Here is a 72,089-nt window from a genome sequence, read left to right as displayed (position 1 = left end):
CTCTAGGGAATCAATAATTCTTACATTCCATATGTAGATAATGTCACATGGATACACACACACACACAAGCAAATACATATACATATAGAATATGTATTTTATGAGAAAGTTCATAATGTACATATATGTGTACATATTTAGTTACATAATTGGAAAACTTTTGGTTAATAGATAATTAGGTAGATAGATTGATAGATAATTTGGTACTCCCTTTGGGAACACATTTTCAAGCCACCCAGTAGTAACAAGAATCCAAATTATTAAATTTCTAGGAAAATCACTGTGTTCCCTATAGAGTAGAAATTCTTTGCTTGAGTTTTATTAATTTTTTTTCTTATAATAATTATCTCCAGCAGTTTGTTGTGAATTGTGGATGTTTAAATTGGTATTTCTTCATTGTAGAAAGTACACTATGTGGTATTTGCTGAACACATACCCCATTAAAAAAAATAATATACAAGGGGTGTTAGAGAGGAGTAGGGAATTTGGGTAAATTGGAAGGGGAGGTGAACCATGAGAAACTATGGACTCTGAAAAACAGTCTGAGGGGTTTGAAGTGGCGGGGGGGGGTGGGAGGTTGGGGTACCAGGTGGTGGGTATTATAAAGGGCACGGCTTGCATGGAGCACTGGGTGTGGTGAAAAAATAATGAATACTGTTTTTCTGAAAATAAATAAATTGGAAAAAAAAAAGAAAAAAAATATATGTGTGTGTGTGTTTATATGTATATATAAAGTATATAAATAACATATGAATATATAGAAACATATATAAATATATGTATATATACACACACATATATATATGAAATTCCCAGTCCACAATCTTTTCTAAAGAGTGGGCCTAGTCAGAGAGGAATATACCATTTAACCTCACCTTTCTGGGCTCAGCTGCTTGGACCTGTAATGAATCTTTATCACAAAGTAAGCTAATCCATGGGTTTGGGTCATTCAGTTTTTCTCTGTGGAGAATTTGAGCAATAAGACTCAGAGAAAGTCATTAGATAAAGTTGAGTATGAAATGAACATTAAGTTGATGCCAAAACAAGTCAAAACTACATGCAAATAAAAAATTACATGACAGAAGGAAGTTGTTATTAAACAGATGAGACCCCTGAGAAGAAGAAAGCCACAGAGTGAAGAACCCAGGGGCTGAGCACCAGTGACATGACTCCAGGTGGCTCTGAGGAGCTTCCAACTTGTCCTAATGCCTCTGATAGACTCTCCTTTCTTCTGAGCCAGGTTGACTGCTTGGGGTTCTGTTCTTTTCAGTGTTCCCAGCTGAAGTGTCTTTCTTGTTGGGTAGGGCTAGGACTTTTCTCATTACATGTATTTCCCTATATGTCCTCCTTTTCTCGCTCTGTGCAATTTATTTGCATTAATATATTTTAAAGTAATGAGTAATAAGATCGAATAAGTACAAGTATGAAAAAGATGTACTTGGAAAAACAACATATGCTTCTACCTAAAATACATTTGTTTCTGTAGCAAAAATTTGACATACATATGTTAAGGTACTCCCATACAGTTTTACTATTGGGCTCCAGATGTAGTTTTGGGACATGCTATGAAATGGCTGGCTCATTATTAGGTCATATAATTTTGTGCAATTTTACAGTTAAAACTTTGAAACTTTGAAAAAAAACCTGATACTTTGAATAAAATCTTTTATTCAGTAGTGTGTTAGCTAAGAATGATGTTGTTGTAAGAATAGAAAGTTCTGGGTATAAATAAAACTTGTAATAGACTGACATAATTTGTCTCAATGTTTTTGAACTCTCAGTGATATTTTTGTAGGCTAAGACCAATTCCAGCTTATTTAATAGAAGTAGTAATTAATTGGCTTTGAGCATAATTATTGGATTATTCAAATTTCACATTTGTCTCATGAACCAAACTTAATATTAATTTTTATTGTTCCACATTAAGGTACAACTAACAACAATTTCAGTAGCCAAATATCAGACACTTTCCCAATATAATTTGACCTAAATGTATACCATTTGACTTCTAATAGTTTTCTTCCCCTTCTTCAAAAAGATTCTGAATGTTCATTTATGCTATTAGAATAGTGCTGAAGTCCTGGAAACTTGCGTGCTATTAGATCACACCATGAGGAATATAGTTTTAACTATCTTTTGGGGAAAATATGGACTGTATTCGTTTTTGATGGAAGACAGTTTGTGGGATGATGCATCTAGCAGAAGCACCATGTGAAAAGCTTCTCTGTGCCATTAACGTTAGTATATGTCAGCTGTGGGTACCGCTCCAGCTGTGTTTGCAAGTGTATGTGCCAGATCCCAGAGCCCAGAAACCATTGCAGATGAACATCCATTGTCAGAAGGGAAGATGATGATACTGATGAGGCTTAGAAAGAAGGAAACAGGAGCCAAACAGAAACGGTAGAATCAGGACGTGAATGTAGTGAGGATTTAGGGTTATTTAACATGTTCATTTGGAAATATGAAAATATAGCTATGTTTCCTACTGCTGTTATTTTAAAGAAACATGTTGAGAATCCAAGGTATTTTTTTTCCCCTATTAAAATTATTTCACATATGCCACAGTTTGTTTCAGGAACAGTTAATACTTAATGCTCAGGGAATGAAAAATAAATCTTTTACATAGCTTTATGTTTTCAATTTTTGCTGCAGGATTATGACATTAATTAAAAGTTCCTACAAATGAATCTTGTCCTTGCAATATTTTACAATGAGTTTTTTTCAAAAGTCAACGTACAGTTGGTCCTTAGAAAAGTCAGACTTAAACAATGAGGGTCCACTTCTTTTTTTTTTTTTTCTATTTTTTAAAGATTTTATTTATTTATTTGACAGACAGAGATCACAGGCAGGCAGAGAGGCAGGCAGAGATAGAGGAGGAACCAAGCTCTTTGTGGAGCAAAGAGCCTGATGCGGGGCTCGATCCCAGGATCCTAGTATCATGACCTGAGCCGAAGGCCAAGGTTTAAACCCACTGAGCCACCCAGGCACCCCAAGGGTCCACTTCTAAACTGAATTTTTGCAGAATAGTACTAGAAATGTATTTTCTTTATTATCTCCCTAATAATATTTTCTTTTTTCCAGCTCATAAGATTACAGTGTATAATACATGTAACATACAAAATATGTGTATCAGCTATTTATGTTATCAGTAAAGCTTCTGGTTGACAGTAAGCTATTAGTAGTTAAGTTGCTTGGGGGTCAGGGTATATGTAGATTTTGGACTCTGCAGGTTTTGCACCCTAATCTCCATAGGATCCAAGAATCAACTATAGCTCCATTGGGAAAATGAGCTTTAATCTTTCTAGTCATGCTATTATATTAGTCTTTATATCTCCTTAAAAATGAATATTTCAAATGTTGGAATAAAGACTATAAAACACAATACTATTTGTGCTTGAGTCACTGTAACAACATATTAATAATTAATTTAAGATTTCCAATAAATTTTCATCTGTGGTTCATTTGTTGTGGTTTATGAGACCTGGTGAAGTTTATAAGAACATTCAGGTCTGAAATATTAAAACCCATGACAGAAAGAACCAAATATTATTACTGCTGTTCCATATAAACATATTGGGTTTTTCAGAGTTTTGTGGTCCTATAATTAATATCTATGGGTACATTGGATCACAAATATGAATTGTCAGGAAGTAATTGATAGGATTTTTTTCTCTTATTAAATATTTAACCTATTAGAATGTTAAAGCAATCTTTAACAGCAATGTGATGAATGAATATGGATGTTTACTTAATAGATTTGTTCAGTCTTTAAATTGGGACTCCAAACAGGCTCATTGAAATAGAATAGCTAAACTATATAACTTCTTCTTTCTTTTTGCTTTATTTGTTCAGTGTGAAAATCTCATTTTAATATGATATAGTTTAAGAATATCAAATGTGTCCTTTATTGTAAATACAAAGAGACTGATAAAAGTGTAAAATCAAACTATTGTAAACATTTCAGGATATTGCAGGTTTAGAAATACTTGATAGATTTGCTGCCTGTGACTGATAGAATGGTGTTTACAGTGTCCAGCTTTTAACATCCTATTAAAGGCAGTAATTGCTGTCTTGTCACTGTAATGTATCCCCAAGGTCATACTAGAATCAAATCTGACTTTAATATTTCTCTTAGAGTGATACCTTTCATACATTTATTAACAAAATGAAAAATTAGTTTGTGATGAACTGTGTTCATCCTCCAAGCAAACGAGCCCTTTGGGACTCAAAAGCTTTTCTGCAAGAGCTTTCTTTTAGGCTGCAAGTTTGTCCATTTTCCAAACGATATGCTGATCATACTCTGAAGAAAAAGATTGCCAGAAGTTAAACAGGAAATACTTCAACAATTCAAAGACAGATTCTGATCACTTTTTAAACTCTACAACTAAGTACAATTAAAGTAGTATCTCCTGTTTTGACTAGATTTATTTTGGATAGAATCTTTTTCTGGATTAAGGGATGAGTTTAGCTAATCATGCAAGAAGAAACATAATGAAATAGGAAAGGATTAATTGAAATAAAGGGAGCCATAGAAATATTTTTATGTTAAAAATGGCAAACTGCCTTAAGTACAAAATATTATGAGGTTTGTTATATGTTCTTCAAAATGATAAGCTGTAGAGTTGTAAGGAGATTAAAAAGATGGAAACAAGAAGATTGAGTGTTGAATTTAAACTTCTGAGCAATATGGTCTTTTTTGTGTACAAATCATTGGTAATAGAAATCTCCCCCCCCAAAAAAACAGTTCTAAAAAAATCATTAAAATCACTTTTCTTGCTTTTTAAAAATATGTAATCAAGAGAATGAGAGTAAAATCAGTGTTTCTTATTAGATAAGGGTTGACAGTGAACAAACCTCTTATTTTCTTACAGATTTATGTGGAGTATTCTGATTGTTCTGTCTTGTTTTGTTGTATCAGACATCATTCACAGGGACAATAAAGGCTTCCAGTCTTGCTAGCACAAATTAAAGAACTGTGAGTTGTTTTGTCTTCATGAAAATTTCTATTGCTCTGTTTTTTGTGTTTTTTTCCTTACATTTTTAATTTTTTTTTTAATTTTTTGGTGGTGGTTATATCACACACCAGTCAAAAAGAAGAGAAAATGATAAAAGTTTCATGAGTTCATTAAAGTTTTACAGGCACTGCAGAGCCTGGAAAAATAGTTGTTGCTATAATCCCCTGCAGTAGTGCTGGTTGGGCGGCCTCTTATTCATTATGGGATGAGGGATTGAGGATGAGGGTTGAAAAGGGACAAAGGAGATGCCAAAGCCAAACACAGATATGTTATTTGGACTATAGTCAAGGTTCTCGTAGCTTTCTGTGCTGCCATGTGTAACTTGACAAACACTATCTGGGAGAAAACAGGGTTGTGGGAACTTAAGCCCCAACAGTTCACAGAGGATCATTCTGTCGGAACTATGCTAAAGGGGCACAGTTTTGTTAATTTCAATTTCAAGGTTAAAATTTATGGAAACTGCTCCTCTTAATTTGATCTTTCAAAATAATTTGTCTTGTGTGAAATTTACTTAATCGCTTCTTATTTAGAATGATCCCTACGTGTATACTATGTTGGATCATTGCTACCAAGAAATTGGTGTTACTTATTGTTTACAAAGTAAACACAGACCTAAGTCATATGGTGAAGGGTTTCCATTTAACTCATTTTTAAACCTTACTACTGAATATATAGTTTTTTTAGCAACAATAATAAATCATTAGAGACAGAAAGGAATGAATGACTGGTAGAATCACATGTTCCTGTGGGCTGCTGAAAGAGGTCTGGGTAGCTCAGTAGCACTAATATTTGAGAAAACATTGGCTCATTTAAAATAGTGAAAGACAAGGGGTACCTGGGTGGCTTAGCTGGTTAAGTGTTTGACGCTTGATTTCTGCTCAGGTCACTATCTCAGTGTCCTAAAATCAAGCCCTGTGTCAGACTCTCTGTTCAGCGCGGAGTCTGCTTGTCCCCTCCCTCTGCTCCTCTCCCCACTCTGGCATGCTGTCTCTGTCTCAAATAAATAACTAAAATCTTCAATAAAATGAAATCATAAAGGACAAAGAGTTAAATAAAGTAACCAAATATTTTAAGAAGTTTAAAAGCATAGACTGGCCAGTTGCTAAATATTTTGAATTTCTCTTTCACACCTAGATGGAATCTGCTTTAGGCTATTTAATTTAATTGCTTTTGAATATTCTGTTTTATTATTGATTAATGTCAGCTTTTAGGTATAAGTACTAAATGATATGTTACCACTGTCTAGGTGCTTAATAGGCCCACTAATATCTTAATGGATCCCTTTATTTCCCCCTAACTTATTTCTCCAGTTTTGTGGAATAACTGTCTCCTGCACAATTATCAGCCTTCCCATGATGATTCTTTTGAATGACTCTGAGCTCTTTTTTCACTAAGATTATTTTCCTGATTACTGCCCAGCTTGTGACATCTCCACAAAAGGTGTCAAGAACCACGTTGAAAGCCATGGCACTTACGGGCATCAGTTCACTTCCTCAAATAGGTCTATCTAGCTACTCTCTGGTCACACCTTTCCATTGTCTTTATGGAACATGATTTGTGAAGTTCTCATGGTGATTTTTCTATGTTTAATGCCTTTCTCCACCCTTCTCCCCTGCTCTTCCTGGTGCCTGGGTGACAGCAGGGGTTTATCTCTACTCTGCTGTATCCAAGCCCCTTTGAAAGAGAGTGTTGACTCTACACTGCAACTTAGAAAATATATGTTTAAAGAATGAATGAGTTCTTTAAATAATGAAAGAACTTTCTGAGGAGCATTTGTAACTCAGTAATACTAGGTTTTGAAAATGATTCTTTTAAGGATACATACTAGCAAGAGTGATATTTTTTCACTGTTTAAACTGATGTTTATTTTAATACTATATAAAATGAAAAGTTTTTCATAGTATTTTTCAATATTTCCATAGAATTTGCAATAATCATATAAAAATATCAGTTGTTCCAGCTTCCCCACTTGAACTGGATTCTCTGGAACCACATGTACTCTAAACTTGGGTGCTCCATCATGCAGTTGCTTGACCTTTTCTTTCATGTTGACTGAATGATTTATCATTATGTGTGCCTGAGAATTTGTAAAGCCAGAAAGTGGAGATCTACCCAAAATTATTGTTGAGAAACACTTTTGCACTTTAATTGCCACACATTCCATAATAATTTTTATTTACTAAAAATGCTAGAGAATATTCAATGGAGAAAAAATTTTGAACATATTAGTGGTGCACTAACTCCTTCATCTCACAAAGGGTTCATTGTGATGTAGTTTTATTTATTTGGAGGAACAACATTTTAAAACAAGACTTATTTCAGATGAACTAGACAAGCAATATAAATTGACGAAATCAATCTTTCCATTGTTCCATTCCTCTTATGGCAATATGGATAACCTTATGAATTATTTTTATCCACACATACTTGTTTTTTTTTTTTCATTCAAAACTATTTGTTGAGCAGTTGTTATATTCTGGGTGATATAATAATTTCCTGGTCTAGAGAAACTAGTAACCTACCATCCCTTCCAAAGGATTGCAATGTAATATGGAGGGTACATATGAAAAAAAAAAATACAATAAATCTACAAGATGAACTGTAACAAACCTACTATTGACAGGTCTCAAAGCTTGGATGTGATACTTTCTTTGTATGTCTATGAATTTGTCTTACAGAACTTAATGTAGTCTTTATTTTGTGTATTCCTTTGCATATAATGATAGAAAACACAGTCTTCATCAATTTTAGCATTTTAAAAGTCATTTTATACATAATATGTTCTCAAGCTGCACTCAAATATCTGTGTTGGAATTTTCTTTTCATTATAGTGTTTGCCCCTCTGAGCTTCAAGGTCAAGGAGGACTCTTATTCATGTGGTGCTTATGATTGTTGAAAAGTGGAGTTGTCTATCCATGGTAGTCCTAATGGGGCAAGGAAGAGTCATATGTATATTGCTGGCAAAGGAAAACCATACTCTGTAGAAATTGGACAATTAATAGGGTTCCCTTGCCATGACGAATTGTGGCAGTTCTTCAGTGCTGGGGAATGCGAAGGCCCTGGATTGGCTTTTCCAAGTTTTCTGAGTTCCCACAAGGAGTTCAAACACAAGTCACATACAATTCACATACAGTGCAACCTCCTGATGCAGTTCTTATGCCACCTCTCTATCCTAGAGAGAACAGGGACACTCATGTCCTCCAAGTTCACACCCATTCATTTTGCATTTGTTGTGAACTGAGGACCACTTCTGAAGATTTTTCAAGAGTAAAGAGAATAGTGATCAAGGATGTTTCTTCCTCTATATTTTCCAATTCCATATTATGCAGTATAAATTGATTTCATTATGGGTTCCTGACTAATCATCAGAAATCTTTGGAATACAAAAAAAAAAAAAAAAAAGAAAGAAAAACAGGAAAAAAAATCTCAAAACTCTTCTGGCCGTCTCGGAGAAATATCACACACAATATGATAGGGGAGATAAAGACACAAATATTAATACTTGAAATATGTCATTAAATATGTATGAGTACAGTCAGGTCAGAGTTGCCCCAAATTCTCTCTGATTTCCATGTAATATATGACATGGGGGCCTACATAGGGTTATTGCATCACCAGGTGATGTCTTGTTTCTTGAATCACCAAGAAAGACTGCCTGGCTTTTGCTAAGCTATAACTAGACCTATCTTGTTCAAATCCCATCTGCTTCAAAGACCGCTACAATTTTTTTTTTTTGTTTACTTCTGTTCATTTCCCATGTTTCTACTATATTATGTGGTACATGAGGTTTCTACTGAGTTTCCCTGATTACAGTCATCACATTCCTCCCCAGTTGCTAGATTTTTCTGTTAATTAATTCTGTATACTTCTATGGTATACAGACAAGTTCCTCTGTCTTCCTCCACATTTTTAAGCCACAGGAAGTCTAAAGAAATTGCTTCTGGTCCACTTAGGCCTTGACACCTCATGCATCAGCTTTCATTTATTGCTTTCACAGAATCATCTGATAAGGATAAGAATCACTCTCATTTTTCTGAAACCTTCATGTTCAGCCAAGAATTTTGAATTATCATTAATCTCACAATCTCAACATTCTTTGTAATTCCAGAGACTTGACCAAAAAAGGTTAAGGTTGGGGGAACCTGGCTGGCTCAGTTGGTTAAGCATCTGCTTTTGACTCTGGTCATGATCTCAGGGTCCTGGGTTCAAATCCAGTGTCAGGCTCCTGCTCAACAAGGAGTCTATTTCTCTCCCATTGCCCCTCCCCCTTCTCATTCTCTGTCTCAATCTCTCTCAAATAAATAAATAAAACATTTAAAAAATGGTCCAGCTTAATTCTCTCTTCTTCAAAGAGCTCTATCAATAATGAACTCCCCAGATCTCTTAGTTCCCCAACTTGCCCAACTAGAAAGAACTGGGAAATTTCCTTTCTGGAGAGGAAGGTCAAGAGCAATCTAGGCAAGAAGATGTCTACTTCTACCAGAGATAACATCCAGTGCTCACTTGGAGGGAATTATCTCAAATAAAAGTGAGGAAGTTTATTCATTGTAATAGTATTAAAGGGGGAAAGAAGGTGGGGAAGAAAACGCTGGGAGAGAAATGGGAGAGTTGGTTGTAGGACAATGCGAAAGTATTTCAATTATTTTTGTTTTCTCACTGAAATAAGAAAAGTTATCAACCAAGAGTGAGAGACATTTGAAGTTTGGAGAAAGAAAAGTCAGAACTGAATGTCCTAGGAAGGATGACAATTGGACAAGGGAAATGCTGTGTTTACTGTGAAGCATTAAGAACTCACTTGAAGGGCGCCTGGGTGGCTCAGTGGGTTAAGCCGCTGCCTTCGGCTCAGGTCATGATCTCAGGGTCCTGGGATCAAGTCCCGCATCGGGCTCTCTGCTCAGCAGGGAGCCTGCTTCCTCCTCTCTCTCTCTGCCTGCCTCTCTGCCTACTTGTGATCTCTCTCTGTCAAATAAATAAATAAAATCTTAAAAAAAAAAAAAAAAAAGAACTCACTTGAAGTTTGTGACTGTGAACTTAAAAGGAAGACCAGTCAGCATGGTCTGTACTTTTCTCTAGCCATGCTTATTTGATTGGGGTAGCAAAGAAATGTAAATAGAGTAGAATTTCATGAGGATAAAATTTTTGCTAATATATTATACTTGAAAAAGAGAAGGGTAAGAGAATTAAAGGTAATAAAATCAAAGAGGTCATAATGGTGGATTATGGAATTTAAATTAAGTACATGGTAGACTTTGGAAAGGTCATAAGGTAAAAGTTTGGAAATCTTAAGCAATTGGGTCATAATTTTTTGTGGTATTTAATGTCCAAGAGATAGTTAAATTTCTAGAAGAGAGTGGTAGTTGGAATAAAGTTATGGAGGAAGTTAAGACAAGGATTACTCTTACTATAAACATGGTGGAGATAGAAGTAGGAAAATAGAAGTCAAAGATACTCCTGGATATCTGGAATATATGAGATTTTTGTAATTCTGGATTATTATTGTGTTTCATCCAATCAGGGCACCTGATGGGTTTAAATGTATAAAATAATTTATTAAACTTAAACCAGAGGATCGCTTCTCTTTAGAATACTTTATTTGGATTGTTTTGACCAACAATGATAGTGTGTCCAATTGCTTCTCTGAAACTATAGTCTAACCAATGATTTTAAACTGAAAGAAGTGGGGGGAGAGGAAAGATTATGTATTGAATAGTGATTGGGTCTATTTTAGATTCATTTTTTTTTCTTATTTATTTTTTAAGCTTTTATTTTTAAATAATCTCTACACCCAATGTGGGGGTAGAACTCACAACTCTGAGATTAAGAGTTGCATGCTCTGGCTTGATGAATATGGTACATGTTTACATATTTAAGTTTTTGTATGTTAGTAAAAATAGTTCTTTTGTATCACTGCATTTTTATTTTGAAGAAAGACAAGCATATATAAGTTATAAAAATTTTCTGAAATAACACCATGCAGTTTAGAGAGAAAAAACAAGAGCCACATGCTCGATTGACTGAACCAGGCAGGTGACCCTATCTTAGATTCATTTTCAACATTGTCTAATTTAATGTACACAATACCTTTTATTGGAGGCCACACAAAGACACACCATAACCAATTATTTGAAAGTACAGTCTTAAAAAAAAATTATTTATTTATTTATTTGACAGAGAAAGTGAGAGAGCACAAGCAGGCAGAGCAGCAGAGGGAGAGGGAGAAGCAGACTCCCCACTGAGCAGGGACCCTGATATGGGACTCCATCCCAGAACCCTGGGATCATGACCTGCACTGAAGGCAGACACTTAATGGCTGAGCCACCCAGGTGCCCCGAAAATACAGTCTTAATATGATCAAGTTCAAGATGAAAAGTGTTAAGATTTGTATTGACATAACAGACTTTTGAAAACTATTTTTTCAAAGATCATTTTGTGTTATTACAAAATTAACCAGTGAAATATTTATGCAGTTATAACCGATCACTTTGAAGGCCCTGAATATCTAATATTTCTATTTAGACTTTAAACACTGAAAAATAACATCTAATGTCAAAATTGGGCAAACATTTTTTTCCCTAATTAACAGGGAATAAAGATGATTACCCCTTATGAAGAACTGGTAAGATGAGGTAAAAAATAAAGCAAGGATTAACTTGGTTAACTTATATTATTATTTTAACTTGGGTTAAAATAACAAAAAGTAATCTCTTGGGGCACTTGGGTGGCTCAGTGGGTTAAAGCCTCTACCTTCAGCTCAGGTCATGATCCCAGGGTCCTGGGATCGAGCCCCACATCGGGCTCTCTGCTCAGCAGGGAGCCTGCTTCTCCTCTCTCTCTGCCTGCTTCTCTGTGATCTCCGTCTGTCAAATAAAAAAAAAGTAATCTCTTTAATATTTCTCACTTGAATGAACTATATATTCATGGCAATCCACACACCTCAAGTCATGCTACATTTCTAGTATCAACCAGTCAAATGACTAGCAGGAACATGTTTGCAGTTGAATGTTTGGGTTTATTACTCATAGCAGCAAGGGAGAACACACTGTGGGAAGAACTATAGGGTATCTCTGTTAGAGGGTGCTAGAAAGCACCTATTATAGAACTTGACCTTTGGTTCTGAGATTTGGGGAAGGACCTAGGAAGCGAGAGGATTTTCTTTAGATAGAAGTTTTCAGAAAGCAGGAGTGCTTCTATGATTGGTTATCTCACTGGGTCTTATCTACAAGAAGGGCAGAACACAGTGAGGCTCAACATATAATTGGTAAAGAACTACCATGCACTTACATCAACTGGTACAGGCAAATATTTGCTATTTGGCGGGTACTACAGTGACTTTATTTTCGTCTGTTCTTAGATAAAAGAATTCTTTGACAAAAAAAAAATTGTAAAGTGCCTTTCGTTTTATTAATCATAGTCTCAGAGTAACTTTGCATGAAGTTGTAATTTCCTGACCCTTGAATAGATTTTAGTAATGGTAAATATAAATAGAAATGTAGGTCTCTAGATTTAGAGAAATCTAGATGCAGTACTGTATTTACCTTCTAAGTCTTCTCATCCTAGATATGTGCTTCATACACCTTTCTCAATCTAAGTCCCACTTTGTATTTACATATTTATAATATAGATATAGAAGAATATCTTTCTCATAGGAGTTTGTGAAGATTCATTAGATAATCTCTTTAAGAAACCTAACATAGAATGTATAATATAAAATAAATATCCAATATATCTTAGCTAAGAATATTATTACTATCAGATATTCAGCAAGTTTTGAGAAACTAGCAGAATCAATTAAGATTGGTGAATCAAATTTCTCTGTGTATTTTACTTGATCATTTTTAGGAATTATTTTAGATACAGTATACCTAAAAACAGAATAGAGTCACTTTTCTTGTGTTTAATAAAATATGTATAATCAAATTTTTTTCCACACACATCAAGCATTGAAAATTATTTCATCAATGTGCCAAAGTGCTTTCTTAAATAGCTAATGCAGGTTTTTTTTTTAATGAAATAAACTGTTTCCTTTAAAATATCTGTATGTTTGGGTGAAGTTATATAAGTAGGAATTTATTTTTATATTTTAAGAATTTTTGGGAGGGGTCACAGATTGAGAGGAGAGTCAGAGGGAGAGAGAGAGAGACAATCTTTTTTTTAAAAAATATTTTATTTATTTATTTATTTGACAGAGAGAAAGAGAGATCAAGGTAGACAGAGAATGAGGGGAAAGCAGGCTCCCCGCTGAGCAGAGAGCCCGATGTGGGGCTTGACACCAGAACCCTGAAATCATGACCTGAGCCGAAGGCAGAGGCTTAACCCACTGAGCCACCCAGGTGCCCCGAGAGAGACAATCTTAAGCAGGCCTCATACCCAGGGTGGAGTCCAACATGGGTTCACAACCCTGAGATCATGACCTAAACCAAAATCAAGAGTCAGACCTTTTACCTCCTGAGCCACCCAGGCACCCCAAGATTTTATTTTTAAGTGATCTCTCCTTGGGACTTGAAGTTACAAACTGTGAAATCAAGAGTCACATGCACTACTGACTGAGCCAGCCAAGGACCCCTTATTTTACATTTTAAATATAGGCTAATAATACTGTATAGCAAGAACTCTTCCTACTCAAATGTATTGCTTTTATTTTGCTTTTTCTTATTCATCATGTTAGAATTTCAATTGACAGCAGTACTAAAATTCCATACCTACAGCATATTTATCCATTATTCTGATATATCTTAATATAGAAAAATGTATATCTGACTGATTTATATTGACATCTGAAAATAAATCTGAATATCCTTGAGCATGGACATATTTTTTGACATTTATATTATATATGTATATGTAATATTTATATATGCATATATATATTTAAGATGCATTTATTTTAGAGAAAGAGAGAGTGCATGTATGCCCCAGGGGAGGGGCAGTGGGGGTGAGAATCTCAAGCAGACTGTCTGCTGAGCACCCAGCCTGACTTTGGGCTCAACCCCATGACCCAGGAGATCAAGATCTGAGCTAAAACCAAGAATCAGATGCTCAACTGACTGAGCCACCCAGGCACTTCTTGATTGTATTTTATAATTTATTTTAGAATGAAATAATATTGCAAAAACTTTAGCATTTAAGTAATAATCCATTTTAGACAAAAATAAATTCTCACTGGAGGTATTTGAAAAGACATGAAATAAATTTTTCCTTACTAGGGTATAAGCTCTACAAATTCGTGGATTTTTGGGTTACCTTAGTCCTAATATTTTGCAGACCCTAGAATTTTGTCTGATTCCGTGTGAATGACAAGCCCATTTTTTTTTGTTGAGTAAATAAGTGAAACATTATGAATGTTTTGTAACCTGCAAATTGACAAAATATAAAAGGTATATGCAGTGCTATTAATAATTCTGGCTACGTAAAACCCAGTTCACAGTTTATACACTTTAGTTATCTAAATAAATATCATCCTATATTTAAAATTATTATATTAGCAATTAAACACGCAGAAGAAATTAAAGACCCAAGGGAAATAATGTCAAAATCACTCTTGATTTAAATATTTGAAATAGCTTATCTTAAGCAAAATATTATGAAACAATTTTTTCTTCTAATAAATGGAGAAAAGTGGTTTTTCCATTTTAATAAGGTTATGATTAGTCCATTAGTTTTTCTGCGGTATGTTTCCAATTAATTTCTATGCTGAAGACAATTAAAATAAGTCCCATATCTCACAGTAGTGCCATGTTTTCACTAACATTTTCTTCTAGGGTTTACTTCTCAATGGATGTACTATAATATCATTCTCTGCTTATTTTCAGTGCTTAAAGTATACTTAAGTTAACTTACTGTCATAAAATTACTTAAAGAATTATTTTTAAGTGCTTAATTGAAGTATAAAATGCATAGTATAAAAGCTACCATATTAGGTATATGATTCAATGATTTTTTTTAAAAGATTTTATGTATTTATTTGACAGAGAGAAATCACAAGTAGATAGAGAGGCAGGCAGAGAGAGAGAGGGAAGCAGGCTCCCTGCTGAGCAGAGAGCCCGATGTGGGACTCGATCCCAGGACCCTGAGATCATGACCCGAGCCGAAGGCAGCGGCTCAACCCACCGAGCCACCCAGGTGCCCCTGATTCAATGATTTTTAGTTGAAGAGTTATGCAATCATTACCACAATCCTAAATTAGGACATATCCATTATCCCAAAAAAGAGTCTTCTTGCCTATGTACGCAATCCCTGTTCTAATCCACAAACCCATGTAATCACTAGCCTACTTTTGTTCTCTATATATAGACTTCTTTGGGACTTTTATATAGTTGGAATCATACCTTTAAAAAAAATCTGACTTCTCTCAGCATGTTTTTGAGATTCATCTATATAGTAGCATGTATTAGTACTCCATTCCTTATAATTGTCAAATAGTATTCCATTTTAGGAATATTCAAATTTTGCTCATTCATTTATTAGTTCATGAATATATGAATTGTTTCTAAATTTTGGCTATTAAGAGTAATGATAGCATGAATATTTGGATACATGTCTTTGTGTGGACATAGTTTCATTTCTCTTGGGTACATTCCTAGGAGTAGAATTCTGGGTCATAAACATAAATTTATGTTTAACTTTTCATGATTTTCAAGCTGTTTCAAAGTGGCTGTACATTTTACATTACTGCCTACAATGTATAAGGGTTCCCCTTTCTCCATATCCTCACTAATACTTGCTATATTGTTTATCATTTTTATAGCCATTCTAATGTATGTGAAACAGTATGTCATTGTGGTTTTAATTTACATTTCCCTCATAACTAATGATATTGATCATCTTTCCATCTACTTATTAGTCATTATTGTATCATTTTTGGTGAGGTATCTATTCAAATCTTTTGCTTATTTTTTCATTGGGTTTTTATGTTGTTATTCAGAGAGTACTTTATCTGCATTACAATTTGAAAATAATTCATTTTAGTCTATGACTTTCCCTTTTATTTTCTTAACAGTGTTTTCTTTCATGTGGTATAATCATTTAAAATTTTTTTTCCAATTTATTTATTTTCAGAAAAACAGTATTCATTATTTTTTCACCACACCCAGTGCTCCATGCAAGCCGTGCCCTCTATAATACCCACCACCTGGTACCCCAACCCCCACCCCCGCCACTTCAAACCCCTCAGATTGTTTTTCAGAGTCCATAGTCTCTCATGATTCACCTCCCCTTCCAATTTACCCAAAAGCACATACCCTCCCCAATGTCCATATATCTACCCCCCTTCTCCCAACCCCCCTCCCCCCAGCAACCCACAGTTTGTTTCGTGAGATTAAGAGTCACTTATGGTTTGTCTCCCTCCCTATCCCATCTTTTTAAAATTTTGATAAAGTCTACTGTATTATTTATTCTTTTTTGGTCATGGTTTTGGTGTCATACTAAAACTCTTGCCCTTACTGAAGGTTACAGAGATTTATGCCTGTATGTTTTTCTAAAAACCTTATAGTTTTACTGCTTACATTTAGTTCTATGATTCTTTTTTTAGTTAACTGAAATAAATTTATAAACTTATATTTTTTGTATTTGAATACCCAATTGTCCCAACACTATCTGTTGATAATACTATTTTTCCCCCATTGACTTGCCATGGCAATTTTGTCACAAATTAACTATAAATGTGAAATTTTATTTCTAGAATTTGAATTCTGTTCCATTTATCTATAATTCTATACATGTCTTTAATGCACTTCCATATTTATAGTTAGAATTTGCAAAAAAAAAAAAGTTCTGCAGAAACAACCAATCAAACAAACCTCATAAGACAATCCCAAACAAAACAAAACAAAACAAAAAACTCTGCAGGGACTTTAATAAGGGATTGCATGGAATCTATAGATCAGTTTGGGAAGAAATGCCATATTAACAATATAGAGTGTTACCATCCTTGAACATGGCCTGTTTTTTTAAATGTTCTTGAATTTCTCCCAGCAATAATTTTTAGTTTTTAGTATATATCTTGTATTACTTTTAAAAAATTATTCTGAAGTATATTTTTTATGCCATTAGGAATGATTTTTTTTTCTTAATTTTGTTTTTAGACTGCTTATTGCTTGTATTTACTTACTGTTTATATATGTATTTGTTGACATTGGTAGATAGATCTTGCATCTGTCTAACTTGAACTCATTTGTTCCTTCTAGAAGTGTTTTTGTGAATTTTTAAGGGTGCTTTTTGTGTGCACTCAAAAGGTACATTTTTAAGGGTGCATATTTAAGGGTGGTTTTTATGTTTTGTGTGTACCTACAGGATCATGTTCTATGCAGATAAATATGTCTTTCTTTAAATCTGGATGCCTTTTATTTCTTTCTGTTGATTTATTGCACTTGTTAAACTTCCAGTATAATGTTCAGTAGACATAGTGAATCATTGTCTTTGCATTATTTCCCAATTTTATGAAGGGAACATGGATTTTTTTTTTAAACTATATTCTGTTAGCTGTAGGTTTTTCATGAATTTTTTTTATTATATTGGGAAGATTTCCTTCTATTTCTACTTCTAGTTTGTTGAGAATTTTTAAAATGAAGGAGTGTTGGGTTTATTGGGAATGGGTATTGAATGTTATCAAATATTTTCTTGTGGTGTAATTGGCTTTGGTATGAAATACTGGACTCAGAATGAGTTGAGATGTGTTCCCTCCATTTCTACTTTCTAGGGGGATCTTGTGAAGAATTAGCATTTCATCTTTAAGTGTTTGAATGAATACATCCTTGAATGGATCAGTGCCTAGTGTTTTCTTTTTGGGAAACATTTTGTTTACTAACTCAATTACTTTGTTATTGTTCTGTTCAGATTTTCTATTTCTCCTTCTTTATTTATTTGAGTATAGTTGACACAGTTTCATGTTAGTTTCAGCTGTACAACTGAGTGATTTGACAAGTTTATACATTATGCTATGCTCACCACAAGTATAGCTAATATTTGTCCCATTATATAATTATTACATTATCATTTGCTGTATTCCTTATACTCTGCTTTTTAGTCCCATGGCTTACTCTTTTCATAACTGGATACCTACCTTTATCTCCTTTTCCCCTTCACCCATTTTGTCCAGTTCCCCACACCCCTGCTTTCTAGCAACCATTATTTTTTTCTCTGTATTTATAGTTCTGATTTTTGTTTTTATTTGTTTATTCATTATTTTTTAGTTTTCATTTATGAGTAGAATAATTGATAGATTGATAGAATGAGAATCTGTCCCATTCTAACTTATTTCACTTAGCATTATACCCTCTAGGTCCATCCATGTTGTCTTAAATGTCATGACCTCATTTTTTTTTTATGGCTGTGTAACATTCCATTATATATACATGCATACATTTTCCTTACCCATTAATCTATTGATGGACACTTAGGTTACTGCCATAATTTGAGTATTGTAAATAATGCTGCAATAAACATAGAGATTCTTATATCCTTTTGAGCTAGTGTTTTCATTTTCCTTGGGTAAATATCCAAGAAGTAGAATTATTGGATCATATGGTAATTCTATTTTTAATTTTTTGAGGACCCTCTATACTCTTTTCTGCATTGGTTGCACCAATTTACATTTTCACCCCTTTCTTCTTGAGTTGTGGGAATTTGTATTTTTTAGGAATTTTCCTTTTTTATGTTATCTAATCTGTTAATAGTTAGTGTAGAGTTCTTCATATTATTCTCATAATAATTTTAACTTCTGTGATATCAGTAATTATGTACATTCTTTCATTTTTTTAAAGATTTTTTTTATTTTTTTGACAAACAGAGATTACAAGTAGGCAGAGAGGCAGACAGAGAGAGAGAGGAGGAAGCAGGCTCCTGCTGAGCAGAGAGCCCTATGCGGGACTCAATCCCAGGACCCTGGGATCATGACCTGAGCCGAAGGCAGAGGCTTTAACCCTCTGAGCCACCCAGGCGCCCCCATTCTTTCATTCTTGATTTTATTAATTTATATCACTTTTTTATTGTCAGTCTTCTAAAGTATTTGTCAAATTTATTGATCCTTTTAAACAACCAACTTTTGGTTTTATTGATTTTTCTATTGTTTCTCTATTTACTTCTCAAATCTTTATTATTTCCTTATCCTTATTTTATGTTTAGTTTATTCTTCTTTCTTTAGTTCTTAAGGTAGAAATTTAGATTACATATTTGGAATCTTTCTTTCTTCATGTGGATTCAAGTTACTGTCCTTTATGTTTCAATATTTAACTTAGCTTTTTTTAAAAAAGTTTTATTCATTTATTTGAAAGAGAGAGTGTGTTCAAGTGAGAGGAGGGGTAGAAGGCGAGGAAGAGACTCTCAACCAGACTCCCTACTGAATGCAGAGCCTGATGCAGCCCTGACCTCAGGACCCTGAGATCATGACCTGAGCCAAAACCAAGATTTGGCCACTCAATGACTGAGCCTCCCAGGAACACTTCACTTACCATTTTTTTAAGGCTGCTTTGTTAATGATGAATTACCTCAGTTTCAGTGTAAATTCTAAATGCTTCATTTTTGGAAGAATAGTATCTATGCATCCAAAACTCTTGGTTGACAATTTTGTTTAGTTTTTTGTTGCTTTTGGGGAGAGGTTTTAATGAACTCCTCACTCACGCATTCTGGAAATTAAAAGGATTTTTGAAAACAAATTATTTTTATAAAACAAAGAAGGTAATTTGAAAAGAAATAAAAGAAAAAGGATATAACATTAGCTAGGTCTTGATCATTGATTCTTTACTCAGTCAAGATAATGGATCTAAATATTTGACTTCTCACCAGTCACTGGCCAAGATCTAGTGACTTTATTCTTACTATAATTATTTCACTCTAAATACTTATATAGAATAAATAGAAAGACTCTTAATTATAGATGTTATTCAGTTGTATTTTTAAAAAAATCCTGTCTGGCAATTTTTGCCTTAGGATTGGATTTACATCTGCTTTTTTGCTATTTATATAATACAATTAACTACCTTCAACTGTGAAAATATCCACTTTACATATACTCCTTTTCTCCTAATGCCCACTTACCATATATTCAGTGTTTTTTTATTTTAAGAGACAGAAACCCAATTGACCTGAATTAACAAACAAATATGAATGAATTTGTTCACATTATGGAAAGATTATCTTAAATATGTCTAAAAGTTCAAATGTCTTATTAATTGCTTGTTTCTGTCTTATGTGATTTTATTTCAGTAGCAAAGAGACCATTATGACACACAGATTTGCATCCTGCCTGTTTGGAGACTGCAAATGGAAATGATCATAATTTTCCTCTAAGTTTGAGAAAGAGTTTCCTCCAGTACTGATAAGCATTTACTATAAATTATTGCTGAGTCCATCACTATGGCCAGGGAAATGGATTTATTTTATTGATTAGGTATGTGTCAATGCTGTTACAGGTGCCAAAAGATATTATAAACTACTCCAGAGCCTGAGCCCCTCCAAAAGTAAATAGATATTTTTGAAAAAACGAATTTTGAGCTGGCAAAAACAACAGCCTTCCTCTATACCCTCTCCTTCATATGCTGTTTTACTCTCCTATTCTTTTTCGGTTTTATTTTTCTCACAGTACTGACAGAATCTAAGTGTTTGTAAAAGTGTCCTAGTTGGTAGTGCCTACGTCACTCATTTGATGAAGTTTATCATTTAACGAATTTATCAACCTCTTAAAGAGAGTTCCAGCAGTTTCCATAGGTAATAAAATTTTATATTTCTGCTAGTATTAAAATGAGGGCAAGTGTACCAGACTGCATCCCTCAAATACTTGTACACAAATATGTGTGCTTACATGAAATGGACACATACATAAAAATGTAACGTATTCACGTATATAACTCGTCCCGTGTGTTCCTCCTACAATATGACTGGCATTCTTCTGATGAAGAGTTGAGAGTTCTGTTTTACTTCTCCTTGAATAGAGTAGGACTTATGGCTATTCTGACCATTAGCGTGTGGCAGAGTTTATGCTCTGATATTTTTTATGCTAATTCATAATATGATACAGATCTCTTGCTCAGCTCTCTCTGTCTCTTAGAACATTTGCTCTTGAAAGCCAGCTACCATGATATCAGAAAACCTAGACCACAAGTAAAAGTTGTGTGTACGTGTTCTAACTGCAGCACCAAGCAAGGTTCCAGGCATACCAAACATCAACTCCCAGACATTTAGGTTAGTAAGTCCTCAAATGGTTTTAACCCCCAGATTTTGAGCTGTAGTACCTGATATCAAGTGGCAAAGAATCAAACAATTCTACAAAGCCATGCCAAAATTGCATATTTGAGAAAAATAAATACATTACGATTTTAAGCCATTATATTTTAGATACTTTGTTAAGTAGCCACATTAACTCAAATTAAAGAATAAGTGTATTAAAAAAATAAAAACCATTGCTCTCCCATATCTGTATAGTACTGCTGAAGAATAAATCATTAATTAATCTTTAGATGACTATCAATGTGAAAACATAGGGTAATAACTACTGGTAGCTAATTCTTGAAAACAGAGAATATGATGACTTGGTGTATAGTTTGGTTTATCTCTTTTAGCATGAGCTCAAGGTGTGCTACTACAAATGTTTGGCACATATTCATCAGGAAGAGTGGAAATCAATGTGAATTGTTAAAAGTCTCAAAGGGATGCCTGTTTCTGAAGCAATCAAAGCCAAAATATATGCTTCTAGTGTATAATCTCTGACAGGTTAATGTCTCTAAAAATATACCACTCATTTCTTTTTGGCATTTGCTACTAATCTCCATTAAAGCAATTACTTGGATTTTAACTGTTCTCATTTTGGGTGGAGTAATTTAGTAATGCATTTAAAATTAGTTATTTTAAATTTAAAAAATCAGTTGTACTGCATCCATTACTTATCTCTCTAAAAATTATCTGCAGAATTATTACTTTGAGAAACCTTTTTTTTTTTTTTTTAAGATAAAAGTCTTTTGCTATGTAATTGCCATGGTGTGCTCTAAACAACACTAGTTATCATAAATTAGGATACTAATGAATGCTCAGGTCTTTGGAAAGATGGATGGCAGAACATACCATGCTATAAAAAGCCAGACATGGTGAAGGATGTGATTTTTTACTATTACATTCTACGAAAGACTCAATACACTTACTGAGACAGAGAACAGAATCAAATTTTTTTTGAATGGAATAAACTACTTGCTCTATTATATTATTAAGCATAATATGGGTCAATAACTGTATTAATGCTCTAATTCTCTAATGTCTTCTTAGAAGTATAGCCAACCATGAATAAGAGATGTCTAAACACATAAATTTGAATTACAGTGAATTATTTTAGAAAATAGTGCAAGGACAATGATGACCTGTTAACATTCAGAACACTGATATCAGAATCTTAGACAATAGGCATAATTTGTGAATTTGTGAATAGGCATAATTTCTAAATACAGTGCTTTAAAAAAGTCTCCCTGTAAAAATATAATAAACTGTGGTTATTGCAGGAAAGGCATGGTATTCAGTACATTTTAGGAGTAAAAGTATGTGTCTATGTAAATGTTCATATGTGTAGCTGTATATACATGTGTGTATAAATAAAATATTCATCTGACTAATCATGTTTTAACTTTTTTTTCCCCAATTTATTTATTTTCAGAAAAACAGTATTCATTATTTTTTCACCACACCCAGTGCTCCATGCAAGCCGTGCCCTCTATAATACCCACCACCTGATACCCCAACCTCCCACCCCCCCGCCACTTCAAACCCCTCAGACTGTTTTTCAGAGTCCATAGTCTCTCATGGTTCACCTCCCCTTCCAATTTACCCAAATTCCCTGCTCCTCTCTAACACCCCTTGTCCTCCATGCTATTGGTTATACTCCACAAATAAGTGAAACCATATGATAATTGACTCTCTCTGCTTGACTTATTTCACTCAGCATAATCTCTTCCAGTCCCGTCCGTGTTGCTACAAAAGCTGGGTATTCATCCTTTCTGATGGAGGCATAATACTCCATAGTGTATATGGACCACATCTTCCTTATCCATTCATCTGTTGAAGGGCATCTTGGTTCTTTCCACAGTCTGGCGACCGTGGCCATTGCTGCTATAAACATTGGGGTACAGATGGCCCTTCTTTTCACTACATCTGTATCTTTGGGGTAAATACCCAGGAGTGCAATTGCAGGGTCGTAGGGAAGTTCTATTTTTAATTTCTTGAGGAATCTGCACACTGTTCTCCAAAGAGGCTGCACCAACTTGCATTCCCACCAACAGTGGAAGAGGGTTCCCCTTTCTCCACATCCTCTCCAACACATGTTGTTTCCTGTTTTGTTAATTTTGGCCATTCTAACTGGTGTAAGGTGATATCTCAATGTGGTTTTAATTTGAATCTCCCTGAGGGCTAATGATGATGAGCATTTTTTCATGTGTCTGATAGCCATTTGTATGTCTTCATTGGACAAGTGTCTGTTCATATCTTCTGCCCATTTTTTGATGTGTTTGTCTGTTTCGTGTGGGTTGAGTTTGAGGAGTTCATTATAGATACTGGATATCAACCTTTTGTCTGTACTGTCATTTGCAAATATCTTCTCCCATTCCGAGGGTTGCCTCTTTGTTTTTTTGACTGTTTCCTTTGCTATGCAGAAGCTTTTGATTTTGATGAAGTCCCAGAAGTTTCATGCATGGTCTAAGCATTCAAATAAGGAATTTGGATAAAAATCCTTTTTCAATATGTCTTTGAGTATTCAATCTAAACAAAACGGTGTGGTTGGGTAATTTTAATAATATTAAGTTTTGACCCTCTGGATTGACATCAAATTACAGTTTTTAAATTATTTGGTTTTATGAAAGCTATATATGAACATATTTTTTAAAATAATTTTATAATAATGTTACCAAAAGTTCAAGATTTAGAGCCATTGTTTGTCTGGTATATAATTCAGAATTGGAAACAGTTTTTCCTTGGCTTTGAAACCATTGCTGTATTGTTTCCTACTTTCCAACATTGCCATTGAAAAGTCAGATGCCTATCTGATTTCCTACTCTTTATATGTGAACTTCTTATTCTTTTCTCTAAGATTTTAAGATTTTCTCTTTGTTCTTATGTTCTGAATTGTCTTGATTTGATGACTTTGCATGGAAATCTCTTATAATCTCTTATAATTCATTACTCTGTACCCCTTCAATTTGGAAGCTCAAGTCTTTCAGGTTTTGGGTGTATTCCTGAATTATTTATTTGATAATTTCTTCTCCAACCCCTCCCCATATCTTTGTTCTCTCTCTCTCTCTTTTTAAGGAACTCTTTTTATTGTGACTTAGAAACTTTGCTTCGTCCTAATTTTTCATATTTTCTGTACTATTGTTCTTATCTTTGTATCTTTTCTACTTCCTAAGAAGCTTTAAGAATTTTTTTTTCTTATTAGTGCTATATAAGGATGCCTATATTCCCATATCTGTACTAATATCAAGCATTATATGGCTTACTAATTTTTGCCTATATGGTGACTACAACATGATATCTTTTTGTAATTTTAATGTGTATATATCTCATTATGTGTTTGAAAACCCCTTCATACAACTAGTCTTCAGAATGTATTCCATTGTAAAGTATCTACTCTTTTCTCCCCTTTGTAATTTTGGAATTTTTTTTGTTGTTGCTGCTCATGAATTTTAGGCATTTCTTTTGTATTTAGGCACCAATCTCTTGTTTAGACACTGACAGTAATTTATCCCAATTATTTCTTAATTAATTTTATTACCCATAATGTCCTTCATTGGAAAGAAATTCTTGATTTTATCTCATCACATTTATCAATTCTTTTTTTCCATTTTGGGGCTTTTGAATATCTACTTGAGAAATTGAGTGTGTCTCAAGTGTATTCACCTGTATAATTAACTACTGTTAACATGTTGATCACTGTGCCCAAGGATATTTTCCTATTTTATTGACTACTAGTTTCATAGTTTTCCCTTACTATTTGAAGTTCATCTTTGTATTATTTAGGTAAGGATCTGGCTTTATTTTTCTCGATATGGTAAATTTACTCACAACATCTGCCAAAACAGTATATTATTTCTTCATTGACTTGCGATAACATTATTACATACATTTTATGTTCATATGTACATAGATAGATCTCTTTATCCTCCTCTATGGCCATTGCCCCCTTGTTTTCTTGAATCAATGTAATATTCTATTTGTAATTATGACTTTATAGTATATTAATATTCCCTTAAATAATCAACATTGAAAAAACATCTAATTGAGAAATTTGCTTTTGAAATGAAAACGTTAAGAGTTTTACCTAGGAACATTTAAAGGAGTAATCAATTATAAGATGATTTATTTTGTAAATATTTGGGAAAGAAAATAAATTATACCAAAGTAACTTAAAAGTAATACTCTATGGCTTGGTTAAGATTGTAACTGAAACATATATCTTAATTTGCTGATATGTTTTTGTATTTGCTAATAGAATAGTTAATTATTTGGCAAAATAAGAAAACTCTAGCCTGTATTTACATAAAACAGATGGTTCTAAAAATTGTTAAATATAGTTTTAGAAAACAAGTAAACAATTTTAATTATCTGTAACATGCTTGTTAGAAAGAGAGGAAGGAGATGGAGAATTAATTAAATACAGAAGTTAATTTTGTTCACATTCAGTACCTTATTTTACCAACTATGATTTTGCTATTTTCCATCATTTATAATACTTTTTATTTTAGGGCTGTTTTTTAATCTCTAATAAACATGACTTATTTTCAATTATGAACTATACTGCAGTTCATACTGCTCTGTTTGTATCTCTGTGTAGTTATATTTAATTATTTCTTGGTATTTAATTCTTATAAAAAGTGATATTTGGTTTTGTTCAACTCTATTATATGTTAATCTACACTTAAATAATTAATATTTCTGTCATTCCCTTTCTTCTGATTTGAGTTCCATAATAAGTTTTTCTAGTCTCTTGAAAGTTCACTTATATTCAATGTTTTGTATATTTTATGTTTTAAAGTCTATATATTTTCCACTGCATATTGCTTTGGCTTTTCCCCATATATTTTGCAATTTCTTTTCTTTTACTTTTTTACTAAATGATTGCTTAGAAGTTTATTTTCATATTTCCAGTTGCCTATGAGTGATAGTCTTTTTATTGATGATTAAATGAAATAAAGTGCTATAGTACTTATTATAGTTCCTAGTAAACATCATATGCTCAATAAATGCTCTTTGGTATTGATAATAATGTTCATAAACTCTTAATTTCATGGTTTCATTATGTTATTCTGAACATTATCCATTTATAGCATGCTATATATAGGGCATGTTCTAATTTTTAAACCCTCTTCCATCTTTGGCTTATTTTGACACAGAAGTAATCTTTTGTCCTGACAATTCATTTTCTGCTTCACATATAAGCAACTTATACCACCCACCCATAAATTGTCTGTCTTTGTAATATCTCTTTGATATTTGCATTGTATTTTGCCTATGTGCCACATTTAAATATGTTGTATAAACTGGCTCAAACTAATCATGCAATTTCACATTAACTTCTTTTCTCCTGCCTTATTTTCTATTGTTACCCTCTCCCTCCAGAAAAACAAGATACTTGGCCTTCCCTGAAATCATATGCTTATTCATCCTTTACTGGTACTCTTCCTTCTGTCTAAAATGCCTTTTCTCTGTCACTCCTTTCTTGATCTTGGCCTCTTCACCCTAGGTACTTTCATTTCTTGGAAAATTTTCCCATACATACTGACTATAACTCTGTAATATTTAACTTCTGACTTGATACTTCCCTTACTAACTTTATATGATACACACTTCATGTCTCTACCATGTAAGCCATTGGAAAGAAGAAAATGTATTGTGTTTGTCTATCACACTCCCTCATTGTCCAAAAAGTTTAAAAAAAAAAAGTTAAATGGGAAACTGGAGATGAGTATAGAAAAATTAAAATTATTCTTATAGTTGTGGTGAAGGTCTGCTTGCTACATCCAAGTTTAAGAACTAAAATAGAGTCTGAATAATCATACATAGTCCACATGAGAAGTTGTTCAGTTCAGAAACTAAGTGACAAAAGTCAAAAAGTTACGTATGTCTTTTATCCATTTTGAGTTTATCTTTGTGTACGGTGTAAGAGAATGGTAGAGTTTCATTCTTCTACATATAGCTGCCCACGTGAGGCGGGAATCCATCAGAATCCTAGAGGAGAACATAGGCAGTAATCTCTTCGATATCAGCCACAGCAACTTCTTTCAAGATATGTCTCCAAAGGCAAAGGAAACAAAAGCGAAAATAAACTTTTGGGACTTCATCAAAATCAAAAGCTTCTGCACAGCAAAGGAAACAGTCAACAAAACAGAGGCAACCCACAGAATGGGAGAAGATATTTGCAAATGACAGTACAGACAAAAGGTTGATATCCAGTATCTATAAAGAACTCCTCAAACTCAACACACACAAAACAGACAATCATATCAAAAAATGGGCAGAAGATATGAACAGACACTTGTCCAATGAAGACATACAAATGGCTATCAGACACATGAAAAAATGCTCATCATCACTAGCCCTCAGGGAGATTCAAATTAAAACCACATTGAGATATCACCTTACACCAGTTAGAATGGCCAAAATTAGCAAGACAGGAAACAACATGTGTTGGAGGGGATGTGGAAAAAGGGGAACCCTCTTACACTATTGGTGGGAATGCAAGTTGGTACAGCCTCTTTGGAGAACAGTGTGGCGATTCCTCAAGAAATTAAAAATAGAACTTCCCTACGACCCTGCAATTGCACTCCTGGGTATTTACCCCAAAGATACAGATGTAGTGAAAAGAAGGGCCATCTGTACCCCAATGTTTATAGCAGCAATGGCCACGGTCGCCAGACTGTGGAAAGAACCAAGATGCCCTTCAATGGACGAATGGTTAAGGAAGATGTGGTCCATATACATGATGGAGTATTATGCCTCCATCAGAAAGGACAAATACCCAACTTTTGTAGCAACATGGACGGGACTGGAAGAGATTATGCTGAGTGAAATAAGTCAAGCAGAGAGAGTCAGTTATCATATGGTTTCACTTATTTGTGGAGCATAACAAATAGCATGGAAGACATGGGGAGTTAAAGAAGAGAAGGGAGTTGGGGGAAATTGGAAGGGGGAGGTGAACCATGAGACTATGGACTCTGAAAAACAATCTGAGGGGTTTGAAGTGGCGGGGTGGGGTGGAGGGTTGGGGCACCAGGTGGTAAGTATTATAGAGGGCACGGATTGCATAGAGCACTGGGTGTGGTGCAAAAATAATGAATACTGTTATGCTGAAAATAAATAAATAAATAAAAATTTAAAATAGAAAAAAAAAAGTTACATATGTCAGGTAAGTCAGTGTTCATACAGGCCATATGAAGTGAACCCAAAAGTCCTAGAATTCCATAAAAGAAGAAAATAACCAAAATCAAGTTCAAGCGTACTCCAAGTGGGCAGATGGTGTGGATGGCAGAGTTGGAACAGAAAAACTTGTGCTGTTGTCCAGGGAAAACCTAAATTAGAGGTGAGGTGAGTCATGGGTTTATGTCCCAAAAAATAACAAGAGGAACAGAGAACATATGTCTCTTCCAAACATTTTATCTCCAGAATCCAAAGGAAGTTTTTTTCCAGAAGTGATTTGGCTGACACATGTACTTTTACACTGGCCAGACGTCACTCTATGTTTGTAGTGGTCCTGATGTTTTGAATGGATTGATTAGTGTTGCATATTCATAAACAAAGTGGATATCCAGGAGGCTATTCAGAAACAACTGTTCATCCATAGAATACTACCTAAGAACACGCGTGTGCGTGCACACACACACACACACACACACACACAAACACATCCAGCTTTATGGATACTGTTGTTTCCTAATCTGGAGGGGAGGTTGGAATAAGAGGAGAGAGGAATCTAAATCCTGCCTCCCAAATCGTTGGCTTGAATGCCTGGAATGCCTGGAACTCTCCAGTGTTATAGTCATTCCTGTTCCAGCATTCCTGTGACCTCCATAAAATCATACCTGGAATTCTGGAATGGTTCTTTCCAAATTTGCTGTTAGAGGCAAACCAAATGGCTAATACACCCATGTAACTTTGCCACTTTGGAAATCTCAGAAGTAGCTGTGGATTCAACTTTTTTCTTTTGCCCTCTTGATAAATCATCAACTTCATCTTTGTAGTTGACTTGAGAACACTTGTCAGGGGAGTTTCTCTGGCTGAGCTGATTGAGAGGATGCTGGTTATTCTGCTCTGGTCTGCTTCCATTGCTACCCAAAGTCTATTTCTTCTGCTAAATTTCTAGGCTCACCCCTACCCCATCCACATTAATATTCAGCTCCTAGAAATTCTGTTATTTTATTACAATTTCAATAGCCTGTAGATCTCTTATTTTCTATATAATATACTGCTTGCTGGTATATGTCTGATTACTTTAATATCTGCTAAGACAATTTATATAATAAGTCCATAATGTCACTGATATTATTCTGGAAAAAAATGTAGCCCTTTCTACATTCTTGTATCTTTATCTTGGCTTTTAATCATGTGAATGTGCTATGTATTTTCTCACTTGAACACAAAGTTTCGATTTAACCTATAATCATTAGCTGACAGCTGACAAAGTGCCCCCTTCATCCGTAAATCTCCTATTGCTACTTCTCCTTCATAGAGGTTTTAAGGCTTCAAGTCCATAAATTGTTTTTATTTGAAAATTAAAGTTTTTTTATTTAAAAATTAAAGTTTTTTTTTTTTTAATTTGAAAATTCCTACAGGGGCGCCTGGGTGGCTCAATCAGTTAAGATTCTGCCTTAGGCTGGCTTAGGTCATGCTTCCAGGGTCCCAGGATGAGACCCAGCATCTGGCTCTCTGCTCAGTGCGTAGTCTGCTTCTTCCTCTCGTTCTCTCCCCTGGCTTGTGCTCTCTCACTCACTCTCCTTCTCTCAAATGAATACATAAAGTCTTTTAAAAAAGAGAAAATTCCTTGAAATAGTAAATAGTTTATTTTTTGAAAACATTTAATTGAGAAGAGAGATAAGCAGTTGGGTAGGCTTACTAATAAGACATGGTCACATTATGAAAATATTTTATGCTTGTGTGTTTGTGAGTGACACTCACTGTGTGTAGGTGTACACTCTGTGAAGGGAGTTTGTTCAGAGGAGAGGCTACAAGTCTGTGTATTGTGTCCATGATCAATATGTTTATCTTTGCCTTTGCCAGCTATATTGTGATTGCTATCAGATCTCTCGATAACTTTGTATTCTTCATGCAAATTGCCAAGGTTCAAGGTTATGAAGTTATGATATCCTTTAATCACCCATCTTAACATATTTGGAAAACAGAGCCAAAACCTTGGCACTGTGAGAGGATACTTCCATAGGACAGTCCATCTCTCTGAAAATAGCATTACCAGATATTGGGTGGCCCACCTGGTTGAAGGAAAATGTGATCTTACATAATTACAACTACCACATAAACCAGGTTTTCAAAAGTAAAGAAATAAAGCAAAACTTAATTTTCAAGTCAAAATGCATTCTCTCACTCAGTGAGCTCAGTGATTTAGTACAGAGAATGGGCTGCCAAAGTCCAACAAAAACCTAACTGCTAGAAGATAAAAAGGTGTAAAGTTAGAGGCAGGACCATGACACTGAGTCCAAGCTGGCTCTGGTTGAAGCTTCAACACAAGAGAGTAGAGTGGATAGGAGGTCTGAAATAATTCTGAAGTCAGAAAATGACCCAGTCACTGCTAGCATAGCATGATGTGGAGGCCTCCCTGGAGGATTAGAGATAGCAAGAGTGTGGTCCTCTGTACTTTTCTCTGTGTTCTCTTCTTCAAAGAGTATGAATCAAAAAGCACAGAAGAGAAATCAACTATAACAAAGTAAGGCAAAGACTTTGGTTATGTTGGTACCTGCTCTGCTTTGGATTCCTTAAACTCATACCTGAATGTAGGGAGAATCATCTGGCAACAAATATGCTTTCCACAAATGCTGATCAGAGTTTAGTGCCTGAAGAGCAAGAATGACAAGGGAATTTCTGCTGCATTATGACTGATGGTTTCTAAGTAATATTTCTTTTAAACAAAACCTATTCAGATGATAGTTTAATAGAAATTCCAGCTGTTAGCTATGATCCACTCTTCACCAAAAATTGTTTTAGGTAGATTTCTAATAAAGAAAATTCAGTATTTCATTGTGCTAGCTTGTAAGAGGAATTTTCTTTACTTGTGCATTGATGAAACAACCAAATCAAAAACAAATGTCAAATTGTACACTCAAAATTTTCTTTATTGTTAGCTTTTGTCCTTGAACATAGATTCTCACACCTCAGCCGCTTTTTCTTTTTCATACTGATTTTTCCTTTGCTCGTGAAGTACTTTTTTTTTTATTAACATATAATGTATTATTTGCTTCAGGGGTACAGATCTATAAATCAACAGTCTTACACAATTCACAACACTCAACATAGCACATTCTCTCCCCAATATCCATAACCCAGCCACCCTATCCCTCTCCCCTAACTGCTCAGCAACCATCAGTTTGTTTCCTGAGATTAAGTTTCTCTTCTGGTTTGTCTGCCTCCCGATCCCATCTTGTTTCTTTTTTTCCCTCCTTATCGCCCATGACCCCTGCCGTGCTTCTCAAATTCCTCATGTCAGAGAGATCATATGATGATTGTCTTTCTCTGATTGACTTATTTTGCTTAGCATAATACCCTCTCGTTCCATCCACATCATTGCAAATGACAAGATTTCTTTTTTTTTTTTTGATGGCTTTGTAGTGTTCCATTGTATATATACACCACATCTTCTTTATCCATTCATCTGTTGATTGACATCTAGGTTCTTTCCATAGTTTGGCTATTGTGGACATTGCTGCTATAAACATTCAGGTGCATGTGCCCCTTTGGATCACTACATTTGTATCTTTAGGGTGAATGCCCAATAGTGAGATTGCTGGGTCATAGGTTAGCTCTATTTTCAACATTTTGAGGAACCTCCACACTGTTTTCCAGAGTGGCTGTACCAGCTTGCATTCCCACCAATAGTATAGGAGGGTTCCGCTTTCTCCACATCCTTGCCAACATCCTTCATTTCTTAACTTGTTAATTTTAGCCATTCTGACTGGTGTGAGGGGGGTATCTCACTGTGGTTTTGATTTGCATTTCCCTGATGCCAAGTGACGTTGAACACTTTTTCATGTGTCTGTTGGCCATTTGGATGTCTTCTTTGCAGAAATGTCTGTTCATATCTTCTGCCCATTTCTTGATTGGATTATTTGTTCTTTGGGTGTTGAGTTTGATAACTTCTTTATAGATTTTTATAGATTCTTTATAGATTTCTTTATAAATTTTTTTAGAGAAATCTTTATAGATTTATTTATCTGATATGTCATTTGCAAATATCTTCTCCCATTCTGTCAGCTGTCTTTTGGTTTTGTTGACTGTTTCCTTTGCTGTTCAAAATCTTTTAATCTTGATGAAATCCCGATGGTTCATTTTTGCCCTTGCTTCTCTTGCCTTTGGTGATGTTTCTAGGAAGAAGTTGCTGCAGCTGAGGTCGAAGAGATTGCTGCTTGTGTTCTCCTCAAGGATTTGGATGGATTCCTGTCTCACATTGAGGTCTTTCATCAGTCTGGAGTCTATTTTTGTGTGTGGTATGAGGAAATGGTCCAGTTTCATTCTTCTGCATGTGGCTGTCCAATTTTCCCAACACCATTTGTTGAAGAGATTGTCTTTTTTCCATTAGACATTCTTTCCTACTTTGTCAAAGATTAGTTCACCACAGAGTTGAGGGTCCATTTTTGGGCTCTCTATTCTGTTCCATTGATCTACGTGTCTGTTTTTATGCCAGTACCATACTGTCTTGATGATTACAGCTTTGTATTGCTGTATCCTTTCCTCTCAGGACCACCTTTGCTGTATCCCAAAGATTTTGAACAGTTGTGTTTTCATTTTCATTTGTTTCCATGATTTTTAAAAATTCATCTTGAATTGACTGGTTGACCTATTCAATTCATTCTTTAGGAGGATGATTTTTAGCTTCCAAGTATTTGAGTTCTTTCCAAATTTCCTCTTGTGATTAAGTTCTAGTTTCAAAACATGTGGTCTGAAAATATGCAGGGGATGATCCCAATCTTTTGGTACCAGTTGAGACCTGATTTGTGACACAGGATGTGATCTGTTCTGGAGAATGTTCCATGTGCACTAGAGAAGAATGTGTATTCTGTTGCTTTGGGATGGAATGTTCTGAATATATCTGTGATGTCCATCTGGTCCAGTGTGTCACTTAAGGCCTTTATTTCCTTGTTTATCTTTTGCTTAGATGACCTGTCCATTTCAGTGATGGGGGTGTTAAAGTCCCCTACTATTACTGTATTATTATTGATGCATTTCTTTGATTTTGTTATTAATTGGCTTATATAACTGGCTGCTCCCATGTTAGGGCATAGATATTTAAAATTGTTAGATCTTCTTCTTCAACAGACCCTTTAAGTATGATATAGTGTCCTTCCTCATCTCTTATTATAGTCTTTGGCTTAAAATCTAACTTATCTGATATAAGGATTGCCACCCCAGCTTTCTTTTGATGTCCATTAGTATGGCAAATTGTTTTCCACCCCCTCTCTTTAAATCTGGAGGTGTCTTTGGGTCTAAAAATGAGTTTCATGCAGACAGCATATCAATGGGTTTTTTTTTTTTTTTATCCATTCTGATACCCTGTGTCTTTTGATTAGGGAATTTAGCTCATTTACATTCAGGGTATCTATTGACAGATAGGAATTTAGTGCCATCGTATTGCCTGTAAGGGGTCTGTTACTGTATATTGTCTCTGTTACTTTCTGGTCTACTACTTTTAGGCTATTTGCTTAGAGGACCCCTTTCAGTATTTCCTGTAGGGCTGGTTTGGTGTTTATAAATTCTTTTAGCCTTTGTTTGTCCTGGAAGCTTTTTAGCTCTCCTTCTATTTTTAATAACAGCCTAGTTGGCTGCATATTTTTCTCATTTAGTGCTCTGAATATATCATGCCATTCGTTTCCAGACTGCCAAGTTTCTGTGGATAGGTCTGCAGCCAATCTAATATTTCTATATTTTAATATAGAATCTAATATTTCTAATATTTCTATGTTACAGACCTCTGGTCCTGAGCTACTTTCAGGATTTTCTCCTTGCCACTGAGACTTTTAAGTTTTACTATTACATGATGGGGTGTGGATCTATTTTTATCGATTTTGAGGGGGGTTCTCTGTGCCTCCTGGATTTTAATGCTTGTTCCCTTTGCCAAGTTAGGAAAATTCTTTGCTATAATTTGCAAATAATTTGCTCCAATATACTTTCTTCTTCTGGGATCTCTATTATTTTAATATTGTTTCATCTTATGGCATCACTTGTCTCTCAAATTCTACCTTCATGGTCCAGTATTTGTGTGTCTTTCTTTTTCTCAGCATCTTTATTCTCCATCATTTGGTCTTCTATTTCACTAATTCTCTCTTCTGCCTCATTTATCCTAGCAGTAAGAGCCTCCATTTTTTATTGCACCTCATTAATAGCTTTTTCATTTCAACTTAGTTATATTTTAGTTCTTTTATTTCTCCAGAAAGGGATTTTATTTATCCAGACAGGGATTCTCTAGTACCCTCCTTGCTTTTTTTGAGCCCACCTCACACCTTGATAATCATCATTCTGAACTCAAGTTTTGACATATTATTAATGTCTGTATTGATTAGGTCCCTACCCGTTGGTACTACCTCTTGTTCTTTTTCTTTCTTCTTCTTCTTCTTTTTTTTTTTTTGTGGTGAGTTTTTCCACCTTTTCATTTTATCCAGATAAGAACAGATGAATGAGAGAATAAAATACTAAAAGGGTAGCAACAGCCACAGAAAGATATACACTAACCAAATCAGAAGAGACCCAAAACTGGAAGGAGAAGAAAGAAGGAAAAAAAGAAATATATATATTATACTGCTGGATAGAACAAAGTCATACACTTGATTTTAGGTATATTTTGATCTGTTAGAATTTCTGAAGAAAGAAAAAGATTTTTAAAGTAATTTTTAAGGAAAGGAAATGAAATTTTTAAAGAAAGAAAAATTATGTATATACAAAAATAAGGGTAAATATGATGAAGGGATGGAATATGACTGTAAAGGTGAAAATTTTAAAAAAACTCTAAAGAAGGAATTGATAAGAAGTTAGTTGAGAGAAAAAAAAAAAGAATGTGATCAAGCTGGAGACTAGAAAATGCCATGTACTAGATTTAGGGTATATTTTGATCTATTAGAAGAAACTAAATCCCAAAATTTTAAAGAAAGAAAAACCATATGTATACAAAAAATAAGGTTAGTTACAATGAAGGGATAGAATATGACTATAACAATGAAAATTTTAAAAAAATTTTTAAATGGTATAGATAAAATAGTTTAAACAGTTAAAATAGGAAAGAGGAGAAATTTTAAAAAACAGAGTAAGAAAAAAATTATATTAAAAAAATTTATCTTTGAAAAACTAAAGAATCATGGGGAAAAAGCCATGAATTCTGTGTTGCTTTCCCCTGCCTTGTTCTGGAGTTCTGCAGTTCTTATTGATCAGTGAACTTGGTCTTGTTTGGATGTTCTTGCTGATCTTCTGTGAGAGGGGCCTGTTACAATGATTCTCAAATGTCTTTGCCCAAGGCAGAATTGCACCACCCTTTCCAGGGGCCATAAGTAATCTGCTTGGGTTCATGTTTGGGAGCTTTTGTTCCCTGAATGCTTTCACTGAACACTTTCCATACAGCTTTGGGGGAGGAGAATGAAGATGACAGCCTCCCAATCTCTGGCCAGGAGCTGCCGAGAGCTCAGGGCCCCACTCCTCAGTGCACACTCAAAGAAAAGCAGTCAATCCCTCCTGTCTCCCTGGTCTGGCTATACTCAGTGCTCACCCAACCTGTAACTGAGCATTTCTATCTCTGGTGCATGCCCCCGTATGGAGTCTCCAAACCCAGCAGATTCCTACAGTGCACTCCTGTGCCAATCCTCCCAGAGGAGGAAGGAGAGTGTTTGTTTCCCTGGATCTGCCACTTGTGGGGTCCCTGATTGAAGAGTAGTGGTCTGACTGTCCCTTAGATCATGGTTTAAGGTAACTCCAAGCTGAAAACCCCCTCCTTGGCTCCATCTCTGCAGCTGGCTTCCCCTTTCTGATACCTGGGAGTTCTGCCACCCTCAGACATCCCTAGTCTTTCTGTGACCCCACAGGTCCTGAGATCACACTGTCCCAGTGAGGGTTCCACCCCCAACTTAACCTCTGGAGCAAGGTCCCTCAATAGAGCATACTTCTAAAAGTTCCATTTTTGTGCTCCGCACTCTACCACTTGCCAGGAGCTGGCCCTTTCCCCCTGAGGTCTATCTTTTCATATATCGCTTGGGATTCACTTTTCTGCATGTCCTACTGTCCCAAAAGTAGTTGATTTTCTGTTCCTAGAATTGCCGCTCTTCTTTTCTTCAATCTCCTGTTGGATTTGTAGGTGTTTGTTGGGTTTGATTGCTATCGTAGCTGAACTCCTGGGACCTGATGTTAGTAGGTCTCCTACTCCTCCACCATCTTGCTCCTTTCCCTTAACCCTCTTTTCTAACGTGAAGAAGCTCCTTAATAAGTATTCCTGGAGTCCTATGGCATGCTTTCTCTGAACTTTATCTGTATAAATAAATAGGGTAAATTATCTTCTTTTCTTCAATCTCAGGATCACCTGGCTGTGTCCTCCAGCATCAGTGCTAAGTATTACAGCCACACTGCACTTGCCTTTAGTTGACAATTTCACGGCACTTTTGTCACACCTACGTGCTTATCAGATTCAGTTTCATCTCACCTTTGTCCTGTATCTGTGTCTTCTGTGTGATTATTAAATGCTGCTCCTTTCCTACTGAGTAACTATTTAAAGTTATTCTGACTGTGTCTTCTGGAGAAATTTCTGAAGTGTTGAGCTTTTTTCCAGAAGATACTAAATCGCAGTGATTTTTTCAACCTGGAAGAGTCAAACTTTGGAATACATAGTTCACACCTGTGTTTGGGGGTCAAGAAGTGTTAGTCTACCAAAGCTCCTAAAATAAACATGATCTTACTTTCTTTTTATTTATTTATCAGAGAGAGAGAGGGGGGGAGAGAGAGCGAGCACAGGCAGACAGAATGGCAGGCAGAGGCAGAGGGAGAAGGAGGCTCCCTGCCAAGCAAGGAGCCTGATGTGGGACTTGATCCCAGGACACCAGGATCATGACCTGAGCCAGGCAGCTGCTTAACCAACTGAGCCACCCAGGCATCCCATGATCTTACTTTCTTTAGGAGAATCTATACCTTACCACCAGACATATAATACAAAATAGAAATATGGAGGACAAAGTTGGTACCTGGAGATTTTAGAATACAAGTTGAAAATGTGATAACAAAGGAAATCACTCCCTCCTTTTGTTGATTTTCAGTGTGCACATTTTTAGATGTAACCAAATTAGAACTGTCTTGATATAATCACATTAGATTTTCCAGGTTTGTGACCCTTTGAAGAAGTATGTATTTATTTCATCATGGAAGCATTGATTGATTTTTGTGATTCAAAGGTAATAAATACAGAACTTTTCAAAGTTCCTATGACCTTTAGATGAAAATTAGCAACACTGAAGATCTTTAAGGATTTTTTTTTTCAGAAGTTTTTGAGTATTTGTCCTTGTCTTATTTTGTACATTTTCTTTTTCATTGTTATGAACCCAACAGTAGTTTGGCACAGACAATTTGAGATAAAAACCCTTGTACTCAAAATCTATTTCTATGGCTCAGCAACTGAATGAGGTGAGTGGTTTAGGGCAAGACAGCTGGGCTCCTGAAACCTTTTTCTTTTGTCAAAAAAAAGGAACATAAAACCTTCTCTTCTTTATATAAGTAAGTATATACTGAACATACACACATACTAAATTCATTTAACTTACCGCGCTAAGTCTTAAATGTAAGTTATCCATATCACGTGATATTCAGTGGAAGAAATAGTACTTTTTGCCAGCAGGAAAATCTGCTAAATTAAATCATTGAGGGTTACTGTGCCAATCTTCAATGGAAAATTTTCCTAATGGATTCTCATAGTTAGTTTTGTGTTTATATTATTCTTACTTTATGCTCCCATTTTGTGCATTTCACTTTAGAATCTAACTACTGAATAAGTTAATAGTGTAGGATGGTGGAAGTTAAACTGCAGGGAGTAATAGGAAGTTATGTGCTAATAAGAAACTGGTATAAGAGAATGGGAGTACAGGGGTGCCGGGTGGCTCAGTTGGTTAAGCGACTGCCTTCAGCTCCGGTCATGATCCCAGAGTACTGAGATCAAGTCCCGCATCAGGCTCCCAGCTCCATGGGGAGCCTGCTTCTCCCTCTGACCTTCTCCTCAATCATGCTCTCTCTCACTATCTCTCTCTCAAATAAATAAAAAATTTAAAAAAAAAAAGAGAGAATGGGAGTACAGGGGGAGCAAGCTAACATGGCAAACTCTAGTAGAAAGAGGTATCATAAGGCAGGAGCATAGGAGAAGGGCCTTAAAGGATATGTAAAATTATAGTAGATACAGAAGAAAAAAAGTATTGTGGGCAGAAAGAATAGCTTATGGAAATTTATGATGATCTAAAAGGGTAAGTTCTCTTTGGTGACTGTTAATTAATTTGGTGTACTTGAAGTCTGCACATATGAAAGACTGGAAAAATGAAACTGGGGATTTGGGGCAAGATAATAATGATACCTTTTTTATGCCTGATTAAGGAATTCCAAATTTATACTATGGGGTACATTGGATACTTTGAGGAAATATTAATAATCCTGTATGTGGGGAACTGTTTTATGAAAAAAGACTAGAAAATGGTAATAATTAGTAGTCTTAGAAATTGTGTATGCTAAAATGGGAAATAAATAAGGGTCGAATTAAAGCAGTGGCAATGAATGAGAGGAGGGGGTAGATTTGATAAAGGCTTTTTTTTTTTTCTCCAAAAGAAAATATATCTGAATTTCATGGGTAGGGAGTTAGAGACATTTGGTATAATGGGAGATGTCATTAGAAGGAATACTTTGTATGTGTGCAAAAAAAAAATGTAGAGTCAGAAAAAGAGAGAGAGAGAGAGAGACATTGAAATAGATTGCTGAGGCATGTGGGTAATCTATGAGAAGATTAAGTCATCCTTTGATGGCAATATTGAAGAAAACAGAGGAAGATTTGAAAGCAAAGAATGCCGTGCTAAGAGTATTCCTATGAAAACTTGCTCCTGCCTTAACCCATCCCAGATCTACGTGTGGGAAATTTGGATAAGAAAGTAGGAGTACTGGTTAATCTGAAGACTGAATAAGAAGCCTATCATGGAAAGCAGCTCTAGGAATTGGCTTCCCAGTGCTTTTCATTTATTAAAATCACTGTATAACATGACAGATAAGAGATAAGATTCTTCTGCTTTTGTGTAAAATTCTGCCATAAACCCTTAAAATTATTATGGATTAGCCCAAAGAACTTTCTACTCAGGTATTACCAGAGAGAAGAAAGAAACAGTAGATACTACTTTATACCATATTTCTGTATTCTGAATATACAAAATATTTCTAGTTCTAGGTATAAGAACTCACAACATTTCTGCTATCACCTCTGTCTCTCTCCCTAGAACTTATGAGTGTGATAAACTGTGCACATTGGGTTTCAATATAGTGATCCAGACCTCCCTGTAGCATTTATTATGCAAACCCACAATCTGAAAGAGTAATAGCAATAGATGGTATGACAAACAGAATAGGGAAAAATTCAGAAGATAAACAATACTAAGTATTAGCAAAATCGTATGGTGCTAAACTTATCTTGTGTGGTTGGTGAAAGTGCATAATATTGCACTTTGATAAAGTATTCCGCAGTATCTTGTAAACTTAAATATATGTCTGTTTTATGTCACAGTAATTTCACTACTATGTATTTATCCAAGAGAAATGAAAACACACATTTACAAAAAAATTGCACAATCATTTTCCTAGAATTTTTATTTACAACAGTCAAACACTGAAACAAACTAAATTTTCATCAGTAGGAGAATGGATAAATGAATATTATTCAACAGTATAACAGAAAGAGCCACTGATAATATACAATTCCAAAAATGCTAAGCAAATAAAACTAGACTAAAATTACTACATGGCATGTTATACTTACAAGAAGTAAAAAAGAAAGTTTTAAAAAGGCAAAACCAATCTATGAAGATAGAAATCAGAATAGTGGTTGCTTGTGGAGGGGCAGGAAAAGGGCATAAAGGACACTTCTGGGGGAAATGAAAATATCCCTGTTATATTTAGGGTGTTAGTTCCTTGGTTGTATCAAGCATCAACATTTATTGAATTATACACTTAAATTCTTTGCATTTTATCATTTAAAAATTTTACTTAAAAAACAAAAAGGTGATATGGTGCCTGCCTCCAAAGCAAGAGTCAAAATAAACTCAAAATCATAAAAACAAAAAAAGATAACATTTATAGATATTTCATCATATGATATATTTCTGGAATTGTCTTTAAAATTTTATACAGATGTAATTGGTTAATAGAAAGTTAACTAACAGTTACAGAGTAATTAATACGTTCTCCAGCCTTGGGATAGTGAAATAAAATGTGCATCAATGTCTGTGTATAAAAAGAGTCACACCTTGAATGTTATCTAGGATTATATATAACCAAGGTTATCTCTATGATAAGAAAGGTTGTCCTTAATAAAGGGATAAATAAATAAATAAATAAATAAATAAAAGTTTTATCGATGTATAGAGGAGTAAATTCAAAGGGTTATCAAGAAGAGAAGCAGAAGTAGATAACAGGAGAGACATCTGGTATCCTTATGGAGCACACATAATTACATCTGGCAGCTCATTTGTCAAGCTAGACTTTAACATAAAAATGATATATGATTAAAGTTTGGAAGATCAGAAATTTCAGAATATAAGATGGAGAAGTTTGGGGCAAATTAAGTAGTTTCTTCTAGTACAGTCTAACCATTGCCTCCCAAGTCCTCATCATCTGGGTAGGACCCCTTGGAGTCTTCCTCATCACCTAGCTCTTCTCATTGCATCCTTCTTCTTATCCCATCCCCTAAGTTCCTCATCCGTCTCAAAGTAGCAAATTGGAAGATGACTCAAAAGTAACATAAAAAGGGACTAGGGATCTGAAGGAAAATAGGTGTTATTTTTCCTGTCAATTACAATAAGCCAGCAGCCATTGCCTGGAGTGCAGTGTTGAGAAAGGATCTGAAGCCTTATCTAGGCTCAAAGAGAAAGATACCATGGTTGATTAGCAATGATTAATTAGCAATACCTATAAAGGAGACATAGATGATACATATAATTGGAGTCCCTAGACTAGAGGATATCTCAGCTGAAAAGTGTGCATTTTTAACAGTAGCTTTTCAGAGCAGTGCCTTTTCTTAATGGCCTCATCGTTGCCTCTGGTGATAAGAAACACTGTTCACTAGAGGGATTTTTCAGCGTCCTGCAGCATTCTGCAAATTACTGTACTATCTGTAATAGTTTTAATCCAGCTCTTAGTTTCAAACTATGAGTGAATCATAAAATCAGTTTAGTAGGATGTATCATGTTGAATGGTGAAACAGTCAAACCATGGTTTAAGCAATAGACAATAAAAATATAAAATGAACAGAAACAAATTTCCAATTGTATATACATATATATATATGATTTGGTATAAATTACAAGATGTATTTATTACTGAGCAGAAGTATCTAGTATATTTGAAATCTGCTTATTTGTGAGCTCGTTCCTGGTACTGCGAACTTAGGGAAAAAATTTTCATTTTCTGAAGGGTCGATGATGTGAAATTTGTCACTCAGGATGTTCAGGGAGCTGTTTATAGGGTAAAGCATGTGTGTAACACTTAATACTTATGTGATATACTGGTAATAAGACCTCTTGATTTTAGGAGAAATAGATAATATAATGCTACATCATCCTTTTTTTTTTTTTTAAACATCATCCTTTTAATGTTAAATATTTATCAGATGTGTTAGCTCTAGCTGTGCTCTGAGTTTGGAGTTTTTCATAGAGTTGAATCTGGGTTATAATTTATACTTTCAGATGATCAAGGGCAGACGTGAAGCACAGCCCACACTTGGCAGATGGGACCCCTGGGGTGCGCTCCTGAGAATGCTTAGAGCGGTGAATGGGTAAGTGACTTGCCTGAGTTAAAACTGAGAATCACTTCAATGCAGGGACACTAGCTATGCTTCGAAGTCATTCATCAATCTTTGCAAGATCATTCGAGATGAATGTCTCATGCCAAAGCACAGAGCTTCGGGTCCTTTCTGGTAAATATCCTGCCCGTGGGTTACATACTGACCCTGGTATGTTCTCAGACCTCTGGGAAGTCTCTGAAAGAAGTAGCTACACACGGAGAGCATCATCTAGTAAAGGAAGCCCGTGGGAGCCACAACAGACTCACGTGAAGAGCTAATGCCTTGTGGGGACATCTTGGTATTGCTCTTTCTTGGCTGAAGAGCAAACCGTAGTTCTTCCTTAGAGACTCCACTCAGCAGTCATTTCCATCTATAAAGGACATTTTACCGCTGTGCTAGGAGCACAGAGGGAAGCTGTGAGGCCACCTTAGACTCTCCGCCATAGAGTAACAGCAGCATTTCCAACCTGCGAAACACTCATGTTCCAGTTTAGTCTGCTCCACATCAACTGTCATTTTCCTATTTCCCAGAGTGTTTAAAGCATGCAGAGCTTAACTGCCGACCTTGAGGAAATATTGGTGATTATATTTTAAAACTCCTTGAAGAATGACTTTGATTCATGTATGGCACTTTATAGGAGGGTGATTTTAGCTGGTAGGAAGCAAAGCATTCTACCAGTGGATTGCTGTGCGGTGAAGTGACCTAAGAGCTTAATGCAACAAAAATATCACTTGTGGAAACTGGGTTCTTATTAGAGTCCTAATTTTTAGAGGCACCTGGGTAGCTCAGTTAGTTAATCGTCTCCCTTCAACTCAGTTCATGGTCCTGGGATCCCGGAGTTACGGGATCGAGCCCCATGTCTGGCTCCCCGTTCAGCGGGGAGACTGGTTCTCCCTCCCCCTTTGCCACTCCCCCTTCTCATGCTCTCTCTCACTAGCTCACTTTCAAATAAATAAATATAAAATCTTTTAAAGAAAAGCTTAAATTTTATAGTGTCAGTTGGTACAGAGATTGTACTTAGTACATAGTAGGGGTTCACATATTTCTGCTTAGTGAAATGAAAAAATAAAAGGTGTTGTCCCTTACATACCCACCTTCTCCTCCTACCAGGCATGCATGCTGGAATTATTTTCTCCAGGGTGAGTGATGTGCTCATTTTGATATATATGCTCAATCTTACTTAGTTTCTTTGCAGTTTGGGAATGGGCACAGTAGGATCCAGTTATTGGCTCTGATACTCAGCAAAGCAAAGTGGTAGTTGAACAAACCCATGGCTATAATCTTTTAACACTGTATTGTACAGGTAAGAAGGCAATATTTGGTACAAAGTCTCAGGTTACGTTTTCCAGCTGTTTTATATGAGAAAATAAGTTGTGACGTCTATATATAAAGGTGAACACAGCAGGAAAGATTTTGTATGTGGCTCCCAGGGCTTGAATATGGAAGTGTTTGCCGGGACGCAGGATCGTGAGTGCTTGCAGTGGGACTGTGCTGAGAAACAGAGCTGATCTCATTCCCAGGCATCTCCCTTAATCCTCTTTCACACAGTCTGTGGAGCTCCAGTATGAGGGCTCATGGCCCTATAGCATGGACTGGGTCTGACCTGCCCTGCTGTTGAGGAAGTCAGTCTGAGGCAAGCTAGAGAGAGGTGGAGCTTTCAGGATCCTTCTCAAGCTCCCAGCCCTGTTACCCTGTTCCTCAGCTGCCTCTTTAGTCTCCACTCATGTAGGCTTTGTGTTGTTCCAGATTTCAGACCAATCCTGAATAGCAGCAGGAAGCACTTAAGCAGTTTAAAGTTGATGACATTCCTAATTATGTTGCCATGAGACATTGTAGGAGCAAAGGTAGGAGCAAATAGTAGGAACAAAGGCTCCTACTATTGGCTGTCTTTGTGGTGCTTTAAATCATGTATTTCAAAAAACTCACCTGGCTCAGATGGTCCCAGTGAAATTGTCTGCAATTCTATATGATTCCCCAAGTGGAATCTCATATTCTTCTTCCCCTGAGGCAGTGATTCTATTTTGATTCTTGGCCTCCAATGCTTATGCATCTTTAGCTTGCTGACTCCAGATTGATGAAGACATACAGGGGATCTTTGTCCAAATCAGAAAAAGAATACCTTCTTCTGAATGTTGGCTATGCCCTGTGCACACGGTGAGTGACTTCATGTGGAGATTGTGTTTTATGCAATTTATTAAAGGTGTCTTATTTTCCGGGGAGATGCAGCCCCATGCTAGGCCAGATGGACTGGACAGCAGAGTAGGTTCTGAAATTCAGCCCCACTCACCCCTCAATGAGGTGTTCACATGCACTGAACAACCTATCCAACTGTATGAATGACTTAGACCCATTTTATGAATTATTTTCCTAGTAGCCTGTGCAGTCCAGAAATTGTCCTAGAACCCCACCTTATTCTTGCCTGCATCTTGATTTAGCATAGAGGGAGCTAGGGTCTGTAGCAGAAATTCTGGGTGTCAACTACTGCTAAAACAGAATTCTGTCATCATTAGATTTAACAAATAATCTTTTCCTATAGCCTAATTGTCATTTGTACCATGGTTTTCAAATAGGCCCCCTTATTATAACCAGTCTTGATGAAACTAGACCAGTGTCTGGCATATAGAGGATATAGAATTAAAAAAAGATGTGAAATTAATGATCCATTGCATCTCTCTACCATTGGTAGCTTTCTGATGACCAAGAACCAGGTGCAAATTCCTCCCCACATTGACCACATCTTGCTGCTAGGAAGATTACCCTACTTGGCTGATAAACCCCAAGACTCAATAATAAAGGTTTGAAATTGCATTAAAAAGTGATACTAAAATGAAAATATCAGTTGAAGACCTAAATACACTCAAAGAAGTAACATCATGTGTATTGAAAGGAATGTTCTGTTGAATGGTTTTAGGTGCATTTGGTAAATTATTTTACCAGAAAAGCAAGGATGTCATAGACATCTGTACATACCACAGCACAACATATTTATTGGTTAATAAAAAATAAAGTGATCCTGGGGAAATTCACACTGATCGTGTGTAGCTTGACCTGCATTTTTTTCTCATGCCTTCACACCTGTGACCTGTTTAGCATCTTATAATCCTTTGTAATTAAGTTGTTATATCACATTTCCTCCCTATTTCTTTCCTAGACAGATTTTTTTGGTTTCATTTTTATACAGATAGTGTGCTCATTGTGTGAGGACAGTCTTGTGAGAGATGTTTTCTTTTGAAGCCTAAGGGATTGTGCACCAAGCACAACCACTGAAAAGCATTAGTGGCCGTTTTTATGTAATAGAAAATTTCAAATGTTCAGACAACTTGGACAAGCTCTGGGAAAGAAATGAATGTTTTCCTCTACAATGTGTCATTTTGTATTAGCAGAAACTGGACAGTTCGAGAATTATTGCTTGTGTATCTGGAATTAAATTTCTAACACTTTGAATTCTCATCCTTTACAGTGGTGTCATGTTCTCAGAAATTTAGCCAGTAATAGTGTTTTCTGCCACAATAAATACAAGTTGGGCAAGTTAATCACAGCTACTTTCTTTCCTCATTGAACAAAATGAATGATCATCCCTTGCCCAGATAACAAAGCAATCAAGAAAGAATACATGGGGTTGGTTTTTTTTTTTTTTTCTTTTTTAGCTCAAATGGGAGGTGATAAGCATGCTTGCTGAACTATGTGGCCAAAGAAAACACTGAAATAAACTTGTGGCTTGTGTTCTTGTTTGGGAAACAATAGGTTTTAATGCTGAAGCCCTTTTGAAATGAAAAGTATAGGAGCGGGACACATGAAATGCTTACTAAAGAGAGCAGTGAAATTATGTTCCATAAAAACATAAATGATAGTTTCCTTAATCAGTTGTCTTCAGACATTCCATTTAGGTGAAAATCAATTACATTCATTTCCAAAAAAGGAGGTACGATCTCATTAAAAAAAAAATCAAATGTGGTATAAGAATGCAAAATAATAAATAAATAAATAAATAAATAAAAAGATGAACAGAGTCTTGTAACAATGTAAACTACATGAAATGACGCTGTGAATCTACAATTGCAGGGTGATCATGAACACAGGGATATTTGAGTTTTGCTTTAAAGAGCAGATGGGGTTTTGACAAGCAGAAATGAAGAGAGCAGGTCAGGCACTTTGCAAATAGGTGCAGAGGGGAGACAGGGCTTGGAGGGAGGGGAGTTCTGTCTTGTAGACAGCGCTTGCAAATCCCATTGCCTGCAGGGAGCAGGCAGGTGTTTGCCTTCTCAGAAGACCAGTTCAGTTTATCAAAAGAAGTGTCAGGTACGGATTTTTACGTGATATTTTCTGTTTGTGTTGTGTTTTTTTTTGTTAGAGGACAAGGGGTCTTCTGCCAGTTGCTAATCCACATACAGCTTGATGGTGTATGGGGTGTGGGTGGCACCACTTGAGAGCGATTTAGTAGTAGTAGCTCTGGCTGCTGACTCCTGACCCAACCCACCCAGCAGAGGGCGCTGCTGCCCTCCTACCCCCTCTCCCCCACTAACCATTTACTGCTCTAAGCACCGTCGTGGGGCACTGCATATCACTTGGGCGCAAAGTTTTTCTTCACATCAGCTTCATTGATGTCTAACTTATAAATCACAACATTAGCAACTGTGTGTGCCAGATGATGACATACGTGTGAAAGTAATCACCACAACATCTCAAAATGATTCTAGTGCTTGACAGTAATTCTTCAAAAAAAATTTTTTTTTGTACTGGTCATGAAAAAAATACTCATGGTGCCCCAGGGTAAGGTTTCTTTTGGGAGCCATGATCAAACTTGGGTTTTGAAGAAGGCAGCTGGAGACTAGAGATGGGTCATTCATTCAACGCACACTCTTGAGGAGAACATCTAAGATGGGATAATGTACATCATGGGCTGTTGCGGGGATACATTAAATACTAACAGTGAGAGGAAATTTTCAACATTATTGCTAATAATAGAAACTGAAGAGTTACCTGTACCTATAAACATGAAAAAAAGTTCTGACTTTATAAAAATAATACTATTAAGTTTGCTCCTTATTATTTAGTCAAGATTATCTTGCAGCAAAATAGAAATTTACGTATACTAGTGATATGATAGATAGTCTCATGGGAATTTTATTTCACGTTACATTCAGGACATTCTTCAGTGCTAAAGAATAAAGTAATTGCTCCTGTTGTGCAGTCTTAAATTTAACACATTGAAAGGGTTTACTGGAGCAAAATAAAATTCTGTGAGTTAAGATTTGTTTTGTTTTCTTTTGTTTTAATTCTAATTTGCCTATTTTCTTTCACAATTGCATGAGGTTTTCTTTTTCTTTCTTTGTTTCACTATTGCTAATTAATTAATTAATATTAATTTAGTAATTAATGTTACTGTTTGTAGTTCTTCCCTTTAAAATTTTTTATTTGATTTATTTAAACTAAAAGATAAACGGTTCACGGATTTACTTCTCCCACTCTCACCCCTGCCTCTCACCCCCTTGTTTCCTCTATCTTTGAATCTGTGATGCTGTTTTTTGTTTTGTTTTGTTTTAGATTACATCTGTATTTGTCTTTCTCTGTCCAACTTATTTTTCTTAGCATAATCCCCTCTAAATCCCTCCATGTTGTGACAATGGCAGGATTTTATTGTTTCTTATGGTTGAATAATATTCCATTGTGTGTGTATGTATATATATATATACATATATGTTTATGTACATATATATGTATATATATATAATAATTTCTTTATCCATTCATCCATCAGTGGACACTTGTTTCCATATCCTGGCTATTGTAAATAATGCTGCAATAAACATGAGGATGTGTATATTTTTCAGAGGTGTGTTTTCATTCTCTTTGTATAAATGCCGAGAAATAGAATTGCTGAGCCAAACACTATTTCTAGTTTTAATTTTGTGAAGAACCTCCATACTGTTTTCCATAGTGGTTGTATGAGTTCATATTTCTACCAGCCTTGTATAAAACTCCCCTTTCTCTACAATCTTTCCAATACTTGTTATCACTTATCTTTTTGATAACAGCCATTCTAACAAGTGTAAGGTGGTGTATCATTGTGGTTTTGATTTGCATTTCCCCCAAAATTAATGATATTGAGTATTTTTTTTTCATGTACACATTGGGCCTCTGTATATCTTCTTTGGGAAGATGTTTATTCAGATCTAGTGATTTTTAAATCAGATTGCTTGTTTCTTTGCTATTAAGTTGCATGAGTTCTTTCTATATCTTGAATATTAACCTCTTATCAAATACATGATTTATGATTACTTTCTCCCATTCAGTAGGTTTCCTTTTCATGTGCTGGTGGGTGGTTTCCTTTGCTGTGCAGATTTTTATTTTGATGTAGTCCAACTTGCTGGTTTTTGTTTCTTTTGCTTTTGCTTTTGGTATCAGATTAATAAAAAAAAAATCAGTAAGACATGTTGAAGATCTTACTGCTTGTGTTTTCTTCTAGGAGTTTTATGGTTTGGGGTTACATCCAAGTCTTTATTCTACTGTGTCTTAATTTTTGTGCATGGTTTAAAATAGTGGTCCAGTTTCATTGTGTTGCATGTGGCTGTCCGTTTTTCCCAAAATCATCTATTGTAGAGATTGTCCTTTCCTATTGTATATTCTTGGCTCCTTTGTTGTGAATTTATTGGCTATATCTATGTTTGTTTATTTCTGTGCTCTGTATTCTGTTCCATTGACTTACATATCTGTTTATAAGCCAATATCATACTATTTTAGCTACTATAGCTTTGTAATAATGTAGTTTGCAATCAGGGAGTATGAGACCTCCAGCTTTGTTCTTTTTCAAGATTGTTTGGTCAGTGGAGATCTTTTGTGGCTCCATACAAATTTTAGGGTTGTTTTCTCTATTTCTTTAAAAAGTACCATTGGAATCTTGATAGAGATTACATTGAATCTCTATATTTCTTAGGGTAGTACGAACATTTTAACAATATTCTTGCAATCCATGAGCACAGAGTATCTTCCCATAATTTGTGTCTTCAATTTCTTTCTAACACCTTATAGTTTTCAATATGCCAGTCTTTTACCTTCTTGGTTAAATTTATTTATAGGTACTTTTTACGCTGTTATAAATGAGACTCTTTTCTTACTTTCTCTTTCCAATAGTTCATTATTAGTGTAAAGAACCACAACAGATTTTTGAGTATTGATGTTATATTCTGCAATTTTACTGAATTCATTTGTTAGTTCTATTGGTGTTTTGGATGAGTCTTTAGGGTTTTCTATATTATATTATATTATGTCATCTGCAAATAATGACAGGTTTTCTTCTCCTTTCCAATGTGAATGATTTTTTTTTTTCTTGCCTCGTTACACTGGCTAGGACTTCCAATACTGTGTTGAATAAAAGTGGTGGGAACAGACATCCTTGTATTGCTTCTGATCTTAGAGGAAAAGCTGGCAACTTTTAACTCTTGAGGTTTGATGTTAGCTGTGGGCTTTTCATACATGGCCCTTATTATGTTGAGGTACATTTTCCTTATACACAATTTGTTGAGTTTTTATCATAAATATATGTTGAATTTTATCAAATGCTTTTTCTGCATCTATTGAGAAGGACATATTTTTGTCCTTCATGTCATTAATGTAGTTTATCACATTGACAGTTTTGTAAGTGTTAGAATATCCTTGCATCCCTGGCATAAACCCCACTTGATATATTGTATGATCCTTTTACTATATTGTTAAAATTGGTTTGTGAATTTTTGTTGAGGTGTTTACATCCATGTTTATTCTGGATATTTGCGTTTATGTATGTATGTATGTATGTTGGTTTGTATGGCAGCCTTGTCTGGTTTTGGTATCAGGATAATACTGGCCATGGAAAATGTATTGGAAGAGTTCCCCCCTTCTCTTTTTTGAAAGAGTTGGAGAAGAATTATGTTCATCCTTTTTTAAATGTTTATTGGAATCCACAGTGAAGCCTACTTTTGTTTGTTGGAAGATTTGTATTACTGATCCAATCTCCTTGCTACTTAATGGACTATTCAGATTTTCTATTTCATTATGATTCAGTCCTGGTAAGTTGTATGTCCATTTCTTCTAAGTTGTCTAATTTTTTGGCATACAATTGTTCATAGTAGTTTCTTATGCATCTTTCTATTTCACAGTATGAGTTGTAATGTCTCTTTTACTTCTGATTTTCTGATTTTATTTATTTGAGTTCTCACTCTCTCTCTTTTTTTGTTTTTCCCCTTGGAGAGTTTTTGTAAAATTTTGTCCACTTTTTTATATTTTGAAAGAGCCAACTTTGACTTTCATTTGTCTTTTACCTTTCAGTCTTTTATCTTTTTACTTTTCTGTTTCATTAATTTCTGCTCTAATCTTCGGTATTTCTTTCCTTCTACCAACTTTGGGATTTATTTGTTATTTTCTAGTAGCTCAAATGTAAAGTTAAGTTGTTTATTTGAACTTTTTCTTATTTCTTGAGGTAGGCATTTATTGTTAGGAACTTACCTTTAGATCTGCTTTTGCCAGATCCCATAAATTTTGGTATATTACACTTCCATTTTCATTTATTTCAAGGTACATTTTGGTTCTCTTTTGATTTCTTTTTTGCCTTACTGGTTATGCAACAGAAAGTTGTTTGATCTCTACATATTTCTGAATTTTCCATTTTTCTTTGTGTAATTAATTTCCGGTTTCATATAACTATGTTCAGAAAAGATGTTTGATATTATTTTAAATCTCTAAAATTTATTAAGACTCATTTTATGGCTTAACATATGATCTACTTGGAAAATATACTCTGTGAACTTGAGAGGAGTGTTTATTCTGTTGCTTTTGGGTGGAATGTTCTTTATAGATCTAGGTCTATCTGGTTTAATGTGTCATTTAGGGCCAATGTTTCTTTATTGATTTTCTGTCTGCATGATTTATCCATTGATATAAGTGGGATACTAGAGTCCCGTACTATTGGTTTACTCCTGTATAATTCATCCTTAAGGTCTGTTAATATTTGTTTTATATATTTCGGTACTCCTTCCTGTGTGCATAAATATTTTTAAATGTTATATCCCCTCATTGGATTGACCCCTTTATCATTATGTGATACCTTTCTCTGTCTTTATTACAGTCTTTGTTTTAAAGTCTATTTTTTATTTTTTTAAGCCAGTATTAAGCCGGTGTAAAGAGTCTTCATGCATGTAGATGACAATGAGGGTTCTGTGAGATAGCAGTACAGCCTCAAATGCCTACATACATGACACTCATTCAATTATTTTTTTAAATAGTACTTCGTTTCATATTTATTAGGCACTTGATATGTACCAGGCAGTGGAGATAAAATACAGATCATTTGTATCTCCACTGAGCTTTAAAATTTAGTAGGATAATGATTTTCATTAAGTAATTCTATAAAAATATACTTGAAGTAACAAATGTAAAGAAGAAAAAGTATAAAGAGCTAGAGAAATTATACTAAGTAATCCTAATATACTCTGGGAATTATTTGAAAAGTTTCTGTGAGCACACAGAATTTGATATGAAATCTTGAGTTGAAGGTCCTAGAAGGAAAGATAGAGGACAGAGAAGAGTCTTTTCTTTTTTTTTTTTTCTTTTTCCTTTTACATTTTTATTTGTACATTATTCGTACATTTGTACCTTTTTTCTTTTACATTTTTATTTGTACATTTGTACATTTTATTTGTAATGTACATTTCTGTACATTGAATTTGTATACTGTGACTTTACTGAATTCACTTACTCTCGTAGTTTTTCGGTGGAGTCTTTTGGGTTTTCTACATATAGTATCACATCATTGGGAAAAATAGTGACAGGTTTAATTCCTCCTTGCCAATTTAGATGCCTTTTATCTCTTTTTGTTGTCTGATTGCAGTGGCTGGGACTTCCAGTACTATGTTGAATAAAAGTGGTGAGAATGGACATCCCTGTCTTGTTCCTGACCTTAGGGGGAAAACTCTCAGGTTTTTCCCATTAAGGATGATGTTAGTTCTGCATTTTTCATAGATGGACTTTGTTATGTTGAGGTATTTTCCCTCTAAACTTTTTACTTTGTGAAGGGATTTTGTCACGAATGGTTTTTGCACTTTGTCAAATGCTTTTTATGCTGATATGGAAATGATAATAAGGTTTTTATCCTTTCTCTTAATGATATAATGTGTCATATTGATTGATATGTGAATATTGAACTACCCTTGCAACCCAGGAATAAATCTGACTTAATTGAGTGGATGGTTTTTTTCATGTATTGTTGGATTCAGTTTGCTAGTATTTTGTTGAGAATTTTTGCTTCTGTGCTCGTCAGGAATATTGGCCTGTTCTCTTTTATAGTGGAGTCTTTATCTGGTTTTGGTATCAGGGTGATGTAGGGCCTCATAGAATGAATTTGGAAGTTTTATTTCCTTTTCTGTAGTTTTATTTTTTTTAATAGTTCAAAAAGAATAGGTATTACTTCTTCAAATGATTGGCAGAATTTGTCTGTGAAACCATCAGGTCCTGGATATTTGTTCATTAGGAGTTTTTGTTTGTTTCTTTTATTACTGATGCATTTTCTTTGCTGGTTATGAGTCGGTCCAAATTTTCTATTTCTTCCTGTTTCAGTGTTGGTAATTATATGTTTCCTGGAATTTATCCATTTCTTCTAGGTTGCCCAATTTGTTGGTATATAGTTTTTCATAATATTTTCTTATGATTGCTCTGGGGCATCGGTTCTTATTTCTGTTCTCTCATTTGTGATTTTTTTTCTTTGAGTCCTTTCCCTTTTATTCATGTTAAGTCTGGCTAGAGGTTTATTAATTGTATTTGATTTTTTCAAAGAATCAGATCCTCACTTCATTGATCTGTTCTGTGTTTTTCTGGTGTGGTTTTTGTTTGGTTTGTTTCTATATCGTTTATTTGTTCTCTAATCTTTATTATTTCCTTCATTCTGCTCATTTAAGTTTTTATTGTTGTTGTTGTTCTTTTATCTAGTTTCTTTAGGTACAAGGTAAGTTGTTTTATTGAGATTTTTTTTACCCTTCTTGAGGTAGGCCAGTATTACTATCAACTTTCCTCTTAGAACCACTTTTGTTGCATGCCAGAGGTTTTGGATCATTTTGTTTTCGTTTTCATTTCTTTCCATATACTTTTATAAATTTTTACTTTGATTTCCTGGTTGACCCATTCATTGTTTAGTAAAATGCTATTTAACTTTCATGTATTTGTTGTCTTTACAGATTTGTGTGTGTATGTGAATGTGTGGTTGACTTCTAGTTTCCTAGCATTGTGGTCAGAAAATATGCATGGTATCATTTCAATATTCCTGAATTTTTTGAGGTTCTTTTGTGGGTTCATATGCAATTTATTCCCATAAATGTTCTGAGTGCACTTGAAAAGAATGTGTATTCTTCTGTTTTAGAATAGAATGTTCTGAAAATATTGGTTAAATCTTTCTGTTCCAGTGTGATATTCAAAACCAATGTTCTCTTGCTGGTTTTCTATTTAAATGATGTGTCCATTGATATAATGGGGTGTTAACACACCCTACAGTTATGGCATTATTATCAATTAGTTCCTTTATCTTTGTTATTAACTATTTTGTGTGTATTTGGGTGCTCCTATGTTGGGTACATAAATAGTTACAATTGTTATATTTTCTTGGGTGCTCCTATGTTGGGTACATAAATAGTTACAATTGTTATATTTTCTTGTTGGGTTGTCCCCTTTGTTATTATATTGTGTCCTTCTTTGGCTCTTGTTACAGTCTTTGTTTTCAACTCTATTTTGTCCAATATAAGTATTGCTTCTCTGGCTTTCTTTTGAGATCTGTTGCACAATAGATATTTCTCTATCCTTTCCCTTTCAAACTGCAGCTGTCTTTAGTTCTAAAATGGGTCTCCTGTAGGCAAAATATTGATGAGTCTTATTTTTTTTTTAAAGATTTTATTTATTTATTTGTCAGAGAGAGAAGGAGAGAGAGCGAGCACAGGCAGACAGAGAGTCTTATTTTTTTATTCACTCTGTCACTCTATGTCTTTTGATTGGAGCATGTAGTCCATTTATATTTAAAGTGTTATTGGTAAATTTGTATTGCCACTTTATTATTTGTTTTGTGGTTGTTTCTGAAGATTTGCTTTGACCCTTTCTTGTCTTTCTCTCTTTCATGTTTTATTGATTTTCTTTAGTGATATATTTGTATTTCTTTCTTTCTTTTTATTATTTGCATATTTATTAGTGGTTTTTGATATACGGTTACCCTTAAGTTTGTATATAACCTCCTCTGCATATAGCAGTCTGTATTAAATTGATGGTGATTTAAAGTTTGAATCCATTCTTCTCTCCTCTTCTCCCCATGTTTTAGGTATGTGTTATTATATTTTATATCCTTTCTTTTTGTAGATTCCTTGACTGATTTGTCACAAAAATATTCATTCTTACTTTTGTGCTTCTTACCACTATACTATCACATTTGTTCCTCCTTTCCACTCAAAGCCTCCCTTCTAATATTTCTTGTGGAGCTGGATTAGTGGCCATGATCTCCTTTAGTTTTTGTTTGTCTGGGAAACTCTTCATGTCTCCTTTTATTCTGAATGATAGCCTTCCCAGATAGAGTATTCTTGGCTGCAGATTTTACCCTTTTAGCACTTTGAATATATCATGCCACTCCCTATGAATTGCCACATTTCTGTTGAAAAACCTGCTAATCTTATTGTTTTTTCCTTTGTAAGTTAATGACTTCTTTGTTGGTGCTTTTATTTTTTTTAATCAGTATATTTTGCAAATTTAATTGCAATATGTCTTGGCACGTGTCTTCTTTTACTGATTGTGTTGGGGGGTTCTCTGTGTCTCTTGCATCTGGATATCTGCTTTCTTCCCCAGGTAAAGGGAGTTTTCAACTATGATTATTTCAAATAAATTTTCTTCCCCTTTGTTCTCTCTTCTTTGGGACGCCTGTAATATGAATGTTATTACATTTGGTGCAACCAATGAGTTCCCTAAGTCTATTCTCATTTTGCATAATTCTTTTCTCCTCTTTTGTTCATCTTGATTACTTTCCATTACTCTGTCTTTTAGGTCACTAATTCATTCCTCTGCTTCTTCCATCCAGCTGTTCATTCCGTCAAGGATATTTCTCATTTAATTTATTGATCCCTTTTTCTCTGTGATCTTATTCCTTATCTCTGTGTTAAGGGTCTCACTCATGTCTTCCACTCTTTTCTCAAGTCCAGTGACTATCTTTATGGTTATTGGTTTCAGTTCTTTATCAGGAATGTTACTTATATCTGTTTTGCTTAGCTCTCTGGCTGTGGCCTTGTCCTAGTCTTTCATTAGAGATAAATTTCTCTTTGTCTTCATTTTGCTTTCCTTTCTGTGTCTGTTTCTATGTGTTAAGAAAGTCAGCTGTGTCTTCTGCTCTTGAAAGTAGTGACTATATGAGGAAGAAATTCTAGAGTGTCCTACAGTACAATGCTCTCTCTTAGCCAGAGCCTAGGCCTTAAAGAGAATATCCTGTGTGTGGGTTTGTTATGCCCTGCTGTTGTGTCGGAGTCACTTTTCCTTTCAGTGTAGTTTTCACTGACTGTTGTGGGCTATGCTCACTCTCTGTGGTGTTAATGGGATCCAGGCAGGCTCTGAGAGGGGTGACTGCCAGCGAACTTGGAAGCAGGATGGCAGTATGCAAAATTTGCAGTGGGCCACTAGTCCTATGCCAGATCTGAAGTGCTGTGGTGGCTGAGGGCTGAGTCCTGGGTGGTTGACTGCTCAAGCTTTTGTGTGGGGTGGGGTTTGGGCCCCTTGTCGCAGCTGGGCATGGTGCATGTTGGCAGGTGTGCACCTGGTAACTGGATGTGCATGGTGCATAGTAGTAGTTGTGTACCTGGAGGCTAGGCGGGGTGCATGCATGACTTTAACAAAATTTGCTCTGAACCCAGAATGGCTAGCAGGCTGGTAATGGCAAGTCGTTAGAACTTGTGGGCATGGTGCGCTGCTAGCAGGTTAGGAAGAAAGAGTCCATGTAGCCCCATCTCCTGCAGATGTCTCTGTGTTTATGATGGGAGATGAAAACAGTACCCGTCAGTCCCCTCTTTTTCAGATAAGTTCCCCAACAAGCTCTGAAATTTCATGCTGAAATCAGCGTAAAGAGGTTTCTTGTCTTTTGTTTGCCCCTGGCATTTTTTGTTACCTCTCTGGCTGGGCTGCTGTCCCTTTAAGGGTGGCAACCCAACTATCACTTAACCTCCTGGATGTCCAGTGCTGAGTTAGTCGACTTTTAAGTTTCCACATTGGAGTCCAGGTTCCAAGTCCCACCAGAATTCAGCTCCTCTGGTTTTTAAAGCCAAATGTTACGGGGATTAGTTTTCACTGTGTGAGCTCCCTGGTGCAAGGGTCCATTCCTTCATATTCTCTGTGCATGCATATTCTCTTTCCATCCCTTGGGCAGCCTCCCTCTGCCTTCCTGACCTTCTTAACCTGTCAGATGCAGCCTTTTCTCTATATTTAGTTGTGGATTATTTTTTATTTTTGTTTTTGTTTTTTGCCAGTCTTCGGGTCGTTCTCTAGATTATTGATTTTGATGTGGATGATATCTAGTTGAAAACATGGGATGGGATAAGCTCAGGGTCCTCCTACTCCACCATCTTCCTAAACCTTTAAATGTTCAGAGAAAATTATTTTTATGGGACTCTGATTTGGGATGATGGAAGGTATAAGGGGAAAATGGAAAGATGGTCGGTGTCTCATAAGTACATGGAGTAAGGGAGGTAAACTAGAGAAGGCAAGTAGCGCAAAAGATTCAGTTAAGAGGGACTTGTAAGCCACACCATGGGCTTTGGCTTTTATCTGTTAAGTAAGTTTGAAGGATTTTAAGCGGGAGATGGGATGACCAGATTTTGAAAAGTTCATTTAGGCAGCATTGTGGAGACTCGCTAAGAAGAGGGCAAGAGTAGAGGCAAGACATTTTTTAGGAAGCAGTCCCAACATAGAGGAGCAATTATGGTAATAATTTGATTATTCATACTTCCAACAAGTAGCTATAGAGGATTTAGCACATTACACGCACAGTTCAGGGGCTGGAGAAAGAGCAGTGGAAAAATGACAAAAACTCTGTTTTTTTTTAAATTGTAGTTGAGAAGTAGGAAACAAGCAATTAAATAAATAAGTACCTGACATGTCAGGGTAAGTCAAGTGCTAAAAAGGAAAATGATAAAGGACCACAGGACACAGACAAGAAAGGGGGAAAAAATGACAAAAATAAAAGTAGGTCCACAAATTTATACAAGTGAATATTAAAAAGTCTCAAGTGGGGAAAACCTACTCTGGACCAGCATTATACAATTAACTAGCAAATTATAGGGATTAGGTGATTTGTGTATGTGTGTGTCCCTTTAAAGAACACAAGGCAAATTTTATTAAAACCCCAGTTTTTGGATGGGATGATGGTCAGGATGTTCACTCTCTGTAATTTATACCTCCATAAACACATGTGCGTTAATCATTAGCTCTGTGTCTAACCTACAGATCCACAATTTAAGTTCAGTAAATATGGAGTGTCTGAAAATGTGGAGCTGCCATATTTGCTAAAGTACTTATTAAATAAAATTAATATCTATATTCAAATTGTGTTCTAAATTTAAATATAGGATATATAATTCTGGGTGTTTTACCTACTAAAGAAAATTTAAAATAAACTATATCTGTATTGATACTTGAGAACTTGAAGAATAAAAACACTCACCTGCAGTTAGTAGCCAGTATTCTAGTATTTTATAATGTCTTTTAATGGAATGTTTACAGATAAGAAAATGACAGATATTAATTTTTGAAGAAAATTTTGTAGCTAGTGCCAATAGTACTTAATTTATAGTATTTCATAGTCTATAGCTTTCACAATTAAGTGTCCTAAGTTACTCAGAAAAGACTTAGGATTAATGCTCCTTCTGAAATCAAATTGTCTATTTCAATTCTAAAATAGTTTTTCCTTGAGGGGTGCCTGGGTGGTTCAGTGGGTTAAGCCTCTGCCTTTGGCTCAGGTCATGATCTCAGGGTCCTGGAATCAAGCCCGCATAGGGCTTTCTGCTTAGCATGGAGCCTACTTCCCCCTCTCACTCTCTGCCTGCCTTTCTACCTACTTGTGATCTCTCGCTGTCAAATAAATAAATTTAAAAATCTTAAGGAAAGTTTCTAAAATAATTTTTCCTTGATATTTATATTGTCTCATTGTCTCTTTAGTTTTCTTTAGGGACTGCTTAAATTTGCCACTTAATAAAAACTAATTTGTCTGTATAAAGTTTCTTAATATATTTTAAGTATGCTATTAATTGGAATACAGATGTTAAGACATTATAGCTTTCAATTCATACATTTGATAACTGAAGCACTAAGAAGATACATCATGCATGAAAGCAGTAATAATAGGATATTAATATCCTGTTAAATAGGAAAAAAATGAAGCAAGAAATTATCATTCGATTGATGACCAAGGAGTATAATTTAGTACTGAAACTTTTTATTTTCCAGTGGTTGTCCCATAAGTTTGCATAAGTGGCTAGATTATATAAAGAATTGATAAGTATGTTGTACTAGTCTCTACACAGCCATGATATAGTACAGTTGTCACATCAAAACTCCCAACATCTTATGACACAATCAATCATTTCAACCAGCTTTCTGGCCTAAATGTTCACACTGAATTTAATCACATTTAATCAGAAATACTGATTAAGCAACAGTCCATTACTAACTTGGTAATTCCACAATCAACTGATTTTATATATATGTGATTTTAATAGAACAGTTAGACTATTAAATGAGAGAAAATAGTTGTCAAAGATTGTTCAGACTCAAAAAAAAAAAAAACCCACACTGTAGGAGATTAATGATAATAGTAGATCATGGGTGAATAGGTAACTTGGGAATGAGAGTACCACGTCAGTGTCTTAGCCCTTGGATATGCTTACTTTCCATGGATAATATTTTGGAAAATCATCGTGTGAACTTACTTTCCTAATTATATTTATTGGATTGATTGCTATTTTCTACCCAATCTCATTGTCTCTTACCTTTTCATGAATCCAACATGAGGTAATGTTCTAGTCTCTTTTGTAGGTAGATGTGACCTCTGTGTATAAATTCTGTTAAATTATACCTTATAATTATATATGTGTATATATATAATACATATATATATCAGTATATATGTTATATATATAAAATATCAGTATAACTATATTTAAATGTATAATGTACATGTATAAATGTATAACTATATATATTTAAAACTATATATATTTAAAACCATACACACACATATATACAGATATGGAAAATGGATCAAAATTTTTTTAAGGATTAAGGATGGTAGAACCTATACAAGAAAAAAGAGGAGCTTGTTTGAGGAAAAAGGAGTATAATCAGGCATTTCAAGAGTTAATGTACTATGCAGAGGAAGGTGATCAATGAGGATTTTAAAAAATACTACATAAAGATTAAGAACACTAGATCGGAGTACAATTATGTAAGTTCACATCCTGACTTTGCCACTTACTAGTAAAGTGACCTTGTGGCAAGTTCTTAACTTTCTAAACCTTGGAATTTGTTGGTAATCATGGCCTCTAATAAAACTCTCTTCATATCTTTTTGAAACTTGTACAGACTTGGTGTTTAAAAGCAAGACTCCATTGTCATGCATTTTCTCCTGACAGTGAAAAAAGAAAAATTCCTGAATAGACAAAGTAGACAATAAACATATTTTAGGAAATAAAATATACATTTATGTATAAAATTCCTTTTCTTTAATAAACATCATTACAGTCAATTTTATATTTTTCCAGTTCACTACCTTTCCCAATTCACTGAACTTTCCAATATAAATGGAAGAGAAAAAGTTGTTTTCAACTCAGACTTAGTTAATGAGAAATACCATGCAAGAAAAGGACATAAAAATCACTATAATAGGAATTTTTAAAATCTGAAAATTACATAACGTCCTTTGGTTCTTGTGAAAAGTGTTTTCAAAAAATCAGCATGTTTCTTCACATTTGCATTTGTTTCTAGGGAATTAATAGCTCCCTCTGACAATCTGGTAATTATCTGCATTTTAGAAAAAAATGACAATACCATAAAGTATATATTGGACAGACATTAATAGTACTTCATTTCATGGTTCTCTGACACAAATCCTCATGAAATATCACAGCACTTGTAGTATGGAAGTGCTGACAAAGGAAATGCCAAATATGTACGAAAACACATCTAAGGCAATTGCATGGCTATTTAAAGATGGGTGGCCCAAATTATAAGTTTTTAATATTAATTAAAAGTTCTAAAATGGACCAATCCATTGGGCTTTGCTTTAAAGCCCAATCAAAGTTACTTTACAGAAGAACTCTGTGAGACAAAAATTATAAACAAATTTATGGAGATCCACCCTCTCGAAACCACAGTCACCAACAGAAGATCTGAGCACCAACTATCTGTCTGAAGCGCAGTTTATATTTTAAGTTGACTCTGAAAGTAGTGAAAACCTTTAGAACTATATTAATGGAAGTTGCCAGTTTGTGAAATACAGCACTATGAGTAGATTTTTCTTTGCTTTCTTTTCGATTATTTTCTAACAGTTGAGGCTCTCACATATGACTTCAAGAAAGTTGCAGGTGAGCTGTAGGATGTCAAAAATGAGAATATTCTACCAGAATTTAAGAAATGAATAAAAGCACTAGTGTACCTAGGAAGAGAATAACATTTTGACTTTGCTAGATTCCTGGATTACAGAGCTACTTAATCATATGTACTGGATAATATACTGAAAATTTTGGGAGAAGACAATAAAACAAATAGACAACAGAAACCCTGGAAATTTACAGTTCATTAAAAAGCATATTTTGAAGAATACGGTTTATAAGATATCCAAATTTGATAAAAATTGACTTTTTGTGGCAGTACATATTTAATCATGTAGAAGTATTTTATGTGGTTGGGGTTACCTATATTTATTCATTTTTAAGTGTATTGTGCATTCCTAAAGAACAAGAAATGTTGCTACATTTTTAACAAATATTACTCATTTCATCACCTTAAGAGTTCTGTGGAATAGTTATAAATAACTTTATTGAACATATGAAAAGGTGGAACTCAAAAAAATTATTTACTTTTCTGCATTATTGTTGAGTAGTATCTCATTGTTTGAGCATTAATATACTACTTTTGCCTATAATTTATTTAGATAGTTAGTTATTTTTATTGTGTTATGTTAGTCACCATAGAATACATCATGAGTTTTTGATGCACTGTTCCAAGATTCTTTGTTTATGCACCATACACAGTGCTCCACGCAATACATGCCCTCCTTAATACCCACCACCAGGCTCACCCACCACCCCACTACCCCATCCCCTCTAAAACCCTTAGTTTGTTTCTCAGAGTCCAAAGTCTCTTTTTGTTGTCTCCCCCTCCACTTTCCCCCAATTCACTTGTCCTTTCCTTCCCCTAATGTCCTCCATGTTATTCCTTATGTTCCACAAGTAAGTGAAACTATATAATTGACTTTCTCTGCTTGACTTATTTCACTCAGCATAATCTCCTCCAGTACAGTCCATGTTAATGCAAAAGCTGGGTTTCACATTTGCCTATAATTTAAATGAAAGGTTTGTATTAAAAAGTTACTTATTGGGGCACCTGGGTGGCTCAGTGGGTTAAGACTCTGTCTTCGACTCATTTCATGATCTTAGGGTTCTGGGATCCAGCCCCACATTGGGCTCTCTGCTCAGCAGGGAGCCTGCTTCCCCTCTCTCTCTGCCTGCCTCTCTGCCTACTAGTGATCTCTCTGTTAAATAAATAAATAAATGAATAAATAAATAAAATCTTTTAAAAATAAAAAGTTACTTATTAATGAGATCATTGTAAAAATCAATTATTTGCTTGTGTAGAATATTGTAGGCATAGACAGAACTACATTTGTTACTATAAGAAGTTAAGGTCAGCATGATGAAACTTTTTCATAACATTTTGTGTAATTTAACTTTCTTTAACTTATGTTTAATGCCAAACTGTGTATGAGGGTTCTCTTTTCTCTACATCCTTGCCAACACATTATTTCTTGTCATTTTGACACTAGCCATTTTGACTGGTATGAGGTGGTCATTGCAGTTTTATTTTCATTTCCTTGATGATTAGTGACATTAAGCATCTTTTCGTATGCCTATTGGCCTTCTGTATATCTTCTTTGGGACAATCTTCACGTCCTTTGCCATTTTTTAAAAAAATCAGATAATTTGGGTTTTGGTGTTGAATTATATGAGTATTTAACATTTTTTGGATATTAACCCCTTATCAGAGATATCATTTGCAAATATTTTCTTTGATAGAGTAGGCTGGATTTCAAAAGCTTTTTATTTAGGTGTAGTCCCAATAGCTTATTTTTGTTTTTGTTTCCCTTGCCTAAGGAGACATGCCAAGCAAAATGCTGCTAAGATCGATGTCCAAGATGTTACTGCCTATGTTTCCTTCTAGGAATTTTATGGTTTCAGTTCTCACATTTAGGTCTTTAATACATTTTGAGTTTATTTTTGTATATTGTGTAAGAAAGTGGTCCAGTTTCATTCTTTTTCATGTATCTGTCCAGTTTTCCCATTGCCATTTATTGAAGACGCTGTCCTTTCTCCATTGTATGTTGTTGCCTCCATTATGGCAGATTGACTATATAACTGTCAAGGGCTCTCTCTATAAGGGCTCTCTATCCTTTCCCCTTGATCTTTGTGTCTATTTTTTTGTGCCAGTACCATACTGTCATGATTACTGTAACTTTGGAATATAACTTGAAATCTGGGGTTTTGTTACCTCCTTGTTTGTTTTCTTTTTCAAGATTATTTTGGCTATTCAAGGTCATTCTAGTTTTGTGAAAAATACTGTTAGTATTTTGATAGAGATTATGTTGAATCTCTATATTGCTTTAAGTAGTATGCATATTTTAACAAAATTAATTCTCCCAATCCATGATCATGGTATATTTTTCCTTTTGTTTGTGACATCTTTAGCTTTCTTTATCAATGTCTTATAATTTTCTGGGTACAGATTTTTCACCTCCTTGATTAAATTCATTCCCAGGTATTTTATTATTTTTGGTGAAATTGTAAATGGGGTTGTTTTCTTAATTGCCCTGTTGCTAATAGTGTATAGAAATGCAACAGTTATCTATCTATATATTACCTTTGTGTCCTGCAAACTGTATTTATTTCTGTACATTAATAGGAACCGCCCCTTCTTCTAGTCTTTAAAGGAATGACCTTATGAGGATTGGCTCCTGTATGGTGTGCCTGGGTCTGGAGGTTTGCACTGGTTTGCTATAGGAACACTAGGTGCAGGCTGGGGGTCCTATGGCACCCCAGGCTGGGCTGCTCTGGTGGAATGGCTGGAGCTGAAGTGGGCATGGGCTCAGGGTGATCCAGGATGGGAGCAGGAGATAAAGTGGGCATGGGCCAGCTTGTCCTGTGGTGCTTGCTGCAGGGGGGCTCTGGTGGGACAGCTGGAGCTGAAGTAGAAATGGGCTGAGAGGTCCCAGAAACAGGTACCTTGGTGAATCTTCTGGAACCAAAGTATATATGGTCCTGGAGGTATTTTGGGGGTTTTTGCATCTGTGTTACCTTGTATAATGGCTGGAGCCATAGTGGGCATTGTCTAGGGGTGCCCTAGTATGTGCTGCCCTGGGGCCACCTTGATAGAACAGCTGGAGTTTGGATGGGCATAGGTCAGGGGCTGCCTTTGGAGGGTGGATCAGATCAGTGTGAATTAGGAGCCCAGGGCTCCCTGAGGTGGTGGGCTGACTAGGGCACCATACCCTGCTTTCATCTGTACTATCAAGATGGAGGAAAAATGTAAACAGTGGTGCTCACCAGCTCCCTGACCCCAAAGAACACTCACTGAGTCAGGAGCCCAGCTAGGGTGTTCAGATCCTGCTTCTTTCTGTCTGCACTATCAAGCTGGAGGCAGAATGTAAATAACGGCACTCACCAGCACCTCCAACCCTGGAGAGAGTTCCAGTGCTCCATCCTTTTGGCAGGGTTCTAGGGATCATTTCTTTATGTTCTAGGTGCTCTTTTAAACTGTGGCTTTTTTCCTGTGCTCCAGAGAGGTGAATCTTTACAGTTCCTCAGTTCTAGCCCTACCTAATGTTGTTTGTAGTATCAGAGGCCCAGGTTCCCTTCCTTATGGTGTCTCTGTCTCTTCTGCCATTCCCTGTGTGATTTCTGTCTCTGTCACTTGTTGTGCAGAAGCTGTTCGGTCAGTCCTTAGTTCTTCAGGATGAATTTCTCTCTATAGAGGTAGATTCATTACACCCATGGAAGAAGTTGAATTCAAGATCTTCCTATGTCAGTATCTTGGACTCCCAGATAGTTTTAACATAGTACCGTTTTCCCAAAATGTTCCAGGGTCTATTTTATACCTTCAGGTTTGATTGCATCATCAAATACTTGAAACATTAAGATAATTAACATCAAGATAATTGTTTTTATTTTTCCAGTTGTAAATGGTGAATGTGAAAATACTCTCTTGTTATTTCAACCACAAATTAAAGACTAAGCCATTCTTTCTGGAAAGCCACATCAATAATTACTAAGTGACAATGAAAAAGGGTAAATAAAATAAAGGGATTTGAGAAATTTAAGACTATTCTTACAATAGACTTTGAAAAATTCAAATTCTTAACAAGAGAAACTTCACAATTTCCATTTGATGCATGGTCATGCAGGTACTTATACATAAATTATTAGACATAGAAAGCAGTAAAACTCAGAGAAATGGGCAAATCCAATATTCTAGTTTGTGACAATATTAATTATTTTAACCTGCTGATGTTCCTTAATGTGTATTTCACCAATTAAATCTTTATCACACCTCTCCAATGAAGAGGATGTTTTAAGAAAAGCAAATAGGCTTTTAAATAGCTGAAAACTTATCAATATTTCCATATAATAAATATAGCTCTTTTACAAAAAGTATTTTCTTTCCTCTCTAAGTGCTCTCCGTTGAGATTAGACTTCTGTAGGAAAAATACGACATAATAAAAATGGCAAGCATGAGGCCTATGGGCCAACAACATGATGCTGATGAGGGAAATGTGTCACTGTGCTAGGTTAGCAGTACAGATGCAAAGCTGTTGAAACCCTTGCATACACAATGTAGCTAGTGAGACATTTAAGTGGCTGGTATACAGGTACTCCTTGCAGATTTCCTTTTCTAATGGAACACTGCTCAGTCAATCAATCAGTCCTCACTATTTATGTCACGTATACAAGTGTTTTACTAGAAATAGGAAAGGAATTGTCCCTGTCTGCAGGAAGGTTGAAATTGAATGGAGGAATTGAATAAAAATAAATAGAATCATTTTAAAAGAAACATGTACGAAGTAGTCTTTCTCTCACAAAGGAATTCTGTTTTATATGCATGTGGATAATCCATTTGATAGATTGCTTGCTGTCTTATGGTCTGGACTATTTATCACAATCATGATCAGTTTCTTTTGATTTGAGCTGGTATTGTATTGGTTTAATGAGTGTAAACTATTTTATTTTAATGAGTGTAAACTATAAAGAGTGCACATGCATACTTGTGAGTATGGGGAATGAGGGGGAGGCAGAGGGAGAAGAAGAGAGAGAGAATCTTAAGCAAACTCCATGCCCGGCCCATAGCCCAACACGAGCTCCATCTCACAACCCTGAGATCATGACCCGAGCCGAAATCAATAGTCAGTTGCATTACTGACTGAGCCGTCTGTGTTCGCCATAAGTGTTAACTAAAAATTAGAAAAGTAAGTTATGATGTTAAATAAATGTGATTCCAAAGTGAAGTACAATTAGTGATTCCAAAGTGAAGTACAATTAATGTAAAGGTTATGTTGCCGTTATTCCCTATTAACAAGGAAATTGGGCTAACTGTAATGCTTTGTGTGAAGAATACTAAATTCTATAATGAGTGACCCAGTTATAATGACCTTTCTATGCTTTCTTTTCCCACTTTTTCATCACCTCCTTCTAGATTTGTTTTGCACCTATAATCATTAGCTCTAAGTGTTCTTTGAGGTTTCTGGTTTCTCTATATTTAGGGTGGCTATGTAAAATATAATCCAATCTGACACTTTTGAGAGGGAAAGGGGATGTTAAGACAATGCATAATAAACCTGAAATATCTTGGGCAAATCAGATTGTAAGGTTACCCCATCTAAACTTTTTGTTTTAGACATTAAACTTTTTAATATCAATAAATATATTATTTCTTCCACCTGGAGCTCACTCTTTAACTCCTTATTTTAATTTTTATTAACAAAAATATTGTTAATTCCTTAAGTATTGTCTTGAGTTCTATCTACTTAATTCTTTCTTCTATGACTTCTCTTTAAACAAACAGGAACAAGCTCTCTACCTCTCTTGAACCTTGTTTACACTTTTACATGACTACCCCATCTATATTTTATTTTACTAATGTTTTATTCTACAAATATATGAAATAGCTCGTAAACCGTGTTGTAATCTCTCTGAGGACTATGGATTTCACTGTATTTATTACAGTATCTTATATAGTATCATGTCTTATTTTGAGTGAGTAAATATTCAGTAAAAATATATCAATCTATTAAAAACCAGCTATAATGTTAAATTAAGAGTGTATTATGAGTGCATCATTTTATCAGTATTAATAAGCATATTTGTAACATTGTTTATTGTTATTATTTTCTTTTCTATCATTTTATACAATAACTGAATTCTGTTACAGTGTGGATTTTGGTTGTTTGAAATGGATATTAAAAATTAGTAATAGGGCACCCAGGTGGTTCAGTGGGTTAAAGCCTCTGCCTTCGGCTCAGGTCTTGATCCTAGGATCCTGGGATTGAACCCCACATTGGGCTCTCTGCTTGGTAGGGAGCCTGCTTCCCCTTCTCTCTCTGCCTGCCTCTCTGCCTACTTGTGATCTCCCTCTCTCTCTCTCTGTCAAGTAAATAAATAAAATCTTCTAAAAAAATGAGTAATAGCCAGATACAGAAACAAATCCTCCTACCATTTTTAAATTATAGGCATTCAATAATTCTAAGACTGAGCAAAAACATATTCATTCATGAGAACATTCATGTAGAGAATAGTGTTTTGAACATGATTAATGTTGATTTTTTTATATTTCTTTAGACAAACATTTCATATGATTCAGTAAATGGTTTAAATTAGAAAATTAAATCATACTAACTCATAATTAAATTCAATTACATAAGCTTGTAACCTTATAAAAATAACTTTTGTTCATTAAAATATAGAATAAAATATTTGCTACAAAATTATATGTTCTTAAATTTCTCACTTTTTGTCTAAGAATGACATTTTCTAAAATTGTGAGGGTTTAAAATTCATTTGTGACACTACCTCGCTTTTTGTTTCATCGTTTAGAGGTGAAGAATCTTTACAGTAGTCATATTAAACTATAAAGTTTTTCAGCTTTATTTTATGTAATACCTCTTATAGTACTGCATATAAAGTTATACTCAATAATTATTAGCTGAATAATTTAAATATTACATGGAGGAAAAAAATGTTATTATCTGATGCTAGAGTTAGGAATTCGTGTAGACATAATACTGAATCAGCCTATAGTGGCCAGTTAAGAAGATTATTTATTAAAAATTATGCAATCATTTTGCATCATATGCAAAGAACTACTATATTCATCCTAGAGAGTAACCTCATTTGACCAAAACATTTGAAAAACAACAAACAAACAAACAAAAAACCTACCATGCAATTCCTATAGATCAGTGAGAACATATGGACTGTCTATGCTATGACAACAAGGTTTCAAACATTGAGTAGATTCCTATTTACTTAGATAAAAGTTCTTTGATATGTAGAGTTTATCAATATGTCACACAGGCACAAAACAGGATACAATTCTACCCTTCCCATAAAGTGGCTGTATGGCATCTGTAATGATTTACTTATTCACTCCCCCAAATTCGTATATTGAAGTCTTAACACCCAGTACTCCAAATGTGACTCTATGTAAAGACAAGGTGTTTAAACACACAATAAAAATAAAATGAGGTCTTTAGGGTGGCCATAACACAATCTGACTGGTATCTTTATGAGAAGAAATTTAGACTGCAGGCATGCATGTGTTCAGATGAAAGACCCTGTGAAGGAGAACATAGCCATGCACAAGCCAAGGAGACAGGCTTCAGAAGAAACCAAAACCGAACTGTGGGAACAGATTCCCATTGTTTTTGCCACTCAGTCTGTGGTACTTTGTTATGGAAACCTGAGCAAACTGATACGGCATCTAAGGGTCATTGCCATTGCCTGACTAGTTTGGCTGGACCTTCTTGAAGACCCAGCTTGACTAGACTGCTTCATGAATTCTGTCAGATCCAGTCTGGAAAGATTATCAACTCACTGTCATAGATATTTTTGTGGACATGTAGCCCCTACACTTTTTTTTTTTTTTCTTTCTCAAGACCCAAACAAAGGAGTCTTCTTCTATGCCTTGTTTTTCTTATCAATAACAATAAGGAAGAACAGCTTTCCACTGTAACATGTAACATGGGAGAAGTTCAAAATGGAGAAAATGTGATTTGTTTGATTCTGCTTTTGTCACCATATGGACTGGAAGAAAGACTCCTTCCAATGACTGGTTTGGAGAGCTAATTGGAATAATTAGGAAGTGCTGCTCTCCACATGCTACTATATAATTTCCCAACATGGTTAGGTAGCAAAATACCAATGTATCTAGCCAAAGGATTCTCTACCTCTGTGTCTTCGTTATTAAGCTACTGTGCCATCACTGTAATAAGAACTAGTTGGCATGATGCAGTAAGAGGGCTCTACTATTTCCTCTCAGTTCACTTTTGCAAGATATAAATTATCCACTAATGTGGACAGCCTGTCATGTTTTCCATTATCATGCTTATATATAGGATCGCCAGTGGGCGCCTGAAGCCACAGATAGTATAGAACTTATATATACTATATTTTTCCTATGCAAACCTATAATAAAGCTTAATTTATAAATTAGGGACAGTAAGAGATTAACAACAATATTAATAAAATAGAACAATTATAACAATATACTGTAATAAAAGTTATGTGAATATGATCTCTGTCTTTCAGAATATCTTGTATGGTCCTTATCTTTCTTCTTGTGATATGTGAGATAATTAAATGCAGATGTGATGAGATGAAATGAAGTGAATGATGTAGGTGTTGTGATAGAGCATTAGGCTACCATTGACCTTCTGACTCTATGTCAGAAGGATGATCTTCAGCTTCTGAACTGTGGTTAACAACGGCTAACAGAAACCATGGAAAGTGAAACTACAGATAAAAGTAGGACTACCATAACATGGCTCATGAGGGTGAGCAAGCATGCTTGCCTCTATCTCTAAAATGTATCCATGGCACCCACTGGAATGTTCTGCATGAAGAACATACCTCAAAACCCAGCTATATGTTTACCTTATGGTGTATACATAGTAAGCATTGGGTCATTGTCCAAATTCATTATATTTTGTTCAACTCTTTTTTAAAATTTTAATTTGTCTAGGTACTTATGCACAATTATATTAATATAAATTGTCCATTTTCTATGTATCCTATAACTCCCACTGCCATTCATTCAGCATCTGTTTATTGAAGGCCCAATGTATACAATCCTATAACATTTCAATTATCTTGCCTTTTATTTTGTTTTATTTTTTTTTTATTTTTAGATATTATGGTCTATTCAGCTATTAATCAGAACTAAATGTTGTCCTTAAGGTTCTCATAGTTTAGTACAGAGATGTCATGTACACAGATAACAGTAATAGAAAAATATGACTTCTAAGAGTTTTCTCTGGATGGAGGGGAAATACATTTCCACTGCTGTTTTTCTATAGTCCAAAATTGTAAGAAAACCTAAAAATTTGATCATTGTTAGCAGGTAATTTTCATTTCCACTTTCCTTTTTCTTCTGGTACATTTACTAGGTAGGAGTAACTTTCAGGAGTGGGTAGATGTTTGTCTGATGAGCACCTTAATGAGTTTTCTCTTAAGCAATGATGTGCCGGGGACCTATTTGGGTTAGAAATGGGAAAACAATTGCTTGACAGAGAAGGTAAAAAAAAAAAAAAAAAAAAAAAAGAAGGTGGAGGTTGAGGATTGACACCTAAGAAGAGAAGAAGAGTCTTGAGAGCAGTCTCTCTCAAGAGACCCCCATGCATGAATTATGGACAATCACTTGCAGTAAATGGCTCATAAATTTTTAAGAGAGCAGCATTCTAATCTCAGTTATTGGTAGTCAATGGGCACTCGGAAATCCCTCTTATTAAATCAAAATTTTAGAAAAATCTCTTGTAAGTACTTCATCCTTGTGGTGGTGGGCCTTTTGGGGAATGAAAGATTTGAGATCCAGCATATCAGGACATAACATAGAAAAAGGACACAGTAGTCATTAAAAATTGGTCAGAGTAAGGATCAATAATTCAGTGAATAGAAAACTATAATAAAAGGAAAGAATTTACCAGGAAAAAATGTAATTTATACCATAGCCCCCAGCCCAGAGTTAGTAGAAGAAAAAATAGATTTCCCATTAATTATAGAATGAGAATCTTTCAAAATATTATATATGGTTATGAAAGTAAAGAACAACCAAGAAGCCTTAAGGGAAATATGAGATGTGAAAATAAATATCTGGGTTACAGTATGAAGTGATTCAGGCAGAGATTCAGGCAGAACTCAGAGTATATCAGATGAGGAACAGAACAGTCTGAAGGAAGCCCTTCATAGAGTGTGTGCTCAATGTTTGTCGGCTGGGGTTGCCACCGACCAAGACATTCCTTGGATGCCTTCCTTTTCAGGTGTATTATCTTTTGATCTATTTTTCAAGGCTCATCTTAGCAGTTGAGGAACTTACTTTTTCTATGAATTTGTTGCAAATCATTACTGTTTAATCAATCTCCAATCTATGCACAATCTGTTCTTCAGAGACAAGTGATTTGGTCTCTAAATAAAGAAATTCAGATGTCAAAATTCTAAAATTTGACATGACTTAAGTATTGTAGGCAAAACATCGTGTGCATATTTTGTTGAATATATTATTAAGTTCTCCATTCTAGATTTTTTACCTGGACTGCACACTTATATAAGACAGAGTTGCCATATAGGACTGAAATGCTGACTGAAGCAGTTAGCACAGTGGAAGGTATATAACCAAGTATTATTAATATAAGTGTATACAAATGAAAGCATCAGTGATTGGGCTCTTTAGAGAAAGAGGGTCTGTAAAATCATGGTAGCACCAAATATTATTCTCTTACCATCTCTATGGGTCCTTATAGATACCTTCCCATTACCATCCGTATATGTCCTTATAAATACGTCCCCATATAATAAGAATCCTTCAGGAAAAATCAATCTCAGTTAATTATGTATTTAGTTCATAAGTAATTTTATAATTTCATAAACTATTTTAATTCCTACAATGGTCAGTCACTACACCATGCTTGTATTATCTCTTGTATTTACCTTATGACCCTTCCAGGTAGATAGTATCATATTTGCATTTTACTGGTAAGGGAATGGAGAAGCACAGAAGGGCTGAGTATCTCACCCAAGTCATCATCAAGCACAGAGTGGACTTATATTTGACCTGGACAGCAGGCAGTCTAACTCTCAAGTTGATACATTTAGCTACTATCTTTGGTAGCCATGCAACTGTGCATCATTGAGTATTTGTTTTCGGAAGTGCTACTAGGTATCAGTTATGTTCAGGAAACATTTAATGAGTGCCTGGCCCTGCTCTTGGGATTGCTGACACAAACATGAGTAATAATCACCCTTGCCACCGTCAGGCACCCCCTCACAGTCCTTCTAACCCACAC

The sequence above is a fragment of the Neovison vison genome, chromosome 11 (genome assembly GCF_020171115.1).
Source record: "Neovison vison isolate M4711 chromosome 11, ASM_NN_V1, whole genome shotgun sequence".
Taxonomy (NCBI): Eukaryota; Metazoa; Chordata; class Mammalia; order Carnivora; family Mustelidae; genus Neogale; species Neogale vison.
Note: the sequence above shows the minus strand (reverse complement) of the source record.